The sequence below is a fragment of the Saccopteryx leptura genome, chromosome 4, assembly GCF_036850995.1.
Source record: "Saccopteryx leptura isolate mSacLep1 chromosome 4, mSacLep1_pri_phased_curated, whole genome shotgun sequence".
Lineage (NCBI taxonomy): Eukaryota > Metazoa > Chordata > Mammalia > Chiroptera > Emballonuridae > Saccopteryx > Saccopteryx leptura.
In genome coordinates, this window is record NC_089506.1 from 106,672,529 (window position 1) to 106,744,617 (window position 72,089).

At 42.3% G+C, this 72,089-nt stretch overlaps 2 protein-coding genes across 2 annotated transcripts in view; both read right to left on the reverse strand.

Annotated features, from left to right (window-relative positions):
* The window catches only part of LOC136404213 (guanylate cyclase soluble subunit beta-2-like), a 59,713-nt gene extending 49,317 nt beyond the window's left edge, over positions 1 to 10,396 (reverse strand). Inside the window, exons 1-2 of the mRNA XM_066383615.1 lie at positions 10,322 to 10,396; positions 8,784 to 8,857 (exon numbers count right to left, since the gene is read on the reverse strand). Of these exons, the coding sequence (XP_066239712.1) occupies positions 8,784 to 8,857; positions 10,322 to 10,396 (149 nt within the window). The remainder of the gene's footprint in view (positions 1 to 8,783; positions 8,858 to 10,321) is intronic.
* A 16,310-nt stretch (positions 10,397 to 26,706) lies between these two features.
* Positions 26,707 to 54,865, reverse strand: C4H13orf42 (chromosome 4 C13orf42 homolog). The gene is made up of 4 exons (XM_066380734.1): positions 54,449 to 54,865; positions 30,855 to 31,002; positions 28,239 to 28,479; positions 26,707 to 26,881 (listed from the first exon to the last, which is right to left on the reverse strand). The coding sequence occupies exons 1-4, from the start codon at positions 54,863 to 54,865 to the stop codon at positions 26,707 to 26,709; spliced, it is 981 nt and encodes a 326-aa protein (XP_066236831.1).
* Positions 54,866 to 72,089: the final 17,224 nt, after the last annotated feature.

Below are 72,089 nucleotides of genomic sequence, written 5' to 3' on the forward strand. Positions count from 1 at the left end.
ATATTGTGAATTCTAATAGCTAAAAGCTCTTTGGGGTCTTCAATAATCTTTAAGAGCAAAAAAGTTTCCTAAGTCCAAAATGTTTCAATAACTTCTAATTTAAAGCCAGAGAGAATCCGATATGCTCTGGGAGCTCATGAATCTAAGTCTTCTGGGAAAGAAGCAGCCATGCCCCACCCCCTCTAGTTTGGAGCCATCCTCAGCCTGGGGGCTCTCCCTGTATGCCCTGATGGTGGTCCTGGGCACCTGTGGGAGGGACTGCAGGCCACACAGTCCTCAGAGCCACTTCCTCCTGGTAGACACAGCAAGCATCCAGTTCTTCATGCAAGCCCCCCAAAAGGCATCCACAAGAAAGGCTGCAATTCTCTGATGCCCAGAGAACTTGCCCTAACACAGCAGCAGGAAAGTGGGGGGTGAGGGGTGAGACGTGCAGAGGGGGAGTAAGAGCTGGTGTGCTGCTAGAGCTTGCCACCAGGAGAGCAGCACTCTCTACAAAACAAACAACAAAACTGCTGAGAAAGTTATAGATGTGCAGAAACTTGTCTAAGCTACCAATGAAAATAAAACACAATAAAATAATCTTCAGCCAGCTATGTTAGAGAAATATTTATTTTATTCTCTTTATGAAAAAATGATCTTATTAAATCATTGTCATAGGAATGAGTAAACCAAAAGCAGCCAAATATGCGGGGGAAATATCATAAAAGTGAGTAAGATAGCTACTTAATAATAATAATAAATAAATGTTACCTTTAGGGTTTTTAATGTTTATGCTATTTGTCAGGTTTTTAAACTTTTGTCATTCTAAATCAATACTCACTTTTGTAGCTAAATTTTTATTTGTAATTTTATACTTTTTTAAAAAAATAAACAGACTCTCCAAATTACATAAGTCCAAGCCTTATAATATCTGTTCCTGCTCCTGCTAAATTTATCTTCCATTTTTACCACTAAATAAAAATATTTGTCAAGTTTTATCTTCAATACCCTTTATTAGGAAAATAATGTATATTTCATATATATAATAATATCATAATATTAACTATATTTTTTAAATTTCCTAAGCCCTTAGATATTCTGGTATGATCTTTTGGGGAGTAAGTTACCCAGTTGAGCTATCCTAACCAGGTGGGTTTCTTCAGGACCTTCTAGTTCTAATGGCCTATGATTTTAGACAGCTAGAGAAATCAACAAACATTAAGGGCCAGGAACAGACTAGGAGTGGAGAGACAGGCAGCATTACTAGATAAAAGTTAGAGAGTAGAAACTCTCTGTTTTTAGCCCTATTTTACCTAGACTTTATTTATAGACAAAGTAGAGAGGAGTCGGTGTTTTCAGCCTATAAGAAAGGGTTGAGGCCCTGGCCGGTTGGCTCAGCGGTAGAGCATCGGCCTGGCGTGCGGGGGACCCGGGTTCGATTCCCGGCCAGGGCACATAGGAGAAGCACCCATTTGCTTCTCCACCCCCCCCTCCTTCCTCTCTGTCTCTCTCTTCCCCTCCCGCAGCCAAGGCTCTATTGGAGCAAAGATGGCCCGGGAGCTGGGGATGGCTCCTTGGCCTCTGCCTCAGGCGCTAGAGTGGCTCTGGTCGCAGCAGAGCGACGCCCTGGAGGGGCAAAGCATCGCCCCCTGGTGGGCGTGCCGGGTGGATCCCGGTCAGGCTCATGCAGGAGTCTGACTGTCTCTCCCCGTTTCCAGCTTCAGAAAAAAAAAATATACAAAAAAAAAAAAAAAAGAAAGAAAGGGGTGAGCTGGTGGAACTGAGGAGGCAGAGCCCAAGGAGAATGAATGGGAACTGTCCTTTCCTGGCTCAAGCTGTTTTTCCGTGTATTTGAAGGGATGCTTCACAAGATGTTGGACTTGCACAGAGAGCCAGTCTAATAAGAACAAAAATCCCAAAATGTGTAAGGAGGGATCCTTGAACTTTTTAGGTCACAAAGCTCTAGGGAATTCTGATGACTATGATGGACCCGCTCCCTAGAAAACACATGTAGATATATATACAGGTATTGATCAATTTACGACCTATGCAACTTACAACCATTCGACTTTACGGCCACAATCGCTAGCCAGGACTGCTCCACGTCTGGCAGCACAAACGTTGCCCAACTGGGCGTATGACAGTGCGGACCAGCTTCCGGCAGCATTACCATCTCCGTGTGCACCATTTCAACTGTTATCCCAGATTCAATATAGCAATTTGTGTTTTGTGTCTTGGATATTTTTCATTAAACCCTTCCCAAGATATCTACCAAGAGGAAATTGTTTTGTCTTTGACTTAAAGATTTTTATAACATCATTCCACAGTACTGTACATATAGCCTACTCAACTTACGACCAAATCGTGTTACGACTAGTCTGTTGGAACCAATCGTGGTTGTAAGTCGAGCACTAGCTGTACACAGTTTCATAGGTGATTTAGAGGCTCCCAGACACTCTCAAGCCCATCCGTGAATTTCTGTTTAAGAACTCCTGACACAGAGAAAAGCCATGTCATCCCAACCACCTCTGTCCCAAATGGATTGGTTTGAGCTTGGAGGTCATCCATCGATCAACCATTTATTGATTCATCTTCTATTTATATACATATAGATGCATTCTGTTTTCATGCATTTGTTTATATATGAAGAAGACATGTCAGTCATGGCGGCTCTACTCATAACCTCTTTTCAGGAACTCTCCAAAGTCCACCTGTTCAGACTCCAAGTACCTAACCAGAGTCTGGCCATCCAATCTTCTGCCTCAGGCATCTGGAATTGAGACCCTGAGAAACTGAGCCAAATGGGTGATGGTGATCCCTACAAATCAAGAGACTTGCACAGAGAGCCAGAAGAAGAGTAAATATGAAGATAGGCACAGAAATAGACAGTGGCCTGATCTTCCATTTCCTCTAGGTCTCTCTGTCCTTCCCACAATTGAGCTGAGTCCCCTGGGTCCTCCTAACTCCTGTGAACTTTGGTTTGCATAATGAACTGCTGATCCTTGCAAACAAAATTCTGGAATGAGTTCCATAACCAAAGTGCCAGATGCTTTACCTACATTAGTCACCCCAGTCCTCCCAAGTAGATGAGGCGAGCACCATTATTATTCCCATTAACATGTGAGGACACCAAGGCTCTGAGACTTCAGCAACCACTGCAGTAAGAATATAATTTCAACTCCTTTCTACCTTCCACATACCTATATGTTTTGATCCTGAACAACACCTCCACTTTCATCTCCTACCAGACCCTGGCTTGTGGTATGCCAGTCACAATGACGTTTCTTCTCAAATTCACCAAAGTCCCCCTTCAGGACCTTGGCACTTGCTGTGTTCTGCCTGAAACACCTACCTCTCTGACTCTAAGCTGGTGGGCTCCTCCTGACTTTCAGCTCCAATACCACCTTTGCCAAGAAGTCTTTTCCAACCACTGCAGGGAAACTGACATCTTCTCTCCCTGGTCATTACCAAGTACCCTATAGCTTTATAGCACTTAGCACATCTGAGAGATTGTTGCTTATTTTTAAAATTTACTTGTTTACAGTCTGCCTTCCCACCTTGGAATACACATTCCTACAGAAGAGTGTACTTATCAGTTTCCTTCGTCTCTATTCCCAGTGCTAGGAATTCTGTTTGGCACATACTAGGAGCTTAATAAATACTTGCTGAATAAATAAACTTGCTCAAGTCAAACAGCTGGTAAATGAGCCAGGAAAACTAGAAAGCTTCATCTAACTCCGTTTAGAAGCCTCACTCATCCCAGTGCTCCTCACTGTTAAGTCTTGATAAAGGTTTTAGCCAGGTTATATGAGAGTAGTTCACATCATTAGAAATCTATAAATTTAGGTTATATGAGAGGGAAATAAACAATGCACGCAAAGGAGGGGACAAATCTGTTATTAATTATTTTATGTAAAACTTATGTCATAAAATTTGGAGACATACCTCATTTTACCTAATTATTTCTTCTTAAAATTTGTGTAGGAATTGATGCATTTCTCTTGTTTTAGATAAAATTTTATGTTAAAAGCACCAGGGAATTTGTTATTAAATGTAGCCTGAAGCAAATCCTTTTGCACAGCAAATAATCTCATCTTAATTTGCATTTTATAAGTTGAGTTCTCTGCACTATAGTTGTTTTTTTAAAACAAGTTTTAGTATGATGCAATTTTCATGGCTGGTTGAGCTTATTAGGCTTTGCCTTTGGTTTAAAGATGCATTTTTAATGCAATCTCTTAGGTGTCTAGTGTTCTATATACAACCATATCCTTTGAGAATCAACAAAGCAGAGAATTGGTACTTCAAAATTTTGTGTGTGTGTGTGTGTGTGTGTGTGTGTGTGTGACAGAGACAGAGAGAGGGACAGATAGGGACAAACAGACAGGAACGGAGAGAGATGAGAAGCATCAATCAACAGTTTTTCGTTGTGACACCTTAGTTGTTCATTGATTGCTTTCTCATACGTGCCTTGACCACTGGCCTTCAGCAGACCAAGTGACCCCTTGCTCGAGCCAGCGACCTTGGGTTCAAGCTGGTGAGCTTTTCTCAAACCAGATGAGCCCACGCTCAAGCTGGCGACCTCGGGGGTCTCAAACCTGGGTCCACGTCCCAGTCCAATGCTCTACCCACTGCGCCACCACCTAGTCAGGTGGTACTTCAAGATTTAAGATGTAAAACCTAGTGACACAAACTCAGGACATAGTCTCACTGGATGTTCTGTCCCAAGACATGTCTCTCTGATGCCCTCGCATACTGTTGCATCGCTCACCCAAATGCCCTTATGGCCTTGAAGTTCCAGTGGACTCCAGGGCTTCCTGTCTGTTTGGGAATGCTGTGAGAACTATTTCTCTAAGAGCAGGAAGAGAAAATGTATCATTCTTTCCAGTGAGGTTACATCAAAGATCCAAAATGGGAAATGCCTCTTCCATCCACTTCTCATGACAGGCTGTGTTCTTCCCGACTTTGCAAAGATGCATTTTCTATATCAACCAATCAGGGTCCTGGTCATGCTACCTGTGCTTTGTAATGTAGGAGAGGTCAAGAAGCCTTCTTTAAATAGCATTTTTTGGCCCTGGCCGGTGGCTCAGTAGATAGAGTGTTAGCTAGGCATATGAACATTCCAGGTTCAATCTCTGGTTAGGGCACACAGAAGAAGCAACCATCTGCTTCTCCCCACCTCCCTCTACTCCTTCACGCCCTCTTCCCATCCTGCAGCCAGTGGCTCAGTTGGTCTGATCATGGGCCCAGGCACTGAGGATAACTCAATTGGTCCAAGTGCATCAGTCTCAGGTGCTAAAAATAGCTCAGTACTCGAGCATCAGCCCCAGATGGGGATTGCAAGGTAGATCCCTGTTGGGGCACATGCAGGAGTCTGTCTCACTATCCCCCTCTCATTTAAAAAAAAATAGCACATCTCAGCCTCCAGAACACCTTGTTGTTTTACCTCCACTCGTGTCTCAGTGCTCCAGTTACGTCTAGTTATTTCCAGGTGACTTCAGAGCCCTGACCTCTCCCTTAGTCAGGACACACTTTTCTGGGCCAAAGGTCCCACCCAAGAGTTCAGACAGCACAGGATTATGAGTCAAATATCAATCAATAGAAGTTTATCCCTTTCTCTAATGGGCTGGTTACTAGTATTTATGGGGGTCCTCAAGGCAGGGCTAGATAATGGCCCACACTGGGTGTTGGGAAGACCCATCTAAACAGAGGAGCAGAGGTACCAATGACTAGGGAGCCAGATTTCCTCTAGGCAAAGAGGATGCCTTGGAAACCTCTGCTTCATCAAGACGGAAGGCACAGTAATCTGACCGGCAGCAAATAGGTGCCTGTTAATGTCAAGTGTAGTCTGATGTTACTGGTGCACCTTATGATGAAAAACAACACCTACTGAATACCTCCCTTGTGCTCAACCCTCTCCTCATCCCTACGAGATAGGTGCAGTTTTCCCCTTTTATCAGTGAAGACGCAGAGCGTCAGAGAGGTGGAGCTACCTGCTCAAGAACGCACAGTGCCCAGCAGCAGAGCCAGGACTTGAATTGAGCCACTGGCTGTGAGAGGGGAAGAGGGAGAGAAGAGGGAGAGGGAGGGGTGGAGAAGCAGACGGTCACTTCTCCTGTGCGCACTGACCAGAATCGAACCTGGGATGTCCATGCGCTGGGCTGATGCTCTATCCACTGAGCAACTGGCCATGGCTAAGAAGTTTTATTATCATTATTTTATAATGAAGCACCTGGGTCACAGAGTGCCTAACTAACTTCCCAAGTCAATGTACTGTGAGCAACGACTCTGGCTTCAGCCCCAAGCTTCAGAGTCCTTGCTGAAACCAGCTACGACTTCCAAGGCCCTGGTAGCCATTTCCAATGATTTCTGATAGTACAAATATCCTGTTTCCCAAGTTGGTCCCCAGCCCGTCCTGTAATGTCCACCCAATGACCAGTCTGCACTTACCACCTGTCCTTTCTTCTTTCTCTCAGGACTGACTGTACACGAGTAGGGGCAGCCAACCCCCTGGCAGACTGACCTACCTGCTCCTGTCCAGTTGGTGACAGAGCAAAGGATTTCAGTGTCCCATGGGACATGGGCCTCCACCATCTAGTTCCTGTGTCTCAGGCATACATGCGATGTCTCTACCTGACTCTAGTCCCCGTGTTTGTGTTTCTTATGTGCCAGGCACATTATAAAAGAGTGTCTCTTTTCCCCCAGACACTCCGTGTGAACGAGAATTCATTCTTGCTGCTTCGTCACTCTTCCTTCCCCCAGGCAGTGTGGCCCATTGGAAAGAGGAGCCTCTGTAGTCACAGGCCTGGGTTGCAGTCCCAGGCCTGTGACTTCACTAACTGTGTGGCCTCAGCAAGGTCCTCTCTGGGACTCAGTTTCCTCCTGGGTGAAAGGAGACAGTAGCCTGCCTTGCAGGTCCTCGCTGACTCTTCCTGGTAGATCATTAGCCTTAACAATATAATAACCAGTTAAAAAAGTATTCTCAGAGTCTTCAAATGTTCCCCTCTTCAGTGCAGCTCAGGGGCTGAAAAGGAGCCTTTGGAGATGATGACATTGTGTCCTGAGCTGTGCGATCCTGGGAAAGTCACTTAATGTCTCTCGGCCCCGTTTTTCTCACCTGTAAAGTGAGGAGATCTTGGCTACCTGATCTCCCGAGCTTTCTCTGATTGTAATTACTCAGTATTCACCCTTGAAATATTAGGAGATGAGAATTATGTGACCTCTATGCGATCAGAGCTTCTTTTTCTCACCCAAACTGTAGCTAAGTGAATTACCCTGGAGATGCCATGGAAATGGCCTGGGGTTACCCTGCCCTAGAACAAGAAGCCAGGCCACACATGCGCATGCGCGTGCACGTGCCCCCCCCCCCCCCCCCCCAAGGTGGGAGCGCAGAGCAGCAGAGGCCATGGGCGCCAGGCTCCTGCCCAGATCAGCCCCCAGGGGGCGCACATAAGTCCCCGCATGCTCGGCTCTGGGTATCGTTTGCAAAACGAGAGGAGGGATAGGGTGGGGAAAAGTTTACATTAAGATTTTTAAGTTGTTTTTACATTGCCAAAGCAATGGAAACATATAAAATTATGGAAACATACCAGAAAAAAATAAGTCATCCAGAGTTTCATCTCTCTAGTTAAATCATTATCATTATTTTGGTCCTTTTTTTATTTGCATGATTTACCTAGTGGTTACATAAGTTTGTGTCTTGTTTTGGGAGGTTTTGTTTTGTGTGTTCCTTTATTTTTCTTAAGATTGTCATAAAATTATACAGGCTGCTCCATGATCTTTTTAATCATTGCATCTAATGATGATCGCATATTGCATTTGCCATTCCAATTGTCGGTTGGTTTGTTTTGAACGTTAAAGGCGATTTTTCTTTAATTATTTATAAATATAAGGCTACATTACACTGCATACATGCGCACACACACACATACAAGTATGTTGTAGATAGGTATGTGAGTTTCTATGGAATAAACGCTTGTGAATGAAACTACTACTTCAAAGGACTTCCTCATCCTCAAAGCTTTTGGTGCCTGTTGAATTGCTTTCCCAAAGGGCTGCACTGATTTACAATGCCATCAACAGTTACCACTTTGCTTCATCTTAACCAGAATGGATTATTATCACTTCATGTTTTTTGGAGATGTAATAGGCAAAGCAGCATCTAATGGATTTCATTTGCATGCCATTGATTGATGAGGAGCCTAATCATTTTTCCACGTGTTGTTCTTCCCTCTTCATAGGACCACATGATTTCTGAAACCCTTTCAGCTGCACCCTCTAACATTGTAAGGCTGGCGGCTTCCCAAAAAGCATGGGAAACGCAAGACTACAGGAATCAGACAGGATGGTCGTGTAAATAACCGTGTGACGGGTTCACCCGAGGGAGGCAGAGAGGAAAAACTCTACAGTTAACGAAAGAATACCTAAGGAGGAATTCTGGCTAAACCTGAAAGGGATACGTCCTCTTCTGTGAGATTCCAGCAGCCCTATTTATGTGCAATGGAAGTAATGTAGTTGCTTCTTCTGTGACTAAAAAGCACAAATAAGAATTCATTCATGGACTACAAGGTAGAATAATGTTGGTATTATTCACATTGGAACCCTGTTTAAAACTGATATCTTTAACAAGTAGACTGTATCAGGTTTTTCTGTATCTCTCATAGGTATGTTTAAGGTGCTGGAATTGATCTCCTTAGTAACAACTCGCTGATTTAATCAAAACGTTAATAAAAACTCGGAATCCTAAAAAAAAATGGCACCTTACCAGTTGTACCGGGAGTTCTTCATCTTTCCTTTAATATACTTACTTCAGTCTATCCCATGTCTCTTCACCAAATTTCTCTATTACAAGAGATTGTAGGCAGGTGTTGATAAACCCATACTAGAACACAAAACAAGAGGGGAAACGTTGCTAATAAAGCATGACATCTCCCGTCATTGACATTGACTACTATACCTTGTCCCTATTCCTCATCAGTTTTCTTGTTTAATAGCTATGTCCACTCCTAGCTTGGGCAAAGGTCATTTTCAAAGATAAAATATAGCAACTAAGTTTGAAATCAGATTAGAATTAGAAGTTGTTCGTTGTAATCACCCCTGAAGTAGGGAATTGTTTGGCTAAACAAAAAGTTCAAAAACACAACAGTGGCAAAAGAGATGCTCTGGGTGAAGACAAGGTCACTCAACTCATATCACGTCAAAAAGGCAGTGAAAGGACAATTTTCTTCACAGAAATGGATCTACAGATGGGTGTGTGTATGGAGCAAGACATAAAAACTGGAGGAAAAGAAAGGAGAGGCAACAATAATACAGAATACAAGGAATAACAGCATTTTCTACTAGGATTGCTCATTAATCTCTGATCCTCCTCCTCTCCCTCCTTCAGATTAAAAAAAAGTTTTAATAGAAAAAGAGGGCCCTGAAATGTCACTGCTTAGTGAAGGGCGTACAGCCCATGCCTCCCCGCACTGTCCGCAGCACAGGGGCTTGTGAGAGCGTCTTTACTGGCTTATATTTGAAAGCACCCAAGGAGCCCAGTTTTAAAAAGGTATCTTCATAAAAATAATATGATACGTAAATAATATACATTATATATAATATATTATTTTTGTTATTTTTACATATAGATTGTTTCCCTCTCCTTTGCTAAATTACAAGCTTCCTGGGATCAGGAAGTAGGTGTAATTTATCTATAGTTTGATTCATGTGCCAAGACAGTGCCTGGCACATAGTAGGTATTTAATAAATATTTATTAAATAAATATTAAATTGAAACCTCAAATCTGAATTCATAAAAATCTTTAAATACCTTCAGGCATTTAAACACAATCCAAGGTGGACAAAGATACCAACTGTTTATCCCAGTGATCTCCGCCAAAGAGTCAGAGGGAAGCACTGCCTCGTCCCGAGCACCAGTGACACCTGCCTCGTGTCCACAGAGGAAACGGGCGCAGGGAGCAGTGGTCGGCTCTGGGTTACAGTCACATGGCACGGTGTCTCAGTTTGATGAATTGGGGTCCGTCAGACATGGGACAGCACTTGGTCTCTGGTGTTTAGAGGTTCCTGAAGCTGGGAGTAATAGTGCTTATGCTTTTGGAAGACCGCTGTGGGGTTACTGAATAGATTCTGGAGTCACACGACACAGATTGATTGCTGAGCCCATGTCTCACCAAGTGACCTTGGCCCTTCACCAAATTTTACTCATTTTCAGTTATTTTGTATGGAAAATGGGGGTGAGGAAACCCCTTCCTCACAGGGTTGCCGTAAGGATTCAGTGAGGTAATAGGTATGTGGAACGTGGCATATTGCAAATGCTCAGGAAATGACAGCTCTTCTTAGAGCACACCACTCTGAGCCCTAGCGGCTGCGCAGATGGACTCGGCGGGCAGTCAGGGGCGAGGGTGCTGCAGCTGCTCACCATGGTGCCGCAGCAGCGGTCCGCGGGCCGGCGGTCCTGGAGGGCACTGAGCTTACGAGCGTCCTGTCAGCCCCTGTCCTTCCGAGGATCCCCAGTAGAGCCTGTCTTGTAGAGGTTCCGTGGTCCACAGGGATATCAGGGGCTTGTCGGGGCCTCCAGGCAAGGCGCTGACTATTGGGCCCTTCACCGCCCAGGGAATGAAGAGGAAGGCTGCCCTGAAGGTCATCTTGTGGGACCTGCTGCCAGGCTCCCCAGGTGTGCACACCGTTAATGCTAATCCCTGGGCAGGAGGGGGGAGTCGGTCTAAAACCTGATCTTGTCCCCTAGGTGCCAACACAACAACAGCACCATGCTGCCAGCTCAGAGCCCCTGGGCCTGAAGGTGGCAGAAACCTGCAGAGCTGGGCAGGCGGCGGGGGAAGGGGCAGCGGCTCTCTCCAGTTTGCTGCCCTCTTGTGGGAGAAGGCTGGGAGGACAAGCGCTTCTGCATCATGCGGGACTCTAGCGCTTATCGTCACTCCTCTCTTCATCTTGCTGCTCCTTCGCTCTCTTTGTTCCCTGTCCCCTGCAGTCCTCTCCAGAGAGACTGGCAGCTGACTTTTAACGAGGCATTCTTTCCCAGAGTGGCTCAAGTAGGCGGCCAGGATTCCCGAAACATGGCAGTCTTTTGCAAAGTAACTTATCTTTTCCTTTCACATTTCAGTGTTGGCCATCCGCTGTGATGGTGCCATGATGAGCATGGGGGAGTGTAGGGGCGGAGGGTATCAGCTGTGCTCCAGGTGAACGGTGTGGGGCACTTGGCCTAGAGCCCCCTGATCCCTGCACTTGTCTTTGAGGAGCCCCCTGGGATCCTGCTGGAAGCCTGCCTTGTAGATGACATTGCTTATTTGTTTGTTTAAGTTCTTTAATTAAACTTCCTTGGATATGATCCAAGAATGGCCTGCTTGGCCAACACTTGACTACCATGTGAAATTCGTGTTGCCTTAAAGCTTCACCTTCGTCCCCATCCCCACTCCGTTCCAGGCTCAGGCGGGCTACTTGCTGGCCAGAGGTCTGTGTCCTGAGCAGCGTGATCAGAAGGGAGAGACTGTCACTAGTCCACGGCAATTCCAATAGGCATGCCGGCTTCATTGCAAAAACAAGAGTAAAGATAAATAAATCCAATAAAATCAAAGGCTTAGGTGAGCACTTTGGGGCTCAGTGCTCTGCTGAGACATAGGACAGCCCCACGAATGTGACTCATGGTCAAGGCAGCGTCACATGAACCCGATAATGCCAGACACTGAAGCAGCCCCCTGAAGGGAACCCCCTCCTTAAGGTACAAAGCATCTTTACCTTTAGATCCCCAACACCCAACACAGACAGTAAAATTCCAAACAATGTGGAAAGACTTCTCCCTTCCCAATAGACACTCCTGCACTGCCCCCCATGAGATCCCTCTCCACTGTTGGCTCCACCTCTTTCACCTCCCCCCTTAGAAAGCCCTCTTTGTTTCCCCATCCATTAAGCTTTTCTGGCATTCTTGTCTGTTCCCTCCTGAATGACTTGCCCCCGCCCCCGCCCCCGCCCCCATGGCAGGACCTAATACTTGGAGAGACTGGTTAAACCCGCAGTCTTCCTTTCTGAATTCTCAAAAGCTGGCCTCTCTATGCTGCTCCTGTGTGGAAAAAACATGTGGCCGGGGGAGAAGAAAGGCTCTGGGGTAGGTGATTTCCATAATTATGCTGCCCAACACTCTGCCACCATTCAGCTGACAGCCTCCTTTCTCCCCTGCCAAGTGGGCTCGCTCTGGCTCTCTCTTCTGAGCCCCCTCCACTCAGCCCCAACCCTGCTTTTGCAAACACATCAGCACTCTCACATTTCACAATAAGTAATGGTTTAAAAAAAAAAAATCTCCATTTTCTTTCTCATGCAGCAGATGGCAGGTCTCAGGAACTTGGTGGAAATTAGGCTTTCTGATTTTCTAATAAATTTCAGCATCTCACACAAAAAAAGCACAAGCTCATTTGGATTCTGACGTTCAGTCCCAGGTGGCCTATCATTCGTGGGCCATGGCAGCTTCAACCTCAGGGTGACAAGGAAGGGGGGTCGTCCGTGGGACTGCAAGATTGAGCTGCTATGGACCAGCCGGATTCCTCGGTGAATATCACTTGATAATAATATTGTATATGGCAGTGGAGTAATTATCCCTCTTTTATGGTATGTGTAAATTTTCACTGCCAGTTTTCCTAATTACAACTGTCCCCAAAGGACTACTTTTTGTACATATTCTGTAAACATTTGAAAAGACATAGGCAGTGCGTGCACGAAGAAAAATGTCCCTGGATTTGAAAGCTGCTTGGGAAATTGGCTGACGTTTTCTGTTTGTCGACGGCTCAGACCGCCTAGTGAGGAACTTGGGGTGTGTGGAAAGTTTCTTCTCTCTCCCACAACGCGAGGCCTTCCTTCCTCGCTGCCAGTGCTGTTCTGAAGGGCACTTTGATGTTCAGTGCACAGTTCCGTGCACTTTGACAAATGTCTACCCCTGTTACTCACACCCTAATAAAGAGGTAAAATATGTCCATCACCCCAGAAATTCCCTGGCTCCCCTTCTCAGTCACTGTTCTTGTGACTATCTCTGTAGACTATTTTGCTTGAACTTCTGATAAACTCAACCATTCAGTCCGTTTTCGTCTGGGTCCAGCTTCTTAACTTTTTTAACCCAAGTTTGGTGCACTGTTCAAACCTCATTCCCCAAATTGCACACATCTCTAAACACACAGCCTCATTTGCTCCGTATCCTGTGACCCCTAATGAGATGCTACAGACACCTCTCCGCTCCTGTGATGTAGGTCTGATGTGCAGTAAGAAGTGGAAGCCTTTTACTTCCGAGGGGGGGGGGGATACCACAGAGAGGTTCATAGAGTAAATCTGTGCAGTGTTTGGAAAGAAATGAGAGGGAGCGTGCGGGGAAAGAGTCCCCAGGGGAACTTTTCTCTGATAAACTATTACCACCACGTGAGTTTTGTTTGTTTAATTTGGCATGTCTGTGACTATAGCTGCCTTACTTTGGGTGGGGACACCTACCCTCAGTCTGTTGCTCCTGGTCCGCCTTTGACTTCCGGCTTCAGAGCTGCCATGGACTTCCTTGCAGGGCCTAATGCAGAGGGACCCCAGGGTGCCATGTAGCCAAGCTGCTGGGCTCCCAGAGGCCCCTCTGATCAAAACTATCCCCCATCTGGGCCTGCCGGGTGTGTGAAATTCTCTCTGATTTTGGATACAGCTTTGAAAACCTCTAACAAAATAAAAATAGCATATACTGTATTCCTTTGGCTAATGAAATTAGCTAGTATTCACCTGGCTTGCTAAGAGGCAGTGGTGGGATTCAGCCAGTTCACACCGGTTCAGCAGAACTGATACCTAATTTTTTGTTGAGTTCAGTGAACCGGTTGTTAAAATGGCACTTGTAATCAGGGCTCTCTCTGAGGTGGGCTCCTGGACAGCCGCCCAATGTGGGAATCACAAATTTACATTCCTTACTATTTTTTAAACTTTCATCTTCATAGCAGAATATGCTAATTACCGTAATAATGTTCATTTTGTCCAACACGTGAAAAATTTGACCAAACTATGCTTGTAATATTTATTTACTCATTTCAGAACACTCACTATACCTCTGATAAACTACTACAGTCAAAAGATGGTTAAGGATAAATCACAGAGCAGATAATGCTCAGATAAAAGTGAAGAAAAATTGCAGTGAGGATGCCAATCAAGAAACAATATGAAAATATCTTAAATAACAGTTTTATTGTTTTTTTGTCAGGTATTAGTAAATATTTTTCATTAATATTTTAAAACTCTTATAACAATCTAGTTTTGTATACCTCTTTTATTGTTTTTATTTAAGTATTAAATGCGTGAAATAACAAATGACCTTTAGGTATACTGTTTTTATACTTAAAATGGTCATTAGGGTAGAGTATTAGTTGTTAAATTATTTTAATCCCATCACTGCTAAGATGGACCAGGGCACAGAAAAGATAAACTTTGATGTGCACGCATCAGAGAGACTGTTGGTCAAATAAGTTTGTAAATATGATATATATGTTTGCTCACTTATAGTTTGCATTGGGTGTGGGGGACAGGCTGTAAGCAGGCAGGGTTGTTATTCCAAGCCTTTCCCATCCTAAGTGACTTTGTATCAGAGACTTCCTTGTTTGTATATTGGATTAAAGGTTTTGATTTCTACACTATAAAATGGGGCAGATCATGAGCTTGCTCTCTCTCGGTTCCTGAGATTAGCACTAGAGAGGAGAGCAAAGAAAGGCCATGTGGAGGAGAGGAGAACCAGCCAACATGGCTGAGTGCTGAAGGAGAAGCCAGTTTGTGCAGAGTTTGTGCAGAGAGAAGGAGGTGTGAAACAGAGGTGAAAAGGCTGGTGAGCTAGAAACCTTTGATTCTAGGAAACTTAGATAAGGCAGTAGCTTTGTGAGCACTGAATGAGTGGGTTTTGGAGCCTACTGTGTGTTTTTACTTGCCCGCCAGGTACAAGCTAGGATGGTGGCCGTGAATACTAGCTTTACAGAGACTAAAAGAGAGCAATTTCAATATCAGTCCAAAGTGTAGAGTGTTCTTGGAAGGCAAGTTCTGCAAGAGATGGCAATGGGAGGTCCCAGATAGTGACAGAAAGGAGACGAAAGTGAGTGCATTACTGAGGTCACAGGTGGTACTGGCTGGCCTTGATTCTCCCTGGATGGCCCCGACTGTCTTGTTGAGATGGCTTGATGTCAGGATGACTTGGCTGAAGGTAGAGCTGTGGTATAGAGCCAGATTTCTTTCAGGCATAGTTTGAACCTCAGCACACAGACTCAGTTACCTATCAGTAAGAACTTTCAGGAACAAAAGTTTTTTTTCTAGAACACAGGGCAGTTTGTTTTCTACATATTCATAGACAGTGCTTGTTATGTGCTGGGCGTGGTAACAGCTCACTCCTACCAAGCCTCCCTGACATGCCAGGAACCAAGAACTGTAGGATGAAACACATGAAGCTTCCTCTCCTCTACATCAAAGACCATTGAATATTGACGAATTCATTTGATTCAATTTAACATTAATTCATCCTTACCACAATCCTATAAAGTAGGTTTTATTATCATCAATCCTCCCTAAAGATGAGAAAATCAAGCTCAGAGAGGTTAAGTTATGTAGGGAATCACCTATCTAACCTTGAACCCTCTATGACTTGGATTGAGGAACTTTAGTTAAAAGCCCTGAGTGAATATCTCTTGGATGCAAACACCAAGAAGCTGTGTGAGTGGGTGGCCTTTGTGCAGACACAAAGCAATGCATGTGAACAGGCTTTAGAAAATTGGCCTAGAGGTTCTAGATTGCCCACCCTTTGTGCTTGTCAATTAGCAAAAGAAAAAGAATGTACTGACCCAAATTAGCACTTTCTCCATGTCTGCAAAAAGTCCATTAGTCATTCTTTCCCCTTATCACCTGACCTCCCTCCCTGTAATCCTGTTACCTCTGTTCTGCTTCTGATCAATAAAAGCTGAGGGAGAAGGAAATTCAGGTCTCTCTTTGCCTCCTTGGCAGGCCTCCCCCTCTTCCTCTTGACATCAGTTTGTGTCTTGAGTAGGTTTTTCACATGACACTGGTTGTTCCCAGTGGGCTGGACTACTACAAAATTAATCTTCCTTAAGAGCTGGTATCCATACTCAACCCCATGTCCTAAATAGCCTCTAATAAAAGAATGAAAATAGTGGGTAATGACCCCTCTCTTTTTTTCTGGAAGAAGCTGAGGCCTCTCTTGGAGTCAGGTGAAATCTTCAGAAGAATCTCTTTTTTCAAGAAACTCAAAACTCCAGCTCACATGGGCCACATTTCGTTCACCTACCACACCAGTAGGTGATGTTTAACTTCTTATGTAGAGTTGGTGCAATGTTGGGGCAAGATCCTGAAAAATAGGCTCTGCCCTTAAGACTGATGAAACCAACAAAAGCCCAGGCTTTTCCCCAGTTATTGAACCCAGCTCCCTTCCACCATCCCTAAAAACCCCATGACCTCTGGCACAGCTATCTGTATCATTCCAACCAAGGTCACGCCCCTTTCCTTTCTATTTGAATTTTAAACCGTCAGCGATAAAGAACGAAGACCAGGGGAATAGCTAGACACGAAGCGCCACCGTGTGGCCAAATGACCACATAGCAACAGCATGTTTTCTCCACCAGAAGGGAGGCCAGATATGTGGCTTTGATCAGCCCACAAATCCTGACCAGGTGGTTGCTGGTCAGAGCACCGGACAGAGGTCTGAGTCTGCCCTCTGGGACAGGTACCCGAGGTCAAGATTAGTAATGAAAAGTCACTTGTCTCCTCTGAGTGGCAATTCCTCTTGGTGTAAAATGGGGCTGTGAGCTTTTGGAAGGGTGAGACAGCAGTGTGGGAACCATGAAATGATTATATATTTGCCTCTGCACCATTACCTACAGAAATGAAGAGTCAAACAGTGGCTGTGGCACTACTGGTAGGGCCCGATTAAAACCAAATTCAGCAATCTTCAAATCTAACCTAACTGTACTTCTATTTAATTTTTAGAAAGGCTGCAAATGAAGCATGTGATCTAGGGACCATCATCACTTATATATTGATGCTTTTCCCAGAGCCCAGAATAATGCAGATTGCAATATTTACTGCATGTTTGCTGCATGCCAGACACTGTGCTAAGCACAAGCATCATTGTTTCGGGTGTTTTTAATACTCCATGAAATAGACACTAGTGCTGTGTTATCTTACAGTCAGGAAACAGGCTGAGAAGGGTTTAGTATCATGTCCAAGACCATCCGACAGTGGGTGGAGAAGCCGAGATTCAAGCCAGACCTCTGACAGCAGAGCCCACTCAACCTTAAGCTGATTCAGTGCTAACTTCTTCCATTTTTTTTCAGAGGTGATACACTTTTTCAATTATGTCCAAAACATTTTAGAATTTCTCTTTTACAGCTATTTTTCTTTATTTTATCATTTCTTTTATTTTTCAGTTGACATACAATATTATATTAGTTTGAGGTATACACCCAGTGGTAAGACATTGTATAACTTACTGAGTGATCATCCTAATAAATCTCACACCCATCTGACACCATGCATAGTTATTAGAAAGTTACTGACAGTATTCCCTGGGCTGCACTTTACACCCCATGACTGTTCTGTAACAAAGTTGTACTTCTTCATCCCTGCACCCTTTTCATCGTCCCCCAACCGCCCTCCCATCTAGTGACCATCAAAATGTTCTCCGTACCCTGAGTCTGTTCCTGTTCTGCTGTTTATTTTGATTTTTAGATTCAATTGCTGAAAATATGTATTTATTGTCATTTTATTGTTCATATTTTTTATCCTTTCTTCCTTCCTGTTAAAGAAGATCCTTTAACATTTCATGTAATACTGGTTTGGTGGTAATGAACTCCTTTAGCTTTTTCTTGTCTGGGAAACTCTTTACATATCCTTCAATTCTAAATGATAGCTTCACTGGGTCGAGTAGTCCTGGTTGTAGGTCCTTGCTTTTCATGACTTTGAATATTTCCTGCCATTGTCTCCTGGCCTGCAAAATTTCTGTTGAGAAATCAGCTGACAGTCTTATGGGAGCTCCCTTGTAGATACCTAACTGCTTTTCTCCTGCTGCTTTTAAGATTCTCTCTCTGTCTTTAACCTTTTACGTTTCAATTATGATGTGTTTTGGTGGGGGCCTCTTTAGGTTCATCTTGCTTAGAACTCTCTGCACTTCCTGGACTTGTATGTCTATTTCCTTCACCAGATTAGGGATGTTTTCTGTCATTATTTTTTCAAATAGGTTTTCAATTTCTTACTCTCTCTCTTCTTTTTCCTGCACCCTCATGATGCAAATGTTGGTACACTTGAAGTTCTCTCAGAACTTCGTTACATTATCTTCACTTTTTTGAATTCTTTTTGCTGTTTTGATTGGGTGTTTTTTCTTTCCTTATATTCCAAACTATTGATTTGATTCTTGGTTTTATCTACTCTATTGTTGATTCCCTATAAATTATTCTTTATTTCAGTTACTGTATCCTTAATTTCTGACTGGTTCTTTTTTATGGTTTCTATATCCCTTTTCATGCTATTGAAATTCTAAGTTCCTTGAGCATCCTTATAAATATTATTTTGAACTCTTTGTCTGGCAGTTTGTTTGGCTCCATTTTATTTAGTTCTTTTTTTGGAGATTTCTCCTATTCCTTCATTTGGGGCCTGTTTCTTTGTCTCTGCTGTTGGTTGCTTCCCTATGTTTGTTTCTAATGGGAATTCTGTATAATTGAAAAGTCTTTCTGAAATAGAAATCTGTCAGACTAGATAAAATTTCACTTTAATAAAATTACAGGGTTGCAACTAGAAGCAAAGGCATTTGGAAATGACAGCTAAGTCAGTGTATTAGTCTGTTACAATTAGGATTGAAAAGGCATTTTGGCTGGGTTTATAAAAAGGACTAGAACATCTTCTGATACTATGTGTGGTAGGTTGACACTCTAATCTCCAGAATCTGAGAATGTTCCCTTACATGGCAAAAGTACTTTGCTGGATTGATTAAATTAAAGATATTGAGATGAGGTGATTATCCTGGATTACCCAGGTGGGGATGATGTAATCACAAAGGTCTTTGCAAGAGAGAGGCAGAAAATCAGAGTGAGTAGTTGAAGATGTGACAACAGAAGCCAAAGGTTGGAGTGGTATAAGGAAGGAGCCACCAGCAGGGAGTGCAGGCAGCCTCTGGAAGTGGGGGAAGCCAAGGAAATGGATTCTCTCTTCAAAGCCCCCAGAAGCAGCCGACTCTGCCCACACCTTGACTTATCCTAGTGAAACTGATTTTGGTTCTTTTGACCTCTACACTGTAAAGGAATAAATTTATGATACTTTGTTACAACAGTAACAGGAAACTAATCCACCATATAAAGGCCATAAATAATAACAGGAGTGCCATCTCCTCCTAGAACCACTCTGGGATCTGTGTCTAAGAGGAGGCACCATGTTCTCGGTTGCCCAGTGACCAAGAAAAGGGCTGAGCATATACAGTTCAATCTAAGGCCTCCATGTATCGTTTTCCACAAAGGAGAAGACATTTTGAGGTGGGAGCTAGAGACCAAGGACTAAAGAATGAGCCAGATGCGGGGGACCCACATCTTTTTAGATATTGTTGGGCAGATAAAATGTATTATGCTCACTTTGTTAAAAATGGTGCTGCCCACGTGAGGCCGTCGCCCAGGTGATATTAATGTGTGTTGAGAATCCTTGTAGCCTGGGGCTTGGTTTTGGGATTAAGCCTTTCCCACCCTTTTTGATGTGAGGTGGTACAATCCAATCATGCCTCAGAGAAGTGACTTTGTATTAGAGACTTCCCTATTTTGTATATTGGATTAGAGATTGTGAAGCTACAATATAAAATGGGGGCAGAACGAGAGTTTGCTCTCTTGGTTCCTGGGATGATTAGCATGAGAGAGCAGAGGGAGCAGAGCAGAGAGCAGAAAGAGGCCATGTGGCCAGGAGAAGCAGCCAAGATGGCGGAGTGCTGAGTGAAAGGCCAGTTTGTGCAGTTTGACGCTGGTGAAGGAAGGAGATGGGGAACTGAGGAGAATAAGGCTGGTGAGCTAGAAACCTTTGATTCTAGGAAACTCGGATAAGTCAGTGGCTTTGTGAGCACTGAATGTGAGTGGGTTTTGGAGCCCAGTGTGTATTTTTTACTTGCCCTCCAGGTACAAGCTAGAATTAAAGATGACAGCCCATCAGTTTTTGGCTCCGTTGTTTCTTTACCGACTGTCCGAATCCAATGCGAACCTGCATGGGCTGGGCTGCTGTGATGGTGGCCGTGGCTCCTGGCTTTACAATCTGTCTAGATTTTCACAGATTAAAACTGAGACAGTGCTGGGAAATTTCAAGACACTAACGTAGTGCCCCAGGGACCAGATGATCAAATACCTGGCCTTTTCAAAGGGGAAAACAAATCAATCAAATCAGCTATTCTACTGAATTGACTAATTTATGCCAAAACCCCAGAAGATACCATCTCAGGGCTCCCCAGGCAGAGCCCAGATCCTGGGGTTTACCACCAATTTCAAAATCATCCCTATTACAAGCCAGGGATGTTCCTGAATCATGGGATTTTTCATGCAGTTTCTGTGTAGTTTCATTAAAGACAGAAATATATAAAACATGAAGGAAAAGAGAAAAACATAAGTTCATGTCCCATAGCATTAAATGCTTTAAAAAAAAAATCAAGACTCCAAACATCCTCTCTGCCATATTTATTTTTTTCTTATCTGCAAAAGCAAAATGTACACAGTGTCTTTACCACATAATGTGAGGGTCTGTCTAAGATAAATGATAGTTTGATAAGAGGCAAAGTAAAGAGACCTTTCTTCTGAGTTTACCCGCAGCAGTGAACTTTCATTTGTGGAGGTTTCAAAACAAAGCCACATTTGGGGAAAAAGAAAGATACATGGAGATGTCAACTTGGTGTACATTAATGTTGTTTATAAAACAAATCTCCCAAACATTTATTTTTCAATTAAGCTTCTATTATACTGGGCTTAGTATAAGCAACAAAATGAAAGAAACTTCCCAGACATTGACATTGGCACTCAAAAAATTATAAAGGCAAGTATTAAAGCATTTCCAGTATATTTTCATTCTGAAAATGTGTTGATATAAAATTTATAAGAATGCCACATACTCATTAGGACTTTTTTTTCTATAGAAGTTATAAATACTTAGATTCACGTAATCAGATTCACATAAATAAAAGGCTCTTTCTTAAAACATTGAACAATAAGAATATCATCACATGGGCCTGGCACAAAGGAAGCTTTCTGTACTTCCCAGAGTAACCTTAGCCTAGGCAGGCATGGCCAACACACGACCCACAGGCCAGATCTGACTCACGGAATGAGTTTATGTGGCCTGCGATTAAATTTTTAATATTCTATGCACGACGCACTGTGAAAATGAAATAAATGGTACTTTTAAATCATTATACATAAACTATGATATCTAACCATTGTACAACAATGAAAGTTAAAATCTCAACAACTCAGAAGTGGAAGCATCTTTGATTTGGAAATCAAGATATTTAAGAAGATAGTGATACGTGGAAAAGAATACCGTGTGTGACTAATCTAGGGTTAACTTCCAATAATTGGTCGAATGGAGTCACGATACTTCTTTATTTTTAAAAAAAATTCCATTATAAAGATTTGCAAGTTTTGTCCTCGTCCGTGCAATTTTTATAAGCAATTGAATAATGAAAAATATGGAAATTTAAAAAAAACTTGCCAAAGAATATTTAGTAATCTTCAGTTCAACTTATATTTGTGAACAAGTTTTTTCTTTAATAAATCTAAATAAAAGTACAACAAAATCAAGATTGAATGATTTACATTTGGAGGCTGTGTTCAGAATAGCTACTACAAGTATAGAGCCAGATATTAAAAAAATAATAGGCGATGCAAAGTGCCTCAACGTGTCGCATTAGTTTTTTTGTTAACTTGTTGTACTAAATTATTTACATTTATTTATAAACAAATTACATAATAAAATTTTGTTTACTTAAACAAATCATTTTTGTATTTAACATTTTTTAATTTTAATATTTTGTCTGGCTCGTGAAAAAAATTTTTTTTCTAATCTGGCCTGGGGGCACAAACTGTTGGCCACGCCTGGAAGCATCCTTGGCCTAATTTGTATGATTGGTTTTTCCTAGTCTGTCCCTTATGCCCACTAACACTCTTGCATTTGTGGTCATTCACGCCCCCCCCCAACCAGGTGACTTTTTTAAATTGAATTTATAGGGGTTACATTGGTTAAAAAATTATATAGGTCTCAAGTATACAATTTTACAATTCATCATTAGTATTGTGAGTTTACCACTCAAAATCTAGTCTCCTTTAGTCACCTTTTATGTCCCCTTTACCCACTTTTCCTGTCCCCACCCCCTTTCTCTATAGTAATCAACATACTGATTTCTGGGTCTATGAGTTTGTTTCTTTATTTTTTTATTTTTATTTTTTTGCTTAATCCCTTCACCTACTTTACCCATAACCACCCCTTCCCACAACTGTCAATTGAAGCAGTAATCAAAACACTTTCAACAATCAAAAGTCCTGAACTGGATGGCTTCACAGATATATTTTACCAAACATTCAAAGAAGAATTAATGCCTATCCTTCTCAAACTATTCCAAAATATTCAAGAGTAGAAAAGATTCCTAAGCTCATTTTAGGAGGCCAGCATTATCCTAACTCCAAAGCCAGATAGACACTACAAAGAAAAGAAGTTATAAGCCAATAGTCCTGATGAACATAGATGCTAAAATCCTCAACAAAATATTAGCAAACTGGACCCAGCAACACATTAAAAAGATAATACACCATTATTAAGTGGGCTTTATTCCAGGGAGGTACGGTTGATAATAATATTTGCAAATCAATTCAAGTGATTCATCACATAAACAAAATGAAAGATTAAAAAATTACATGATCATATTAATAGGTGCAGAAAAAGCATTTAATAAAATCTAGCACTCATTTATAATAAAAACTCTCAGCAAACTGGGCATAGAGGGACCATATCTCAATGTAATAAAGGCCATATTTGACAAACCCACAGCCAACATTATACTCAATAGGTAAAAACTAAAAACATTTTTCTTAAAATTAAGAACAAGACAGGGATGTCAGCTTTCACCCCTCTTATGAAACATAGTAGAAGTCCTAACCACAGCAATCGGACAAGAAGAAGAAATGAAGAACATCCAAATTGGAAAGAAAGAAGTAAATCTGTAATTATTTGCAAATGATATGATACTATATATAGAAAACCCTAAAAATCCCACCAAAACCTATTAGAATTAATAAACAAATTCAGTAAAGTAGCAGAATACAAAATAAGTATCCAGAAATCAGTTGCATTTTTATACAGCAATAATGAACTATCAGAAAAGAAAACTAAGAAAACATTCCCATTTACAATCGTATCAAATAAACAAACTAATAAATAAAATACCTTGGAATAAATTTAACCAGGGATGTAAAAGACCTGCACTCAAAAAATTGTAAGACACTGAAGAACAAATTGAAGAAGATACAAATAAGTGGAAGCGTATACCATGTTCATGGATGGAAAGAATTAATGACACTAAAATGGCCATACTACCCAAAGCAATCTACAGATTCAGTGAAATTCTTACTAAGGTACCAACAGCATATTTCACAGAGCTAGAACAAATATTCTAAAAATTTATACGAAACTGCAAAAAGACCCTGAATAGCTACAACAATCTTGAGAATAAAGATCAAATAAAGAGAAATTATTCTACCTGATATCAAATTACACAAGTCCATAGTAATCAAAACACTATGATACTGGCATACATACAGACACATAGATCAATGCAACAAAATAAAGAGTCCAGAAATAAACCCACACCTTTATGCTCCGTTAATATTTGACAAAGAAGGCAAGAACACACAATGAGGTAAAGATAGTCTATATAAATGGTGTTGGGAAAATTAGACAGATACATGCAAATAAAATGAAACTATATCACCTTCTAATACTATATACAGGAATAAATTCAAAATGGATTAAAGACTTCAATGTAAGGCTTAAAATCATAAACATCTTAGAAAAAAACATAGATAGTAAAATCTTGGACATTTCTCATAGCAATATTTTTTCTGAAATGTCTCCTTCAGCAAGGGAAACAAACAAAAATAAACAAACGAGAATATATCAGACTAAAAGTTTTTTGTTTGTTTTCTTAGGGAAAGAGGAGAAAGAAGGAGGGACAAACAGGCTGTAAGGGAGGGAAATGAGAAGCATCAATTCTTCATTATGGCATCTTAGTTGTTCATTGATTCCTTTTTCAGATGTGCCTTGACTGAGGGCTCCAGCAGAGTGAGCAACCCCTTGCCCAGTGACCTTGGACTCAGGACAGCAACCTTGTGCTTTAAGCCAGTGACCTTTGGGCTCAAGCCAGCAACCATGGGGTCATGTCTACAATCCCACGCTCAAGCCGGTGACCCTGCGCTCAAGCTGGTAAGCCCACACTCAAGCCAGATGAGCCCATGCTCAAGCCAGCAACCTCAGGGTTTCGAACCTGGGTCCTCCACATCCCAGTCCAACTCTGTATCCACTGTGCCACTGCCTGGTCAAGCCAAACTAGAAGTTTTTGCACAGTAAAAGAAACCATCAACAAAATGAAAAGACAACCCACTGAATGGAAGAACATATTCACCAATGATACTACTGATAATGGGTTAATATCCAAATTTTATAAAGAAATTATGAAATTCAACACCAAAAACCAAACAATTCAATTTTAAAATGGGCAAAATACATAAATAGACACTTCTCTAAAGAGGATAAACAGATAGCCAATAGACATATGAAAAAATGCTCAATGTCACTAATCTTCAGAGAAATCCAAATTAAAACCACAATAAGATATTACTTCACACCTGTCAGAACAACAAATGTTGGTGAGGATATGAGTATAAGGGAATAGTCATACACTGTTGGTGGACATTTAGATATTGCAGCTACTGTAAAAAACAGCATGGAATTTCCTCAAAAAATTAAAAATGCAACTGCCTTATGACGCAGTGATTTCACTTCTTGGACTACATCCAAAGAAATGCAAATTGTTGATCTGAAAGAATATATGCTCCCTCTGTTCACAGCAGCTCTATTTACAACAGCCAAGACCTGGAGGCTACCCATGTGACCATCACTAGATGAGTGGGTAAAAAAGCTGTGGTACATTTACACAGTGGAATATCACTCAGCCATAAAAAGAAGGAAATCTTACCTTTTATGAAAACATGAACGGACCTGGAGAGTATTATGCTAAGTAAATAAGCCAGTCAGAGAAAGACAAATACCAAATGATTTCACTTATATGTGGAATCTAATGAACAAAATAAACTAACAAACAAAATAGAAACAGACTCATAAATACAGAGAACAGACTGACAACTGTCAGAGGTGAGGGGACTTTGGGGCTGGGTGAGAAGGTGAAGGGATTAAGCAACAAACAAACAAACAAACAAATGCATAGACACAGAGAACAGTATGGCAATTTCCAGAGGGAAAGGGGGTGGGGAGGAAGGAGAGAGTAAATGGGAGATAAATGGTGATGAAAGAAGGCTTGCCTTGGGGTGGTGAACACACAATACAATACACAGAGGATGTATTATAGAATTGTACACCTGAAACCTATAAAGTTTTATTAACCAATGTCACCCCAATAAATTCAATAAAATTTTTTTAATCTGTTAAAAAAAATAGGTAAGGATGGACAAAGTGCTGTGTAGTCTCCAAACCAGTGGCTCTCAAACCTGGGCAGGCATAAGTATAAACAAAAATGTAAAAAGAATATGAGAAATGCAAAGAATACATTAAAAATGTAACTCTGATTCAAATAGTTACTGAAACACAGAAATATTTTCTAGTCCAACAGAACTTAATGATTCTGAGTGCCCTTTTAATTAAGGAAAGAGAGAGACATAATCTATCATAACCTAGGTAGCTGTAAGAATTTTCTGTGTGAGAATTAGAAAGATAAAGCACCACTTCATCTCTCTCCTTTCCCAGCAAACTGTGTATGAGAACTTGAGCTGAGTTTTGGGCCTGGGGGAAACAGCATAGTCCTAAGACAGTGTCCAACACATTCCTTCTCCCATTCCACTGCCAGAGAACTGGACTCATCTTTAGCCTAATCCAGCAGAAGTTTCTAGAACACTGTGAAGTGTTAGGGTGAGAGGAGCTGCTTCTTGAACTGCATTCTGCACCCCCCCCCAAAAAAAATGCAACCTCAGTACATATCCAGAGTGTTTCTGAGCCCCATAGAGAGAGGAACTTCCTCTTTGAAAACTTTGGCCCAGAAATCCTTGGGCGAGTTTGTTTCCTGTACAAAGCATGATGCTAGCAGCCCATTGGCCAGATGCATGGAGAGCTAGGAACAGGCCAGGAGAAGCCAGGCAGTGAGCCTGCGCACTCACACTCAAGGCCTCCCCTTCCTTCCGCTATTCAAGACCAGCCAGGCTGTTACCGCCTGCTAACGTGCCTGTGCAGAGGAAGCCCAGCTCCCAAAGTCTCCAAAGGCGAGTCCTGGGAGATGTGGGTATGATTGGCACGATCTGGGCACCAGCTGTGTGCTCGTGGACTTGACTTTGTTGTGGTTCCCATTTTTAACTACCAATAACCTCGTTCTGTGCTGAAAGCAGACACCTTTACGGGGACCGAAGCCTGAGCCAGGCTGAAGGGCTGAGGGACTCAGGGCACTGTTCGTTCCCACAGTCGCTCTCGAAGCAGCCACTGCCCTTTGGGATTTTCTGCCTCGAAGTAGTCCTCCCCGGGAGACGCTGGTGGCTCCAGCGCAAAGAGCTCCGCATCCCACTCCATGTCTTCTCTGGAGAAGTTGAAGAGGATCCGTCTGGAGCTCCCCAGGCTGGAAGGGAGGAAGGCGGTGGAGGGGTTAAGCTTGGATGGCCAGCTGCACAGGGAAAGGCTGCTCTGATTTAGCCCTCTGCTGGAGACCACTAGACACTCCCCCAGTGCTGGGCCTTGTGGAGCACAAAGCGGTGTTGTCATGGGCATTATGGATGGACCTCAGCTGGACCTCGAGCTGGGCTTGAAGGAGAAGGGTGGGTGATGGGTCTGGGGCACCGTTTTAACATGTCCAGCACATGGTTCATTACTATGGGAGGAAAATGCTATTTAGAAAACCCTGAATCCCTCAGAGTTGTATTTATCTCTTGGAGAAACAAAGAGAAACAGGAGGATAAGCCTACCTGGGCCTTTCTGTTGTAGACGGGGAGAATCCCCCTGGGTGGCCTGGGTTGACCAAGGCAAGAGAGCACGTACTTCTCTGAATGAGGAGGTCACAGGAATTTGGGGCTAGAGATGGTCACCTGTCTTGGGAAAGAAGGATCTGGAGAGAGAGAGGGGCCAGGAAATGGTGGCAAGATGGCAAGAAGGGTCCAGCCAGCAAGAAGTTCTCTATCTGAGCCTTCCTAAGGCAAGGGCATTCTACTAGGTTTGATGTTGGTTCTTAATTGGTGCTATGTCCTCCTCAACCCCAAACTGTTCCTTAGAGGGTTTTTTTTGTTGTTGTTTTTTTTGTATTTTTCTGAAGCTGGAAACGGGGAGAGACAGTCAGACAGACTCCCGCATGTGCCCGACCGGGATCCACCCGGCATGCCCACCAGGGGGCGATGCTCTGCCCCTCCAGGGCGTCGCTCTGTTGCAACCAGAGCCACTCTAGCGCCTGGGGCAGAGGCCAAGGAGCCATCCCCAGCACCCGGGCCATCTTTGCTCCAATGGAGCCTTGGCTGCGGGAGGGGAAAAGAGAGACAGAGAGGAAGGAGGGGGGTAGGGGTGGAGAAGCAGATGGGCGCTTCTCCTATGTGCCCTGGCCGGGAATCGAACCCGGGACTTCTGCACGCCAGGCCGACGCTCTACCACTGAGCCAACCAGCCAGGGCCTTCCTTAAAGTTTTTAGCACACAGCATGCCTGCAGCACTTAGGGGAAACAAAGAGAGAAAGTGGCACAAGGCATGAGAGACAAAGTGGGCCAGAGAGAAGGGAAGGGGGTTCGAAGCCGAAGCGACAAGAGTGATGACAGCAGTGAATGAGACTAGTGTATATAATATAAAAATAATTATTTTGACTAAGACTCTGTCCCCAGAATACACAGCAATAATTTTGCGCTTGTGAGATAGGGACTCAAGGCATCTTAAAAAGCCATCTCAAGAATCTGGGGGACATGAGACATCTTGGTGATACTGTGTGACCCAAGCACTTACTCTTTTTTGCAGGCTTTGGGCTTAAATTTCAAGGTGCTGAATGCCCCTTCCACAGCCTTGGGCAAGTAAATGGGGTGCCTCTCAAGTCTTCTCTGAGTGCCAATGGTTCTGCGCTCCATGCTCCTTCGAAATTGGCCGTCTGTCGTGTGTACAGTGTGCACCGCTCTGTCCTCAAAGTGCCGGCGTGGCACCCGCAGGATCCAGTTGGAGTGCAGGCTGTGCTCCCGGGAGCTCGTGGCCACTGGAAAAGAGAAGCAGGGGCCCCAGAAAGGAGAACTCACCATCAGGAGGAGCAGAAAACAATGGAGAGAGTGGACATGGCTGAGAACTTACAACAAATGCATATACACAGCACCAAATTCCTAGACAGGACTGGAGAGCCAAGCAAAGGGACTGTTTGACTGCAATCATGGTCCAGGAATACAGCAGGAAGTTGTGTCAATTAAAAGTAAGAACACAGGCCTATATTTACTTACTTGGAAAGATGCACATGATGTACTGTAAATTTTTAAGCGAGAAGATGACAAAATAGCAAAGAGATCCTTTTTTTGTTTTTAAAATTTTAAGTGAATCTGTGTATCTGTTTTTAAACCTTTTTGAAAAAACATACATCAAAATGTTGAGAGTGGCCCTGGCCGGTTGGCTCAGTGGTAGAGCATTGGACCAGCATGTGGATGTCCCGGGTTCGATTCCTGGGCAGGGCACACAGGAGAAGCGCCCATCTGCTTCTCCACCCTTCCCTCTCTCCTATCTCCCTATCTCTCTCCTCCCTTCCCACAGCCAAGGCTTCATTGGAGCAAAGTTGGCCCGGGCGCTGAAGATGGCTCCATGGCCTCCGCCTCAGGCACTAGAATGGCTCTGGCTGCAATGAAGCAACACCCCAGATGGGTAGAGCATTGCCCCCTGGTGGGCATGCCAAGTGGATACCAGTCAGGCTTATGTGGGAGTCTATCTCTCTGCCTCCCTGCTTCTCACTTCAGAAATATACAAAATAAATAAATTAATTAAAAATGTTGACAGTGACTATTATTATTCCCTGGATGGATCATGTTCTTTACTTTTTCCTTCAGGTTTTGGTGTCGTTTGATTCCTTTGATTTACAATGGCGATATGATACTGTTGCAATCAGAGGAAAACCATAATGTCACTTGCAAACAGTTATAACTGTGAAGATGACAGAAGATGACACTTGCATCCTCAGTGGGTCTTGTTGTCCTCTCACCAGTGCCCTGCATCACTGGGCTCGGGTCCTAGGGAGGGGGCTGCTCTGTCGGGGACTGAGGGTTTGGGTGGAGAGGAGCACAGGCAGCTGCCCTGCAGGCTCGGAGAGCAGGAGTAACCCGTGACATTCCGCAATTCTGCAGAACCCAGTGAGAAGAGAAGTCTCAGAGTAAGGGCAATCAGGGCCAGAAAACAACAAACAACAAGAATATAATCTTCTGATCATTAGATAAAATACTCAAGAACTATTTAATATTGGTACCAAAAGCTGTTACCTCAGTCATCTCTGAATAAAATCACCATTAATTACATCAAGAGGGGCAAGTCAAAGATGAAGAAAACTGACAGTTGAGTAATGGAATTTAAAATTGGCCTCTACTCACCTCTACTCACAAACATGGCTGAATTCTTTTCCCTCCATCAGGAGAGTCGCGACACCCAGACAAGGAGAAAACCACTGCCCCCAGCCCTCACCTCACGCCCTCTGGCTATCCATGCTGGGCCTGGGCAACCGCCCTGGTCCTCTCTTGCCCTGCACATCCTCCCAGAGTGGTGACTCATGAAGGCCACAGAGGGAATGCTGGGGGAAGCAGTGCAGAGGGATGACAAAATGGGTGACGACTTGCAACAGGGGCAAGCTGCTCAGGTATGGTAAGAAGCTATATTTTAAAATACAGTTCGTGGCCCTGGCTGATCAGCTCAGTGGATAGAGCATTGGCCCAGCATCCTGTGTTCGATCTCCAGTCAGGGCACACATGAGAAGTGACCAGGGCTTGGTTGATTCGAGCAGCGGCTCCAGAAGGGTGTTGAGGGGTGGATCCCGGTCGAGGGCACATGCAGGAATCTGTCTCCCTTCCTCTCACTTAAAAAAGTAATAATAAATTAAGAAAAAAAATATATAGTTTGTCCTTTTTTCTTCTTTTTTTCAAAGTCGTAGTAAAATACAAATCACATAAAATTTACCACCTTAACCATGTTTAAATGGACAGTTTAGTAGTGCTGAGTATATTTGCAGTGTTAAGTGACAGATCTCCGCAACTCTTTCATCCTGTAAAACTGAAACTCTATGCCCATTTAACACCTCCCCATCTAATGTCTTCTTTCAATCATTTCTCTATGGTTTTGCCTCTTGGAGTCTCACAAGAGTTTCACCCTGTCTCAGCGGTGGCAATGGACGTCAGGAAAGAAGTTTTATCCAAATATGGGTTGACGGGGCAGGCTGAGGCAGTGGCAGCAGAGACAACTAAAGCAGGGAACCCCCAAGAGAAGAGCAGGCTCTGGCGTACAGATGTGAGTTTCCCTGTAATCGGGAGGTGGGATTCCCGAGACCCCATTTCTAAGTGCGCTCCAGAGACCGCAACCCCCCCACCTTCTGCCCCCAGGAATGGCACTCACCATCGAAGTCCACGTCTTCATTCGGGGGTTCCATCTCAGCGGCCCGCGGCCGTTTCTCTGTATCCAGCTCTGCAATGATGGAGTCAAAGAAGGCCATGGCTTCGGCCACATCCGCGCTGAACTGCGAGTATTTCTTGGGGGTTGCTTTCTGTTACGGGTAAAGGGGAGCAGAGAGAGAGGCCTGAACCAACCTGATAGCGCCCTCACACCAGTCAGCCGTGACTGCCAAAAAGAATGAAATGTTGCTGAAACTAAATGTATGCCAAGTTCTAGATCTGCAGAGTTTAAAAGGTAAATTTGGGTAAGTGCTCCGTGTAAGGAAAATAGATACTCCACGTCTACATTGCTATGGGTCAGTGGATTACCAATTATCTCAAGAGAAAGGATAAAAAGATCTGCCTCTCTCTTAGTCAAGGATGGTTGTTGACCACTAGGCAAAATACTTAGTATTTCTTGCCCTTTTTTGTTCCCTGCTGATAAACACCCAAATAGGCGATTAAACTGTTCCTCACAGGAGGAAAGAAACACAAGGTATGTTAGAAGACTCCCTAAAAGTTGTCAGTGCCTAAACCGGGAAAACTTACACTCAAGTCATGGAATAAATTGAAGAGAAAGTAGTATGATTGTTTGAAAAATGTAATAAGTAATAAACTATTGTATATAGTTAATAGAAATCTACTGAGTGCCCAACTAGGTTCTGGGCTCTGTCCTGATTCGTTCTCCTTATCATCTACACAGGAGCCCACCAAGAGCCACAAGGGACTGACATCCTGGTAGACCTCAGTGGAGAACTCACCGTGAGAGGCACAGAATCAATGCATGAACTAATAAAAAGTTCTCTGAGGAACTCAAGAAATAAGAGAATTCAGAAGGGACAATATGTGTTAAGCTGGGCTATTCTGAGCATATGCAAAGGAGTAGAATTCTTTTATTTTAGGTGGGCGTTTTGAAAGTAGGATAGTATTAAAAATAAATATGATTTTATTACAGACTGGCACATTAGGAAATGAATGTACAAGATTTTGGTGAAATGTATGCATTTTGTACTATTAGAAAAATTTTTGGATCAAGAGTTTGTTGTGTTTGTTTGTTTGTTTTACAGAAAATATTAAAGAACCACAACATACATCTGAATCTTTTTTGTTAAAAGTTGGAAACTATTCAAATGTGGTTATCCCTCCCCCTTCAAAAAGCCTACTAAAATGAAAGCAAAGAGTGCAGAAAGTAGAAACCCCAAGGTCAAAAAGAGCAAGAGAGGCTATCAGTGAAAGATGGATTTCCAAAAAGCTCTGTCAGTTGGACAGCAGCAGAAGGGTAATTGGTGTAACAGAGCAGAGGGATTGTCCTCTCAGAGCATCGTGGGTGGGAAGAGCTGCTGAGGAAAGAAACATTTTATATCTTAGAAACTAAAAATACTCCAGACTTGACAACACCAGACACACTAAGGGTTGGGAGTAGGATGCAGGACTAATAAAGGACTGGTTGAAAGTCTATATGAGCACAGCAATCCAGGCCACCATGCATTCTCCTTGGAGTCAGGTAACAGGGGAGCTCATAAATATAGGCAAGTCAATATTCTTTTATCTTCCCTGTGTCTTTTCTTTCTGACCCCACTGCCTTGGATGTCTCATCTGGCTGACTCCTATTCATCTATCAGGACTTGGCTGATAGAAATCAGCAATCCCACTTCTGGGTATTTATCCAAAGAAACCCACTAATTCGAAAGAACATGCACACCCCTAGGTTCATTAGAGCATTATTTACAATAGCCAAGATATGGAAACAGTCCAAGTGCCCATCAGTAGGTGAGTGAATAAAAAAGCTTGGTACGTATATACAATGGAATACTATTTGGCCATAAAAAGAATAAAAACCTTACCATTTATGAGAACATAGATGGACCCAGACGGTATTTATGCAAATTGAAATAAATCAATCAGAGAAAGACAAGTACCATATGATTTCACTCATATGTAAAATCTAAAGAAAAATATAAATAAACAAAACAGAAACAGACACATAAATACAGAGAACAGACTGATGGCTGCCAGAGATGAGAAGGGTTGGGGACTAGGGGAGAAAGATGAAGGGACTGAGAGGTCCAGACTGGCAGTTACAAAGTAGTTACAGGGGTGTAAAGTACAGCATAGAGAATACAGTCAATAATATGGTAATAACTACCTATGGTGCCAGTTGGTAACAGAACTCTTGGGAGGAACATTCTGTAAAGCATATGACTGTCTTACCACTATGCTGTACACCTGAAATTAATTAAAATAAAACTGAATGTAAAAAAAAAGAAAGGAAGGAAGGAGAAAGAAAGAAAGAAAGAAAGAAAGAAAGAAAGAAAGAAAGAAAGAAAGAAAGAAAGAAAGAAAGAAAGAAACTTGACTGAGATACCTTCTTCTCCAGGAAGATCGCCTTCTCCTAATTCAATTCTCACACATACCATTTTAGAGATTTCTTTTTGTGAAGTGGAAGAGAGAGAAACAAACAATGAAAAAAGCTACCAATCTGGACTGAGCCCCAAAGAAAGTATGAATACTATTTAAGAGGAATGCCAGGTCCATAGGTTTTTGCATCTCAGAATTCATCTCCTCATGGAGAGTATGTGTCTTAATTCTCCAGTAGCAATGGCCAGCAGTGTTCGGCTTACTGCAAGAGTCTATGTCTTGCATGTGGGCATCACATTCTTTTTCATCTGGGCCACCCTACATCTGATGCAAGCCACTCATTCCTTAACAGCTCCAGGAAGTAGACTTTAGCAATCAGTTAAGAGCAGCCCAAAGCAGTTGTTTTCAGTTAGAAGGGTTTAGAAGAGCCCTTTGATCAAAGAGTTGGAAAATAGTGAGCACACTACCATTAGTTACGTTAACATGAGTCCTTTGCCATAGCCTCTTATGAATCTCCCGAACCTCCTCAAGTATTATCCTCCAAGAATAATATTTACAAATTAAAGAAACAAACTGTTGGGCAGATAAGATATATTATGCTCACTTTGTTAAAAATGGTGCTGCCCATGTGGATGGTCATCGCCTAGATCCCTGGTCAGCAGACTGCGGCTCATGAGTCATATGCGGCTCTCTGGCCCCTTAAGTGTGGCTCTTCCACAAAATACCATGTGCGGGCACTACCTCGATAAGAAAAGTACCTACCTATATAGTTTAAGTTTAAAAAATTTGGCTCTCAAAAGAAATTTCAATCATTGTACTGTTGATATTTGACTCTGTTGACTAATGAGTTTGCTGACCACTGGTAGGTAATAATATTAATTGCCTTCATGCTTGGGAAGAGGTGTGGTTATGCTAATATGTGTTGGAGAGGGCTTTCGCACCAAAAGGTTTTAAAACAAGACACTAGGAGGCCATTTTGGGAAGAGTGATCACGTTTTTGTGGAAAGGAACAGCCCAGGCTGGAGCAGGGCAGGGAGGCCACGTGGAGGAGGGGCCAAAATGGCGGAATGAGGGAAGGGGAAGCCAGTTCATGAAGGAGAAAGAGATGGGGAACAGAGGTGAATAAGACTGGTAAAGTGGAAGCCTTTGATTCTAGGAAAACTCGGATAGTCAGTGACTTTGGGAGCTCTGAATGGAAAAGGAAGTGTTTTCCACTGTGTATATATTCTTACCCGCCAGGTGCGAGCTAGGATTAAAAAAAAAAGAAAAGAATCACCAGTTTTCAGCTCTGTTAATTCTTTACCATCTGTCCGAATCAAACCTGAACCTGTGTTGGCCAGGCAGCTTTAATGGCGGCCGCGGTTACTGGCTTTACACAAACCACTAGCATAAACACCACCACTTTAACCACTGAACTCTGTCCATCAAAACTGGTGGACAGAGTCTCTTTCAGCTGCACACTCATTAGTTACTGCAAATATTCAAACATGCTGATTGTTTTCAAGCTTTAGGACTCAAGAATCACATCCCAAGAACTTGTAAAACTCAACACCAGGAAGACAAACAATCCAATCAAAAAATGGGCAAAAGAAATGAATAGACACTTCTCCAAAGAGGACACACAGATGGCCAATAGGCATATGAAACAATGCTCAACATCACTAATCATCAGAGAAATGCAAATTAAAACCACAATGAGATATCACCTCACACCAGTCAGAATGGCGCTCATCAATAAAACAACACAGAATAAGTAAGTGCTGGCGAGAATGTGGTGAAAAGGGAACCCTCCTGCACTGCTGGTGGGAATGCAGACTGGTGCAGCCACTGTAAAAAACAGTATGAAGATTCCTCAAAAAATTAAAAATCGAATTGCCTTTTGACCCAGCTATCCCCCTTTTAGGAATATACCCTAAGACACTGTTCCAAAAGGAGAAATACACCCCCATGTTTATGGCAGCATTGTTCACAATAGCGAAGATCTGGAAACAGCCCAAGTGTCCATCAGTGGACAAGTGGATTAAAAGCTTTGGTACATATATACTATGGAATACTACTCAGCCATAAGAAATGATGATATTGGATAATTTACAACAACATGGATGGACTTTGATAACATTATACTGAGTAAAATAAGTAAATCAGAAAAAACTAAGAACTGTATGATTCCATACATAGATGGGACATAAAAATGAGACTCAGAGACATGGACAAAAGTGTAGTGGTTATAGGGGTGGGGGGTACAAAGAAAACCAGATAGAAGGTGATGGAAGACAATTTGACTTTGGGTGATGGGTATGCAACATAATCAAATGTCAAAATAACCTGGAGATGTTTTCTCTGAACATATGTACACTGATTTATCAATGTCACCCCATTAAAATTAATAATAAAAAAATAAAAATTAAAAAATAAAAAGGCAGCCCACAGATGGGAGAAAATATTTTCAAATCATATATCTGAAATGAGAAATGTACCTATAATAAAAAATTCTTAGGACTCCATAGTGAAAAGACAACCCAATTTAAACATGGGAGAAGAATTTGAATAGACATTTCTTCACAAAAGAACTTGCATAATGACCAATAAGTACATGAAAAGATGCTCAAAATCATTAATTATTAGAGAAATAGAAATCAAAACTACAATAAAATACTATTTCACATCTACCGAAAAGTTATAATAAAAAAAGACAGATGATTTATGTTTGTGTGAAACTGAAGAAATTAGAACCCTCATACATTGCTGGTGGAAATGTAAAATGGTGCAGACACTTTGAAAAACAATTTGGCAATTCTTCAAAAGGCAAATGTAGAGTTAGTTGCCACATAACCCAGTAATTCCACTCCTAAGTGTATATATACCCAGGAGAAACGAAAACAGACATCCACACAAAGATTGATATATTAATGCTTATAGCAGCATTATTTGTAATAGCTAAAGAACTAGAACAACCCAAATGTTTGTCAACTGCTGAATGGATAGACAAAATATGATACATCCATACGATGGAATGTTACATGGCAATAGAAAGGAATGAAGTACTGACACATGCTACAACATGACAAACCTTGAAAACATGTTAAGTGAAAGAAGCCAGACACAAAAGACCACATATTGTATGTTTTCATTCATGTGAAATTTTCAGAATGGGCAAATACATATACAGAAGGTAGATTAGTAACTGCTTAGGGCCAGCATTGGAGGGTTAGAAGGAAACAGAAACTGACTATTAATAGGCATGAGATTTTTTTATTAAGGGGAAAAAAAACTGTCTGAAATTAGATTGTGGTAATGGGTGTTCACCTCATGAATATACTAAAAAACATTGAATTGTATACTTAAATGGGTGAAATATGTGATATGTAACTTATAACTCAATAAAGCTCTTTTTGAGAAAAAAAAAATGAATCACATCCCTCACTGTACCTTGCCCTTTTTGCTGTGCTCAGCAGAGACTGCCTTCCTGAGACACTGGCAAGTCCCTTAGACAACACGAAGAGTCCCATTCTCTAGGTCCCATTTCCAGGGTTTCTACTGAGTCATTCCATACATTGCATTATAAGACTTGTTTCTGTTAAGAGCTTTTAGATCCTGATGTGGCTGGAGAACAAGACATTGGTACACTCTGGTGACATTATTTGTGGATGAACCACAAGTCTCATCATAAAGGAGGGCTTTCCCTCACCCCTTACCCCAATTACCCTCATCAGATCTCCCCAAACCCCTCATGCAATGAGGTAGGGACATAAATAAATGTTAATGAGTAAGCAATTTGCTCTCCTCCTTACTTAGCCGTGCCTTTCTTCCCTATAAATGAAAGTCCAGCCTCTGGCCAAGTCTAAGAGCCAGGCCTGAGAGGCAGTGAGGGGATGCCTCCCGCTCTACCCTGTCAGGGCAATTCTGTGACAGTCCAGCCCCATTCCAGGCAGGCATCAGAATCTCCTGGCGGGCTATTAAGAATATCTACACCTGGCCCTTTCCCTGACCAACTACTTCAGATAATCAAGTGATTCTAATGCACAGCAGGTAACAACCACCACCCTGTAGAGAAGGGGCATGGGGGAGGGACCCAGGGCTGAGTCTAGCTTTTTCAGCCTTCCCACAGCTTCCATGGGCCTCTCTCACCTCTACAAGGACATTCTCTTGATCGATGCTCACAGAGACCACTAGCACATGGGCTACATCAGCTGAGGCTCAAGGGTCAGGGCTCAGGCTCATACCACTGGAAAATCTACTTTACAAACAGGTGGTAGTATACAATGGGACATCAGTCATCAACAGCCCTGGGTGAGATAAAAATAATCCTTTCCCCTGAACTCAGAACTCCAGATAAAAGGGGATTGCTTCCCTCTCAAACTTGACTTTTTTCTAGCCCCGCGCGTTGTAATGCACGTAGCGCAGTCTGCACCCTCCCGCACCCGGTCAGGCCTGAGTTTCAGGGGCTCATGTTCCAGGCCGTCAGCTCTACAGCGGACCTGGGGAGGAGGCGCTTCCTGTGAGCATCTGCATTGCGTGGCGACTCCGCCCCAGTCTGCCTTTCACATTTCACCTCCACCCGCATTAGGGTTATCATTTTCCAAGCCTCCCCATCCTACCCCTTCACCCCAGGCCTGGATCTCAGATTACTTTGCCCTGATGGAAACCTTTGCATTTTTCCAATCCAAACCCCATTGTACTTCTAATTTTAATTTCTGAGTCCGCCCAGGGCAGTTTATGATCTTTTTCTGCGTTTCCAATCAGCTGCCATCCTGCTGGTTCACCTGCCCTCTGGGCACCTGGCCTTCTCCACCTGCTCGCTTTCTTCTGGCATCTGTCAGTATTTGCTTGCATGAGATTTAAATTCTACAAAATAAACTTCCAGTTGTAAAGAGCAATATTGTTTTAGAGGTTAGGGTAGTAGGGAGGGGACAGTCTAAGCCCACTCAAAGCCAAGAGGACCACCACTAAACACCTAGCCTCCTTCTCACCACTCCTTAGCAACCCTCCTCACCTTTTCAGAGGGCCGACTCACTCATTGCAGCGAACAGTGGTGGGCCCCTCTCCTCATGCTCACATCCTGCCTGTGTGAGCAGTCACCACAGCGCATGGTACTATACCCTCGTAACTCCCAGCAGACCAGTGTCCTTAAACTCTTGTTTGAGATAGCTCTGGCAAATACAACTCACAGAAAAAACTGTCTATTGATAAATGCTCACCACCAGCCCCTGCATGCATGAGACAGGTTGTACAACATACACGATTCTAACATTCTTGGTTGTAATTCTACCTCTTTCTCCTCTAAGGAAACTCAACACACCAGTCTGGTCCAGGCAGTGGTGTTGCAACTGCAGCTTTAGACTGTGGTATGGGCTGCTTTGGGGGCAATGGATTATCTTTTCATCTGTGAATGTCAAGCACCTATATTTGGGTGGCTGGTATGGAATAATAACTATTTGTTGAGAGAATGAATGTATACTGTACACATGCTATTACCTAATGTTTATATTCTCCAACCGGTTTGCATGTTGCTAATGTTTACTCTTGGATTTAGTTTGGAAAATTTTGAGAATTCTGTACTCCTTATCTTTATGGAATACTGATAATAATCTCTTGAACGAATAATACCTGGAAATCTAAATGCCAATATAATTGAGATAAAATGTCCAGGATCAAGTGTAGAGTCAGTCTAGAATGGAGAGATCACTTTCCTTTGTATCATTCAGCTGGGTGACATTAAAGGCAAAATAGCGCAAATATATCTACAAGGAATTTAGTATCATTAAAAGAAGCTTTTAATAAAAGAATAAATCTTAAGAGCTCTGACTAATTCATCCACTTTGCCTTCTGCCATCCTCACCATAGATATTCAACAAATATTTACCTAATCCTTTTCATATTAGAGCACCTAAGGAAATGCGCTCCCATAACTGAATAAGAGTTTGTGAAAAAAGAATGAGAGTTTATGAAACAAGAAGTATAGATATGAGAAATAACTTGGAAAAAGATATAATTATGGGAAAAAATATATAACTATGTAAATTTTAAAACATATATACAAATAGCCACATACAAATTTTCAATAGATAAGCTAAATGGTAGACTGGCCAGAACTGAGGGAAAAAAATCAGTGAAGCAAATAATAGAGCTTAAAAAAATCACGTCAAAAAGATAAAAAGAAGAAAGTTTGTCACAACTTAGCCTTGGTATTACCTATCATATCTAAACATTATAATAATTTTGGAAGCACATCTTCTATCTTTGGCATTAGAGGTTCTAGACTTAACAGGATAATAAATTTGGTCCTTTTTCTCCCAGCTTTATAACCTTAAGGTCATTATTTATTTATTTATTTTGCTAGCACCTGGTAACTCCTCATCTTAAATATCATTTAAATGGCCATTTCACTTTAACAAAACACCGAGTGAAAATATTTTTATCATATTTATCAAACTGTTAAAAGCCAAACTGATAGAATTGAATTAACATCTTTGAAATCTTCACATCCAATAAGTTTAACATCCAATGAGAGAAAGGATGGATTTGTTCATAAATAATATTGGAAAACTTTGCTATTTGGGAAAAATTCAATTTGAATTCTCACTTCTCACTACATGTCAAAATAAATTGTTGATTAATGGAAGAATTGGAGTTTTCTCATGAAACTATTAAAAATGGAGAAAAATGGAACATATGCATCTGACCTTGAGGCACAGAAGAACTTCCTAAGCATAAGCGTAATAGTAAACTATCAAAGGTGAAAAGTGAAATATTTGACTACATAAAAATCAGTAGTATTTCTAAAACAGATAATGTCAAATAAAGTTAAAAGATACATGACAACTTAGAGAAAATATTTTTAACAGGCATGGCAGACAATGTATTGATATCATTAATATAAGAACATTTCATATAAGTAAATAATAAATCTTTAATAGAGCCAAAAAATTTATAAAGACATAAATGAACAACCCATTAAATAAGAAATACCACATTGTAGTGATAAAATAAAAGGATCATTCTTTGCTTGAGTAATAATAAAAATATACATAAAATAATGCAGTTCATCTGTTACAACAATCAACTTTTAAATTAATGATAATACATGGTGTGACAAAGAGCAACAAGAAGAGCTTCTCATTTGTGACAAATGGATGGACCCTGAGAACATCATGCTAAAGACGTAAGTCCAATGGAAAAGTCAAGAACCATATGATATCACTGATATGTGGGATGTAAAACTGCAAGCTGCAAATGAATGAACAGTACAAATAAACAAAAACTCAGACAACAGTATGGTGATTTCCAGAGGGAATGGGGGTGTGGAGGTCAAAAAGTGTAAAGGGTGTCAAATATATGGTAAGAAGAAAATCTGACTTTGGGTGGTGAACATACAATGCAATATGCAGATGATGTATTATAGAATTGTACATTTGAAACCTATATAATTTTAACAACCAATGTCACCCCAATAACTATAATTTTTTAAAAATGTAGAAAAGAAGGGTTTTCTAACTCACTGTTGATAAAAGAGTAAATTATAAAATGTTTCTGAAAGCAGTATGAATAAAACTCTTTTAAAATAAGTGACCTATAATTCTTGACCCATTAATCACTCTTTAAGATTCACTGCTAAAAGTGACTTATAGAGTAAGATGAATGTGTTTATAATTTTTAACAACTGTTTAAAGACTCTAAGTTATTACATATTTTCCATTAAAACTTGAGTTTTCAAAAACTAGTTAATGAGATGGGAAAGAACCAACAATATATAATATTAACTAAAAAAAGAGATTGTAACAAGTACCGTATTTCCCCATGTATAAGAAGAACCTTAATTATGAGGCCCAAAATTTGAAAAAAATGTATTACATAAAGTTATTGAACTCAAGTTTTATTAATCGTAAAATTCATACAAGTCCTCATCAATGTCAAAATTCCCATCCATTAGCTTGTCCTCATCTGTGTCTGATGACAAATCACTATCTTCATATATTGCCTCATCCTCAGTTCCATCTATGGCATTTGAAATGCCACACTTCTTAAATGACTTGACAACATTCTCAATCTTGATATTATCCCATGTGCAAACTTTTTCACCCAGGTACAAACTTCTCCTATAGTTGGTTTCTTCATTCTTTCTGCTGGTGTCAAATTGTCCCCAGAAGACTTCATCCATTGGTTCTATTCATCTCTCATGGCAGCTTTGAAGGGTTTGTTAATGCTGACATCAAGCGATTGGAGCTGGGATGTCAAGCCTCCAGGTATGATGGCAAGTTTTGTTTTTGCTCTGCAGCAATCTTCTTTGTGTTTTTTGTTATGTGTGCCCTGAACTGATCAAGCACCATAGGGCAAGTTTTCACAAGAGCCCATCTGGGTTCCTTCTCCACATGTTCTCAAATCAGATCTTCATCCCATCCTGATCCACCCAACCCTTGTCATGAACATGGACAATCACTCCTCAAGAAATGTCTTCTTTTAGCATTGTTTTGCATTTGAAAATTAGCATAAGAGGCAGCTTAGTTCCATCAGCACAACAAGCTAGCACAGTTATATAATGGCTCTTTTCATGTCTGCTTGTCTTCACAGTTACAGTTTCAACCCCCTTCTTATCAACAGTTCTGTTACTTGGGACATCAAATTGAAGGGGACTTCATCCATATTTGCAATCTGTTCCAACTCAAACTTATGTGTCTTCCAACATTGAATGACAAAATGATGAACTTCAAGGACCTTTTCTTATAGCTTTTAGGCATCTTTTGGGCAAGTCTGATACATGTACGCATGCTTAGTCCATTCTGTTTCATGAACCGGAAGCACCAATTTGTGTCCTCCTTTGAAATCAGTAACTTCTTTTTCATCAGCAATTCTTCTTGCCTCATGCTGAACCATCTTTGTGGACACAGGAATTCCAATTACCCTTCGCTCTTCAATCTTTATCTTTAATTCCCTCTCTAAATCAGGCCATTTTGCTGACTTGCCTCTCCTGGCCTTCTTCTGCCGTGGTGTTTTCAGTACGGTTTCTTCTTCCCGTAGCCAGTCTTGGATTGATTTCTCAGTTGGAGGAGGACCACACTTTCATTCAGCAGCACTATTTCCATTCACTTTGCGAACTGAATCACTTTTAACTTGAATTCAGCACTGTACGAAAATATTTTCAGAGCCATTTCTGGGCAGAACGGGGCAAAACGTAACTTACAGTAATATATAGGTAACAAGTGCAAAACAATGAATGCAAAGACAACAAGTCCGAAAAAGCAGGAAATGCAAGTAAAAAAACTACAACAATGAATGCAAAAACAAGCACAAAAAAGCGGGAAATGCAAGTAAAAAAAACTACAAGCACTGTATAAGACGCACCCAGTTTTTAGACCCCAGATTTTTTGAAAAGGGGTGCGTCTTATATATGGGGAAACCTAGTATATGGCATGAACCAAACGTAGTCAATTTATACATATACATACATTAGGGTTGCCAAATTTAGCAAATAAAAATATCAAATGACAATTAAATTTCAATTTCACATAAACGATGAATACATTTTTAGTATAAATATATACTGAAATATTGCATGGACATTTTTACAGTAAAAAAAAAATCTGTCTGAAATTCAATTTTAAATGATCATCTTTATTTTATCTGGCAACCCTAATATACATATATGCAAAAATACAGGAAATAGTGATTGAAAGAGAATATACATTTTTGAGTTAAGTGTCTGTTCAAAAGATACATGGATAACAAATAAGCACCTGACAAGCTGCTCGGCATCATTAGTTATTAAGGAAATGCCACTAACATACCCACTGGAATGGCTAAAGTTAAAGCAGCTGATCATACCAGACCAATATCAGATGTGAAGCGATTGGAATTCTCATACACTGCCTTAGCTGTGTAAAATGGTACAACCAATTTGAAAAACAGTCTGGCAGTTCCTTAAAAAGTTAAACACACACATGCCATATGACCCAGCCATTTCTCTTTTAAAAGAATGAAAATACAAAAATTTTACACACATTTTCTTGGCAGCTTATTTGGAATAGCCCCAAACTGGAAACCTGAACGTCCATCAACTAGTGAGTGGAGAAGCAAAAGGAATGAACTACTGATACATGCGACAGGATGGATGAATCTCAGAATAGCAGTGCTGAGTGAAAAGGCCAGAAACAAGAAAGAGCACATAACTTAGGATTCCTCTTACATGAAAGTCTAGAAAATGCAAAGTCATCTCTAGTGACACAGGTAGGTTCAGTTGCCTGGGGACGGGGTGGAGGTTGAGGGAGGGAAAGCAGGATTATAAGGGGAAGGAAGGAAGCTTTAGGGGTTAGGAAGTGTTCATTATCCTGATAGCGGTGCTGGTTTCAGGGCTGTGTCATATGCCAAAGCTTATCAAATTATTCACTTAAATATATTTTATACATTTATAGTGGTTATCTCTACAGAGTTCTAAATTATTTTTACTTTCTCTGTATACTTTTCTATATTCTGCAAATTTCACCTAATGAGGAAATACAACTTTATCATCAGAAAAATTATGTTTACCTAAAAAAGTGTCCTTTTGATGGTGAGCTCTGATCCAATTTACACTGGATGTTTTAATTATTAGGATCTGACTCCACATGAATATACTCAAACTGTATTCTACTCCATTAAAGACAAAAAGTAATTTTTCACTCACTAAAAACCATAGACCTATTATTTTTCTATCAGGAGTCCCCAAACTACGGCCCACGGGCCACATGTGGCCCCCTGAGGCCATTTGTCCGGCCCCCCCGCCGCACTCCCAGAAGGGGCACCTCTTTCATTGGTGGTCAGTGAGAGGAGCACTGTATGTGGCGGCCCTCCAACGGTCTGAGGGACAGTGAACTGGCCCCCTGTGTAAAAAGTTTGGAAACCTCTGTACATCACACTTTTTAAGTTTCTTTCTTCAATTACAGTTGGAGTTTCTCAGATTATTGGTTTATTGAACATCTACTATGTGCCTGGAGCCTTGCTAGAGGTTGGTGATGAAAAAATAAATAAGACTCGATATCAGTAGCAGAAATGACAAATGAACAGACAGTGACAGCTCTCTGTGCGGAGTAGGAGTTTCTGGGTGCTGAGTGCTGAGACAGCGGTCGGACGCTGGAGGAGGGAAACCCACTGGATTAGATTGTGAATGTGAGAAATGGCTTCCTGGGGAAGGCTTTCTCTTCCTCCTGAGAAAGGTAAGAAGTTAACCAGGTGACCAGAACATGATGGAGAGAAAAAAGTGAGGAGGAAGCATTGCAAACAGCGTGTGCCGGAAAGATAGATTGGAAAATATAATTACCCATTTAGCAGCCTGAGAGGGGCTACAGGAATTATATGCTCTGTTATCAATCATTATTATACTGTCTGTCATCTTGTAGAGAGCTCTGCCAAGCATAATGGAATATTCTTTGCAGCTCATATTGAATTTTTACTGCCTTTCAGCTCTGCAAACCAGATACAGGCCACGTGATAGAGACCCCCGCCGCCACCCTATGACTGATGCTCCCAGAACGCCTGCATTTTAATATCAAATGTGTTTGCAGAAAGTCTCCCAATGAATCTGGAAAAATATTTCTCAGCTGTGTAAAACAGATCCAGAACCTACTTCCTTGCCCATGTGCAATTTATAGAGAGATAATTTGGACTCATTTCAGATGAATTGAATTCAGACTCTCCTGTCATAGAGGAGAATGATCTTCTATTGGCTGTTGACATGGTCTTATTTCCTGAAACAGGATTAAGTGGCCTCTATAGAAAATTGATTCTGAAAGCTGACTATTGTCAAGATAAAACTACTTTCAATACAAATCAATCATTTTTGGCAGGTATTCTCCAGAATCCCATTGGTTCTTCTAAAATCATTCTTGTGGTAGGTGAATTTTTTTTTAGTTGAGTCAGGGGGTCGGATGGGAGGGTAGTGCAAGGAAAGGGATAACATTTTGAAATTAGTTCATCCAGGCAGACAAATCAGGAATCTAAGCTGCCCAGAACCAGAGGACTCACAAGAGAATTAATGAAGTTTCTTCTGGTGTGGTACATGATGGGTAACCCCGGCCTCAAAAAGTGTCCAGGCCAAACCATCCGGGCAATTGTCCAGGGAGCACTGCAGCCAACCCAACTGCCTCCTTGGGCCCGTCCTGGCTCCCTGAGGCTCTTGCCTTGTGTAGCCTGTTCTCATAGTAGAATGTTGACTGTTTTCCAGTCACCTGGGCTTAAATAAAGTATGAGGACCTCAGTAAGGACCCCAGATGCCAATGAGCATTTGGTCCAAGTCAGAGCATAATCTAAAACACTTCCTTTTCATGTCCCTCTAATACCCAAACCTATCAGCCATGCCAAGAAAGGGCATTCTGACACACGCTATAACATGGTTGAACCTTGAGAATAACTCAAAGTCTTCCAAAAGATTGAAGAAGAAGCAATACTTCCGAACACATTTTATGAGGCCAACATAACCCTCATACCAAAACCTGGCAAGGATGGCACAAAGAAAGAAAACTACAGACCAATATCTCTAATGAATACAGATGCTAAAATTCTAAACAAAATACTGGCAAACCGAATACAACAACATATTAAAAAAATAATACATCATGATCAAGTGGGATTCATCCCAGAATCTCAAGGATGGTTCAACATACGCAAAACGGTTAACGTAATACACCATATCAACAAAACAAAGAACAAAAACCACATGATCTTATCAATAGATGCAGAAAAGGCTTTTGATAAAATACAACACAATTTTATGTTTAAGACTCTCAACAAAATGGGTATAGAAGGAAAATATCTCAACATGATAAAGGCCATATATGATAAACCATCAGCTAACATCATATTAAATGGCACTAAACTGAAGGCTTTCCCCCTTAAATCAGGAACAAGACAGGGTTGTCCACTCTCTCCACTCTTATTTAACGTAGTGCTAGAAGTTCTGGCCAGAGCAATCAGACAAGACAAAGAAATAAAAAGCATCCATATTGGAAAAGAAGAAGTAAAGGTATCACTTTTTGCTGATGATATGATCCTATACATCGAAAACCCGAAGGACTCCACAAAAAGATTATTAGAAACAATAAACCAATACAGTAAGGTCGCAGGATACAAAATTAACATACAGAAGTCCATAGCCTTTCTCTATGCCAACAATGAAATATTAGAAAACGAACTCAAAAAAATAATCCCCTTCACGATTGCAACAAAAAAAATAAAATACCTAGGAATAAACATAACAAAGAATGTAAAGGACCTATATAATGAAAATTACAAAGCATTGTTAAGGGAAATCGAAAAAGATACAATGAGATGGAAAAATATTCCTTGTTCTTGGATAGGAAGAATAAATATAATCAAAATGGCCATATTACCCAAAGCAATATACAAATTTAATGCAATTCCCATCAAAATTCCTATGAGATTTTTTAAAGAAATGGAACAAAAAATCATCAGATTTATATGGAACTATAAAAAACCCCGAATAGCCAAAACAATCCTAAGGAAAAAGAATGAAGCTGGGGGCATTACAATACCTGACTTTAAACTATATTATAGGGCCACAATAATCAAAACAGCATGGTATTGGCAGAAAAATAGACACTCAGACCAATGGAACAGAATAGAAAGCCCAGAAATAAAACCACATATATATGGTCAAATAATCTTTGATAAAGGGGCCAACAACACACAATGGAGAAAAGAAAGCCTCTTCAACAAATGGTGTTGGGAAAACTGGAAAGCCACATGCAAAAGAATGAAACTCGACTACAGCCTGTCCCCGTGTACTAAAATTAATTCAAAATGGATCAAAGACCTAAATATAAGACCTGAAACAATAAAGTACATAGAAGAAGACATAGGTACTAAACTCATGGACCTGGGTTTTAAAGAACATTTTATGAACTTGACTCCAATGGCAAGAGAAGTGAAGGCAAAGATAAATGAATGGGACTACATCAGAATAAAAAGTTTTTGCTCAGCAAGAGAAACTGATATAAAAATAAACAGACAGCCAACTAAATGGGAAATGATATTTTCAAACAACAGCTCAGATAAGGGCCTAATAACCAAAATTTACAAAGAACTCATAAAACTCAACAACAAACAAACAAACAATCCAATAAAAAAATGGGAAGAAGACATGAATAGACACTTCTCCCAGGAAGAGATACAAATGGCCAACAGATATATGAAAAAATGCTCAGCTTCATTAGTTATTAGGGAAATGCAAATCAAAACTACAATGAGATACCACCTCACCCCTGTTAGATTAGCTATGATCAACAAGACGGGTAATAGCAAATGTTGGAGAGGCTGTGGAGAAAAAGGAACCCTCATTCACTGTTGGTGGGACTGTAAAGTAGTACAACCATTATGGAGGAAAGTATGGTGGTTCCTCAAAAAACTGCAAATAGAACTACCTTATGACCCAGCAATCCCTCTACTGGGTATATACCCCAAAACCTCAGAAACATTGATACGTGAAGACACATGTAGCCCCATGTTCATTGCAGCACTGTTCATAGTGGCCAAGACATGGAAACAACCAAAAAGCCCTTCAATAGAAGACTGGATAAAGAAGATGTGGCACATATACACTATGGAATACTACTCAGCCATAAGAAACGATGACATCAGATCATTTACAGCAAAATGGTGGGATCTTGATAACATTATAAGGAGTGAAATAAGTAAATCAGAAAAAAACAAGAACTACATGATTCCATACATTGGTGGAACATAAAAATGAGACTAAGAGACATGGACAAGAGTGTGGTGGTTACCAGGGGTGGGGGGAGGGAGGACAGGGGGAGAGTTAGGGGGAGGGGGAGGGGCACAGAGAACTAGATAGAGGGTGGCGAAGGACAATCTGACTTTGGGCGAGGGGTATGCAACATAATTTAATGACAAAATAACCTAGACATGTTTTCTTTGAATATATGTACCCTGATTTATTAATGTCATCCCATTACCATTAATAAAAATTTATTTAAAAAAAAAAAAAAAAAGAACCTTGAGAATATTATGCTAAGTGAAAAAAGGCCAATCACAGAAGGACAAATACAGTATGACTCCATTTATATGAGGCTCCTAGAATAGGCAAGTTCATAGATACAGAAAACAGAATAGAGGTCACCAGGGGTCGGGGGGGGGGGAGGTATAGAGATACTGTTTAATGGATACAGACTTTCTGTTTGGGGTGATAAAAAAAAGTTCTGGAAATAGATAGTGGTTAGCTATACTATTGTGTATGTACTTAATGCTACTGTACACTTTGAAATTATTTGAATGGTGAATACAAAAATAAAGTTTAAGTATTTTACTTAAAAGACTACTTTATATTTTAAAAAAGCTAAAAATTGTCAAATCTTTTATGAAAGCATTCTCCTAATTTCTAAATGAAGTAGTTTTAGAGCTTCCATGACCTCTTAAGGAACCTATTTTCTAGTGTACTATAAATATATTACATAAAATTCTAACTATATATACATACATAAAGTCTCAAAAATATATTAAGGTTTAATAGTCTTTAGGATGAATTATTATGGGCTTATATAAATGATAATCTGGAAAAGTTCATGAAAGTCTAGTGTGGTGACCTCTGGTTATTGTCTGACAACAATCTGAAAAGGTATACATTGTTCTTGAAAAGAAATTTATATAAAATCATTCAAAGAAAAGCACTTAATTTCTTAAGAATTCATTAACTGTGATGAACTTTGTTGCCCATAATCTAGAGACACTGAAAAGTGCTCATTTAAGGAGCTATGAAGTGCTATTTTTAAAATGGTCAATTTTATATTATGTTTATTATTTTAACATACACACACACAAACTATGCTAAAATGAGTGATGAAAACATCTGGAATCAGATAGTGGCGATGGTTGCAGAGCTCTGAAAATACTAGAAACCACTCGTCATATATTTTAAAGGGTAAGTTCCGTGGCATGTAAATTAAAGCTGCTATGTAAAAAAGAAAAGACAGACTAGCTGAGAGGAGCGATGCCCACAGGGAGGAGTGAGAAGTGGAAAGTGAGGCAGCCCACAGTCCCTCCCAGCAGCCAGAAGAAATTACCATGAGAACAAGAGGGTGAGGGGCCAAGGCCAGTCTGGTTCCAGTCGTGTCTTTCTGAAATGCTGGGATGAGGGAGGGAAATTGCAGGAAACAATAGGACAACTTTTTACTTTTTACAGGCCTTTTTCTTTCATAGGATAAGCTACATAGTCAGAGGATTTTGACAAAGATCTGGGAAGGCTATGTGGTCCATCCGTGCCACAAGCATGTGAATTCTCCGCTGGACCCAGAGGCAGCAGCAGAAGTACACATCCTTCCCTAGGTCCTCACTAAGACCCGGTGCAATGCTGTGCCCTTGGTTGTCACAGCCGGGGCTCTCAGACAATGCCATCAGAAATCTGTGTGTTGGTGCATTACCTAGCGCTCCCACAAGAGTGATCACCCATGAGGACAGGGACTTCGACTTGCTTACCAGCATCTAGAATAATCCCTAACACATATGCTCAATAAATGTGTTGGTAGATGAAGAATGAGCTAATGATATATGTATTGATTAAATGTTACTGAAATGTCACTGAGAGAATTACCAGTCACATTACATTTGGTTCCCTGTATTCTTTCATATGAGAAATTTTGAAATTTAAAGCTGAGGAAAATAACGCTTTCCTTAAGCAATGGTTATATCTTCCTCTCAGATAGGTAGAATTTTGAAACGAGTCCAGCTCCCTTTTTATTGTAGCTTCCAGGAAGTACAGAGCCAAATATGAAGCTCACATATAGCAGCTAAATTGGCTGCATGATCTGCATAGTCTTTTGGTTTTCTGTTGATTTTTTTTTCTCCTGATTTTCCAACCTCCGTTGCTACTTTATTCTGCTGATGTGTGACTCACTCTGATACTGTGTAGAATGAATTGGGAAGTATGAAAGTATTTCTGTGGGGATCATTTGGAGACACACTATCTATCCATTACCAAGCTCCCAGTGCAGCCGTGCTCACGCTGCTTCCCCAGCTGTTTCCATGAGTGCAAAGATAGGTTGTACAAACTCAACATTTCAATGCTAAGGAGACCAAGAGTAAACGGGGAATAAGAGTTAGCCATGTGAAGAGAAGGTGTCAAGATAGAGGGAATTTTAACTGATGAACTGTGGAGAGGAGAGAGCCTGAAGCATACTTCTCGCCACACTTCTGGTCCAGGTTTCTCCTGGACAGAGACAGCCCAGGCCACGCAACCCGTGTGGGAGCTGCACCTGAGCACAGAGTCCGTGTGGGGCGGGATGCCTCTCCCAGGCCCACATTTGCAGGACGAGGCAATCGCCTCACCTCATCCTGATGTGTATGCTCCTGCATCTGATATACTACACAAGCTCAAACTATGTTTTGCAATTGAAAGGCACCATCAATATATTAACAGAAGTGTGAGTTCTGGCACAATAGAGCCTGGTCCTCTCTCCATCAGCTGCACAGCCTTACCTAAATCACTTCTTGTCTCTGAGCCCCAGTTTTTCCGTCTGAAATGTGGGGCTGATACCCAACCCATTGGGCTTGGAGGATGATTAGAAGTCAGGAATAAATGCTGATTGTTCCTAGTTGTGCCTGGGCTTCACACAGAAACAGGGGAGGTTGGTGTAAAGGAGTCTCCTCTGTCCCTTTGTGATGGCAGAAACGAGCCAGGTGCCCAGGGAAGGAGGGTCGGATGGCCTTGCCCTGTATGTTCTGAAACTCTATGTTCCAGGACAGGACCATTTCAAATACACCATGCTTCCGCCACGTGAATTTTGCACTGTGCTGAAAATTCTAACATTTGTCATCCAAGCCAACTGAGTCTCATCCAAACCAACTGAATCATTTGGTCAATCTAAATGGGTCCCAAATCACAGCTTATGCCCAACAGTGATACGCAATTCCACATATAGGAAATTTTTGTTTGTTTTGATTTTAAAATGTTGCAAAAAATGTTTTTCATTCATTTTTTGTAATTACCTATAATGCTGATAGAAGAACAGATTGTCACAGGCCTGGCCAGGACTCTCCATGGGGGGACCCTGAGGTGCTCCAACACCTAGCCCAGGCTCACCTCAATTCCTCCTTCCATCGGTCCATGGAGGTGCCCTTCCAGGCTCTCAGCATCTCTGGAGGGCTAAGATAACAGACCATTTGGTACCCTGGTGCATCATGTCTTAGATGCACACTATCATTTCAGTGGAACCTATTAAAATGCCTTCCTGGGAGCTGTGAGAAACTATGGGTCTGACCCAGTGGTGGCTTGTAAAATTAATTTAGTGTGTCATGACCAACATTTAAAAATAAACATCAGAATACCAAACAGAGAATAGGAATAAATCTATTTTGTGAAACATTTGTTTGGGTAAACATCTAAAATCTATTTCTTACTGATAGTTTTAAACAAAACAGTTTAAAAGCCACTATCATTCCCCCAAAATAAGAGAGAGAGAGGAGAACTTAGGTTCCGTGGCTAATATTTGTGAGGAGGGAGGGAGAGCTTGCATGAAAACAACAGACTTTTAAGTCTGTGAAGCATCCATAAGTGCCAAATAAGTATCACCACTAGGCTCTGTAGGATCGAGGGGGCTAGGAAAATGACAAAGACAGTTTCAGCTCCATCAAGCGCACCAAGCTCACTGCAATCCACCAAGGGAGAGGGACATGTTCACAACCACAATGGAGTTAGAGATGTGTTTAGACTAACATTTGAGAAGAAAAAAAGGCTGATTCTATAGAGAAGTGTATTCATTGCCTAGGGCTGCTATTACAGAGTACCACAAACTGGGCAGCTTAGACCAACAGAAATTTCTTCTCTCATAGTTCTGGAGGCCAGGAGTCTGAGATCAGGGTGTCAGCAGGGGCAGGCTCTTGTTGGTAGTGCTAAGGAAGGCTGTCCCAGCCCCCTCTCCCAGCTTCTGATAGTTCCGTGGCTTGTGCATGCATGGGTCCCAACTTTCCCTTCTTATGACACCAGTGATGTTGGTATAGGGGCCCATCCTAGTCATTTGCAATCACCCTAACTAATAACATCTGTAATCACCCTTTCTCCAAATAAAGTCACCTTCTGAGGTAGCAGGTGTTACATAACCATATGATTTGGGGGAGACACAATTGGGCACATAGCAGGGGGTCAAGAAAAAAAAATGTGTGCGCCCCAAACCTTGAACATCATTTTCTATCAATGCAGAAGGAAGGAGCTCTCCTGGTCCCCTGTCCCTGCGGTACTCAGAGAGCCAGGCAGGCACAAAGCACTGCGCCAGCCTGGCCTTGCAAGGACACGGAGCCTGCCCCAGTGTTTCTCAGGTATGCCCGTGTACAGCCCTCTCTTCAGCAGCGATGACGGAGAGCCGCTGTCTGAAGGCTGCAGGCTGCACGTCCCAGTTCAGTCAGTGAACACTGGACGACCTGGTGTGCTCCAGGTCCTATCACAGGCAGGGCTTTGCTTCCTTCTCATAAGGTAGATTTTTTATATTGAATTTATTGGGGTGACACTGGTTAACATGCTTACACAGGTTTCAAATGCCCAATTATATATTTCCACTCATATACTACAGAAATAAAAGCCCAGAGAGATTTGACAAAGGCACACAGCTTTTGTTTGTAAGTATTGAATTAAATTTCAGACCTCATTCTGACTGACTTCGAAGCCCTTTTCAACCTCTTTTCTGATGACACCATGGTAAGAGGCATCTCCAGAGGAGGTCCATACACTGCCCTGGGCCTGTGAGCCTCCTTCCCACCATTCCTACTCTGCCGGAGCTGGTCAGTCTGCCTCTAACCCTCTCTCTGTCTTCAGATAGCCGAACTAGGAAGGGAGGAAGGGAGCTTGGTGCTACAGAGAGGACTCCTTTTTGCTGGAAAAGGTAGTGCTTACAGGGGCTCTAACCATAGCCTAGAACCCCAGGATACTCAAGCTGGAAGGGAGTCCAGAAGCCACTGCAACCCCTCTGTCATTGGAAGTGGCCCCGAAAGAGCAGTGACTGGCCCACAAATCTACAACTAGCTGGCGCAGGCCCAGTACCAGGACCTAAAAATAAGGCCTTTGTATGGACCCTGACTTAATGTACTGTGGGAAAGAAATTGATTATTTAAACTGCCCCCACTTGAGATAAAATGCAGACAGTTGAAACCAGTTGGAGGAGGCCAAGCCCTGGAGATTTGATAGTGGGCCAATCAGTCATTCAACGTTAATGGGGCTTACATGGCCTGCGGGACACTCTAGGGACACGTTCAGGATGTGGGAGAGACAGGCCTTAGAGTCCCATCATCTGGAAAACGGTGAATGGAAATAGAAAACAAAACAGCCTCCAACTTCAGGCATTAAAAAGATATATGAGAAAATACAGACATGAGGAACTGAGTGAGCTGGAGGCCCTGTCGGAGTCAGGTCTCTGGGCCTCAGCTTGCTCTTCCGAGGCACAGAGGGTGCCACGACCCTCTTCTCTTCCAGTGTCATTGAAATGCTCAACTAAAGGAACCGTATACAAACACTGTGGTGGGTAAAAACGACCAGACAAATGCGAGTTATTTCTTTCACCCATTTCCTGGTCAGTCGGTTTGTCTGGGCTTGAAGGCTCCAGTGCACATGGAGACACAGACCCTCTCTGTGGCTCTGCACAGGTCCCCAGTGCACATGGAGACACAGACCCTCTCTGTGGCTCTGCACAGGTCCCCAAAACACCTGGGCCGGGGTCCCGAGGGAGGGAAACCTCCGGTTATTTGGTTCACATGGGGCTAAGCAGATAGATATTTGGAAACATCTTGTTCGTATGAATATTTCACTCTTCGCTGGGATTTTTAGATGTGATTGCAACCATGTAAATAACAGCAATGGTTTGCTGAGATAGGGTTTGCTGTCACCGAACACCATCCAAGCACGATCTCATCCGTGGAATGGGCGGTAAGTGACAGGTGCTCCACGCAGCGCAGTGCTGCCTGGCACCGCAGCCCACACCCTGCCCCGGGCGGCTCTGCCTGGGCCACCAGGAACTGCGCCTTCCCCTTGCCTCCACGTGCAAAACCAACAGGGACCCAGCCACCCCTCCCAGGCTGGGAGATGGCGATGGGCAATTTCCGCGGACAGCGGCGCCATTGCTCTGAGTGTGCACATTCGCTGAGCTGTGCATGGATGAGGCAGGTTTCACAGGCATTGGAAGACCTCTCATCTCAACTGCACTTCTCAGCGGCACTTACCTTTATTCCTTTGGATGCGGGCTGGCCAGGGGCCTTCTTTCCTCCCTTGGAGGATTTGGACGAGGTGGACGAGAAGGCCTGGGCGCGCTTGGGCTTCAGGTCGTTGAGGCTGCTCAGGTATTTCTTCCTCAGAGCCAGCAGCTCCTGCAGGTACTGCAGACAGTCCTGGGTGCGTGAGTACATCCACGCCCGGTCGCCCTCCTGCTGCAGGTAGTACAGGCTGGTGTCCATGCTGCTGGTGCTTTTGTATTTCTTTAGGGACTCGCTGAATTTCTCCCCGTGGTCCCCAACCACGTACATGGAGCTGCTGCGGATCAGCCGCACTGGGGGTCCTGCTGCGTCGTAGTAGGCGCTCTCGGCCACCTCCGCCTTCCTCTGCGGGCTGGCGTTGAAGAGGGAGTGGAGCTTTCTGAACATGGTGCTCGGTTTCTCTCCGTGGGTGCCTTCCAGCTGTCCGGCTGAGCCACTTGATCTAGCTGGGGGTGGAGAAGCCAGCGTGCGGGCCTCCCGCCATCTGCCTCCCGGGAGGCCCCCGATCTCCGGAATCCCAGGAGCGAGGGTGGGCTCAGTCAGGTAGACAACCTGGCCATCTCTCATGGGGGAGATAATCACCCCCAGGAACCAAGATGCCATAAATCAGCTGAGGCCTGGAGGTAGTGAGTATCCTGGGAACTTAGCAGCAGGCGCCCTGGCTGGCTCTCAGCACCTCGAGGCAAATACCCTCCGTGCTGCTCCAATTGAGTCCCCGGCTGGATAGGGAAAGCGTGACAATGCTTTTTCTGCTCAACGATTTTCTTTCCTTTTCATTTTCCATGACTGGATATGGTCTCCGTTTGCCTTGATCTCGGTGTGGTTTTTCTTTTTTCTTTCTTTTTTACTGTTTCCACCTGGGCTGAGCTAGCCCTGGTCCTGAACTCCAGTATCCAAAATGAAATCCTACTTTGCAAGGACGCCACTCAGCCAAAAGCAGTGTGCTGCCTGAGGTAAAATCCGCTGTCTGAGCTGGGCCAGGGCGCACCAGCCAGGGCCGCTGGCAGCTGCCTTGCAGATCCCCGATAAGCTGGGCTCCGAGCAGGCACCGGAGCGCCCTGCAGGCGCCTCACATGGTAAGGAGACCTCTCGGCAGTCACCAGATAGCAGCCCATTGTGGACATAGGAGGATTCAGGTATCCAGGACACAACTTTCTGCATAAAAGCCTCAGTGAGCTCAGGGCGGCCACATATACAGAGCAGACTTATTCTTTTTAGCTTGAGCACATTTTCATTTAAATAAATTAGTTATGATCAGACACAAGTTATTTTTTCAGAAGCATCATTTAAATACATTAGAATCTCAGGGATGTTCCGCCTAGGATTTTTTTTTTTCCCAGGCAAATGCTAAATATCATTATTGCACTCATTTTTGTACACAGTCTGTTTCTTCAACTCAGAGAGCTGAATCCTGTCAATTTCTAGCACAGGCATTTTCTTAAAGTGCAGTAAACATTAGAGGCAACTATAGTCCCTAGAAATGATATGCAAAATGTTATTGGATACATGGTTCATTTTTCCTCATTTTTTTGAGAGATGTAGTTTATCAGATAATCAAAAAGGTCTTTGAATTAAGAAATTAAAAAAGGTGTCTATCCTGTTCTAGAACAGTAACCTTGCTTTTTAAAATATAGCTATAAAAGGACATTAAAAACATCTGTATTGAGCGCCTCTTCCACATGTGGCACCTGCTTAGGCACTGTGGTGAGACGGCCCCAAATACATGGAAGCATTTGCACCTTACATTTGCAGAGTGCTTTAGGGCTGATGAAACACGTCCACATAAATAAATTTACTGAATCGTTATGGCTTTCTTGAGAGAGAAGTATCACTTCCATTGTCATCATTATTGATCCTGAATTCACAGGAGTAAAAGGTGGGCCAGGAGAGATTAGGAGACTTGACTAAGGTCTCAATTGGATGAGTGAGAAACTAGACCTCAGACCAATGGCTCCAGGTTCAGGCGAAGCTGGTCCCACTGCCCCTCGGTGCCTGGGAGGTGTGTGAGTGCCTGCGAGGTGTGTGTGAGTGCCTGGGAGGTGTGTGAGTGCCTGGGAGGTGTGTGTGAGTGCCTGGGAGGTGTGTGAGTGCCTGGGAGGTGTGTGTGAGTGCCTGGGAGGTGTGTGAGTGCCTGGGAGGTGTGTGAGTGCCTGCGAGGTGTGTGTGAGTGCCTGGGAGGTGTGTGTGAGTGCCTGGGAGGTGTGTGAGTGCCTGGGAGGTTCAGTGCCTGGGAGGTGTGTGTGAGTGCCTGGGAGGTGTGTGTGAGTGCCTGGGAGGTGTGTGTGAGTGCCTGGGAGGTGTGTGTGAGTGCCTGGGAGGTGTGTGAGTGCCTGGGAGGTGTGTGTGAGTGCCTGGGAGGTGTGTGTGAGTGCCTGGGAGGTGTGTGTGAGTGCCTGGGAGGTTCAGTGCCTGGGAGGTGTGTGTGAGTGCCTGGGAGGTTCAGTGCCTGGGAGGTGTGTGTGAGTGCCTGGGAGGTGTGTGAGTGCCTGGGAGGTGTGTGTGAGTGCCTGGGAGGTGTGTGAGTGCCTGGGAGGTGTGTGTGAGTGCCTGGGAGGTTCAGTGCCTGGGAGGTGTGTGTGAGTGCCTGGGAGGTGTGTGAGTGCCTGGGAGGTGTGTGTGAGTGCCTGGGAGGTGTGTGAGTGCCTGGGAGGTGTGTGTGAGTGCCTGGGAGGTGTGTGAGTGCCTGGGAGGTGTGTGAGTGCCTGGGAGGTGTGTGTGAGTGCCTGGGAGGTTCAGTGCCTGGGAGGTGTGTGAGTGCCTGGGAGGTGTGTGTGAGTGCCTGGGAGGTGTGTGTGAGTGCCTGGGAGGTGTGTGAGTGCCTGGGAGGTGTGTGAGTGCCTGGGAGGTGTGTGTGAGTGCCTGGGAGGTTCAGTGCCTGGGAGGTGTGTGTGAGTGCCTGGGAGGTGTGTGTGAGTGCCTGGGAGGTGTGTGTGAGTGCCTGGGAGGTGTGTGAGTGCCTGCGAGGTGTGTGTGAGTGCCTGGGAGGTGTGTGAGTGCCTGGGAGGTGTGTGTGAGTGCCTGGGAGGTGTGTGTGAGTGCCTGGGAGGTGTGTGAGTGCCTGGGAGGTGTGTGTGAGTGCCTGGGAGGTTCAGTGCCTGGGAGGTGTGTGTGAGTGCCTGGGAGGTGTGTGTGAGTGCCTGGGAGGTGTGTGAGTGCCTGCGAGGTGTGTGTGAGTGCCTGGGAGGTGTGTGTGAGTGCCTGGGAGGTGTGTGAGTCCCTGGGAGGTGTGTGTGAGTGCCTGGGAGGTGTGTGAGTGCCTGCGAAGTGTGTGTGAGTGCCTGGGAGGTGTGTGAGTGCCTGGGAGGTGTGTGTGAGTGCCTGGGAGGTTCAGTGCCTGGGAGGTGTGTGTGAGTGCCTGGGAGGTGTGTGTGAGTGCCTGGGAGGTGTGTGAGTGCCTGGGAGGTGTGTGTGAGTGCCTGGGAGGTGTGTGAGTGCCTGGGAGGTGTGTGTGAGTGCCTGGGAGATGTGTGAGTGCCTGGGAGGTGTGTGTGAGTGCCTGGGAGGTGTGTGAGTGCCTGGGAGGTGTGTGAGTGCCTGGGAGGTGTGTGTGAGTGCCTGGGAGGTTCAGTGCCTGGGAGGTGTGTGAGTGCCTGGGAGGTGTGTGTGAGTGCCTGGGAGGTGTGTGAGTGCCTGCGAGGTGTGTGTGAGTGCCTGGGAGGTGTGTGAGTGCCTGGGAGGTGTGTGAGTTCCTGCGAAGTGTGTGTGAGTGCCTGGGAGGTGTGTGAGTGCCTGGGAGGTGTGTGTGAGTGCCTGGGAGGTGTGTGAGTGCCTGCGAGGTGTGTGTGAGTGCCTGGGAGGTGTGTGAGTGTCTGGGAGGTGTGTGTGAGTGCCTGGGAGGTGTGTGAGTGCCTGGGAGGTGTGTGAGTGCCTGGGAGGTGTGTGAGTGCCTGCGAGGTGTGTGTGAGTGCCTGGGAGGTGTGTGAGTCCCTGGGAGGTGTGTGTGAGTGCCTGGGAGGTGTGTGAGTGCCTGCGAGGTGTGTGTGAGTGCCTGGGAGGTGTGTGAGTGCCTGCGAGGTGTGTGAGTGCCTGCGAGGTGTGTGTGAGTGCCTGGGAGGTGTGTGTGAGTGCCTGGGAGGTGTGTGAGTGCCTGGGAGGTGTGTGAGTGCCTGGGAGGTGTGTGAGTGCCTGGGAGGTTCAGTGCCTGGGAGGTGTGTGAGTGCCTGGGAGGTGTGTGTGAGTGCCTGGGAGGTGTGTGAGTGCCTGCGAGGTGTGTGTGAGTGCCTGGGAGGTGTGTGTGAGTGCCTGGGAGGTGTGTGTGAGTGCCTGGGAGGTGTGTGAGTGCCTGGGAGGTGTGTGAGTCATGTGCTTCGAGGTCTCCTGAGGGGGTCTCTCTCCAGCCCATTTGTCTAACTTTACATGGGCACAATATCTAAGCACCCAGATGGACAAGTGCTGACCAAATTTCTTCTTAGAGGAATCCATTAACTGTGACCATACGGCCTTTCTCAGTACCTTTGCCAACGGGCTTATAATAATAATTACTCTATATGGATCTAGAAAAAGTTTAAATAGTAAAAAATGAAGTCTAATCTATATCAGATGTAGCATGTCACAAGAAACTAACCTCTTGGTCGTGAAGAGAATAAAACTATCTTCTTCTGTATTTTCCTCCCTGTCCCTACTTCTCTGCTGGAATTTCCCTGATGGTCAGACGTGTGAAGAAAATTGTGGTGACGTCACTTGCAGAGCACTTCGTGAACAGTAAGGCAGCTCGGTGACCCTCTCGCCAACTGCCCCAACCCGACCCTCAAAGCTGCCCCTTTCTCTGGGGCTCCTTCTGAAGGAGTGGAAGGGAGAGAATGCTCTCTCCCTACAGAAATACTTGTCACCTCTGCTCAAGAAAATTCGTTCCTCAGTGGGAACTACCTTTATACCTTATTTAGATTTTCACATGGCTTCACTAGAAGAGAAGAGTGTGAAGTCAACTGATGGTCTTGAAAAATGTATTTCGAGGACACTACAAACGCCCACTTCATCCCAAATAAGGCACCCATTTGACTCTTCCTTGCTTCATGGAGAATGCTGGGCACACACCTAAGCTGGAACGGGAGAAGGGCCTGCACCCCTGCCCCAGTTCAGCCCCACAGTCAGCCCTGCTGGGACAGGGGAGGGGGGTTGGGGGCTTGGTTGCCTAGCTGAGTCCCTCCCTCACTCCCTCACACAGACCAGACCTGCTGGGGTTGTTTTGTTTTGTTTTTTATTGAGAAGAGGGGAGGCAGAGACAGACTCTTGCATGCGCCCCAACTGGGAGCCACCCAGAAAGCCCACCTGGAGCCATTTTTTAGCGCCTGAGGAGGAGGCCATGGAGTCATCTTCAGTGCCTGGGACCAACTAGCTCTAAATGAGCCATGGCTGCAGAAGGGGAGGAGAGAGAGAGAGATGAGAGGGGGAGGGGTGGAGAAGCAGATGGGCACTTCTCCTGTGTGCCCTGACCAGGAATTGATCCTGAGACTTCTATACATCAGGCCGACACTATCACTGAGCCACTGAGCCAACCAGCCAGGGCCAGACCTGTTGTTTATGTAGCACCAGAAGCCTTGAAACTTGACCTTGACCAGGACCCAAGAGAATCAGCATAAGGTGTCTCAGTGTAACAAACATTTCTTTATTCCAGAATTCTCCAACTCAAAGAGCAGACTCCAAGGCAGAGGTAGAGCAGCCCCAGGAATTTGCTTTGTCATGGTGCCGGGATGGCAGTTGTGGGCAGAAGGTGTGAGCAGGGCTATCACGCTTGTCTGCCTCTCGGTGAGCCTGTCTGAGCTGCTGGAGCTGGTGATGCTCAGAGTCTGGTGTGCAGGGTCCCAGGTCTGCCACCTGTCAGCTCAGGAGAGTTATCTAAACTCTGAACTTCGGTGTTCTCATCCTCAAAAGTAGATGTTATCTGTTTCACAAAGTTGTTGTAACGATTAAATGAGGTAGTAGAGAGATAGAATTTAACATGTCAGATTTGCTCAATCTAAAATACCAATTATTATTTTTATAGTAATATAAAAATATTATTATTACTATTTCTGTTTTGTAGCTATTTCTATGGTGGGCTTATGGCTACCAAATTATGGTCCCAGGCAAATGTTTTGCACCCAGGCTTCTCATCCTTCAGTATTTGTAAAGAGCACAGGCAGAGCTGTGCCAGCTTAATAATGATCAGCTTAGAGATAGCTAGTTTAGCCCACCACCCGGAATAATGTTGAGTTTCCCTGAGATACTGGTTGTCCTGGACAGCCCACCTGCTGTCCAGCTGTCCAGGTGGAAGCCCAACCCCTTCCAACATTAAGTTAGGTGAGCACCTAATTACCTCCCTCCTACATGGTGGCATGTTGACTATCACTGTGGTACAATCTGGAATATTCTCAGTGGGACACCCATCTCCAAGTGGTTCCTCTGTCAGTCCCACTAGGCTGCACCTGCGCTTCCCATAAAGAACCTGAGTCAAAGAAAACAATCTGAACATTCATCCAGGTCTAGAAGTCTCCTTGGCTGTGTCCCTAACAAGTGAGCAACTCTGAGTCGGCACTTCCCAGCAGGCAGGTAAGACAGAGAGGAGGCACAAAGGAGGAGGGAAGGCCGAGGAAGAAGGGGGAAGCTGAGAAAAGGAAGAGATCAAATCACCCATGTTGAATATTTAATGAAGGGTAAGATTACAAAGTTCGACAACGTGTATCCCATATCACGTTGGTCCATTTGCACAGCGTATTGGAACATTTTGCTTTTTGGTTGTGCTACGAATTGTGAGGAAAAGCATTTCCCCTGGAGACTAGCTTCCCTGGCTCAGACTCAGTGTCCTATGCCTCTGGACTTTTGTCCAATATAGCTCAGCCTCCCTGGGGCAGAGTAGCTTATGTCCCCTGGGCTTTGCCCTCCACATCTGGAGACTGAAAATGAAATAATGGATGATTTTTGCCACCCCTTCTTAATTTAACATGTTTGGAACTTCCCTTTCCCCTCCGGCAAACACACCTGTAAGCAAGCATCAGATCCTCTGAGGTTTACAAGTGTGAAAATGTCCCGTGCCTGAGTGCACAGAGGCTTGGTGGCTGCACTTGTATGCTCTCTTAGAAGGCACAGCTCCTGTATGGGAGCTGCTGGGCCTTGGAAGGGAAAATAGGAATGTCTGAGGGTAGAGGTCAGGTAGCCTCACTGGACCAAGACTGGAGACAAGCAATGAGACTGGGTTGGAGAAAGTTTAAGGGAGAGCAAAGCTGGCATCAAGCAGTTAGATAAAGGAAGCTTGGAGGCCAGGTCAACAATTTTGGATTTGATTCAACTGCATACTTTTTGTCAGAGCTCTGGGAGCCAATAAGGCATATTCATGCAATTTACAAAAAGTGTTCCCTCAGGTGAAGGGCAGGTAAAGTGTTCCCATCAGCTCCCTTGGCAAGTACCTTGGTACAGTGCACAACCCAAACAACTATCTATGACGACCCTGACTGCTCCAGGAATTAGAGCTGAGAATGCTGGGGCAAATGGGATATAAGAAATTCCACTTAGAAACCTTAAATAAGAGTTCTGTAAGATATTTTAAAAGCTAATGCTTCATTTATCTATTACTATGTACAGAGCATCTCCAGACTTAGTGGCTTAAAACAATAGTTATTTTGTTTGCTCACAATTCTACAATTTAGCTGGGCTTTTGATGGGCATGTAAGTGGCACTCTTGTGCCTGCATTCAATAGATGAGTAGGCTGGGGCGAGGCTCAGCTGGAAAGGTGGTACTGCAGGCTCCACCCCTCTCCATATGGTCCTTCCAGCCAGGTAGCCATCACTCTTACATGGCTGCCCAGGGCTTCCAACAGTGCAAAGGCAGAAACTGCCAACATTGAGGCTTAAACTGGGAGTGAGCACCGTGCATTCTATTGATTAAGTCAAATCACAGGACCAGATTAAGGGGAAGGGACTACACAATAGTATGAGTGTTAAGAGGCATGGCTCACTAAGGCCACCAGGGTAATGGGATTGCAGTCAGTTAAGGAGCTATGATGGCCAGCCAGTGGAGCTGTGAGGACCTCACTGTCCAGCAAGCAGTGAATAAATTTTTCTTTTTAAGGATGATCTCCAAATTATTTACATTTGACTTGAGATATCTTATATATCTTGTCAGTTTGCCTTTCCAAATACACTCAGCTAAGATTAATGGCAAAAAGAGTATATTACCCCAATACAAATGTCATAAGTCACTATAAGAATAAGTCTCATCTTTTTCAAAATATAAAAGGAATGTGGATAATTAGGAGTGAATTATATAATGTTTGGAAAGATAAATATAAAGATAAATTCAGATAAATCTTATTCTAAATTATTTTCATAATGGCACACCGCAGTTTTTAGCAGAACTCTCAGAAAAAATAGTCTTTTCATGAACACTTATGTTCCTTATTTTCATTCTGAAGAGTAAATCTCTTTAAAATGAAAGCATAGTTGATATACAATATTATACCAGTTTCAGATGTACTACAACATAGTGATTTGCCATTTATATACCTTACAGAGTGATCACCATGAGAAGTCTAGTATGTATCTGTCACTGTACTAAGTTATTGCAATGTTATTGGCTATATTCCCTATGCTGTACATTATAACCCTGTGACTTATTTATGTTAAAACTATAAGTTTGTACCTCTTAATCTCCTTCACCTGTTTTTCCCACACCCCTACTTCTCAACCTCTGGCAACTCTCAGTTTGTTCTGTGTATCTATGAGTATATTTTATTTGTTTAGTTTGATATCACATGGAAGTAAAATGTTATAGCATGTTTTTCTCTGACTTATTTCACTTAGTATATTACCCTCTAGGTCTATCCATGTTGTCACAAATAGCTAGATTTCATTCTTTTTCATGGCTGAGTAATATTTCATTATGTTATATATAATATATATATACATCACATTCATTATTCCATTCAGCTATAGATGGACTCCTAGGTTGCTGCCATTTCATGGCTTTTGTAAATAATGCTACAATGAACATAGGGGTACATATATCTTTTCAAATTAGTGTTTTCATTTTTTTTCCAGATAAATGCCCAGAACTAGAATTGCTGAATTGTATGATAGTTCTATTTTTAATTTTTGTAGAAGCTCCATACTATTTCCATAGTGTCTGTGCCAATTGACAATCCCACCAACAGTACATAGGGTTCCCTTTTTCTTCCTTGCCAACACTTGCTGTTTCTTCTCCTCTTAATGATAACCATTCTTTTTTTTTTTTAATAAATTTTTATTAATGATAATGGGATGACATTAATAAATCAGGGTACATATATTCAAAGAAAACATGTCTAGGTTATTTTGTCATTAAATTATGTTGCATACCCCTCGCCCAAAGTCAGATTGTCCTCCGCCTCCCTCTATCTAGTTCTCTGTGCCCCTCCCCCTCCCCCTAACTCTCTCCCTCCCTCCCTCCCATGTCCTCCATCCCCCCACCCCTGGTAACCACCACACTCTTGTCCATGTCTCTTAGTCTCGTTTTTATATTCCACCAATGTATGGAATCATGTAGTTCTTGTTTTTTTTCTGATTTACTTATTTCACTCCGTATAATGTTATCAAGATCCCACCATTTTGCTGTAAATGATCTGATGTCATCATTTCTTATGGCTGAGTAGTATTCCATAGTGTATATGTGCCACATCTTCTTTATCCAGTCTTCTATTGAAGGGCTTTTTGGTTGTTTCCATGTCTTGGCCACTGTGAACAGTGCTGCAATGAACATGGGGCTACATGTGTCTTTACGTATCAATGTTTCTGAGTTTTTGGGGTATATACCCAGTAGAGGGATTGCTGGGTCATAAGGTAGTTCTATTTGCAGTTTTTTGAGGAACCACCATACTTTCCTCCATAATAGTTGTACTACTTTACAGTCCCACCAACAGTGGATGAGAGTTCCCTTTTCTCCGCAGCCTCTCCAACATTTGCTATTACCCGTCTTGTTGATAATAGCTAATCTAACAGGGGTGAGGTGGTATCTCATTGTAGTTTTGATTTGCATTTCTCTAATAACTAATGAAGCTGAGCATCTTTTCATATATCTGTTGGCCATTTGTATCTCTTCCTGAGAGAAGTGTCTGTTCATGTCCTCTTCCCATTTTTTTATTGGATTGTTTGTTTGTTTGTTGTTGAGTTTTATGAGTTCTTTGTAAATTTTGGATATTAGGCCCTTATCTGAGCTGTTGTTTGAAAATATCATTTCCCATTTAGTTGGCTGTCTGTTTATTTTTATATCAGTTTCTCTTGCTGAGCAAAAACTTTTTATTCTGATGTAGTCCCATTCATTTATCTTTGCCTTCACTTCTCTTGCCATTGGAGTCAAGTTCATAAAATGTTCTTTAAAACCCAGGTCCATGAGTTTAGTACCTATGTCTTCTTCTATGTACTTTATTGTTTCAGGTCTTATATTTAGGTCTTTGATCCATTTTGAATTAATTTTAGTACACGGGGACAGGCTGTAGTCGAGTTTCATTCTTTTGCATGTGGCTTTCCAGTTTTCCCAACACCATTTGTTGAAGAGGCTTTCTTTTCTCCATTGTGTGTTGTTGGCCCCTTTATCAAAGATTATTTGACCATATGTGTGGTTTTATTTCTGGGCTTTCTATTCTGTTCCATTGGTCTGAGTGTCTATTTTTGTGCCAATACCATGCTGTTTTGATTATCGTGGCCCTATAATATAGTTTAAAGTCAGGTATTGTAATGCCCCCAGCTTCATTCTTTTTCCTTAGGATTGTTTTGGCTATTCGGGGTTTTTTATAGTTCCATATAAATCTGATGATTTTTTGTTCCATTTCTTTAAAAAAACTCATAGGAATTTTGATGGGAATTGCATTAAATTTATATATTGCTTTGGGTAATATGGCCATTTTAATTATATTTATTCTTCCTATCCAAGAACAAGGAATATTTTTCCATCTCATTGTCTCTTTTTCTATTTCTCTTAATAATGCCTTGTAGTTTTCGTTATATAAGTCCTTTACATTCTTTGTTATGTTTATTCCTAGGTATTTTATTTTTTTTGTTGCAATCATGAAGGGGATTATTTTTTTGAGTTCGTTTTCTAATATTTCATTGTTGGCATATAGAAAGGCTATGGACTTTTGTATGTTAATTTTGTATCCTGCGACCTTACTGTATTGGTATATTGTTTCTAATAATCTTTTTGTGGAGTCCTTCGGGTTTTCGATGTATAGGATCATATCATCAGCCAAAAGTGATACCTTTACTTCTTCTTTTCCGATATGGATGCCTTTTATTTCTTTGTCTTGTCTGATTGCTCTGGCCAGAACTTCTAGCACTACGTTAAATAAGAGTGGAGAGAGTGGACAACCCTGTCTTGTTCCTGATTTAAGGTAGAAAGTCCTCAGTTTTATGCCGTTTAAAATGATGTTGGCTGATGGTTTATCATATATGGCCTTTATCATGTTGAGATATTTTCCTTCTATACCCATTTTGTTGAGAGTCTTAAACATAAAATTGTGTTGTATTTTATCAAAAGCCTTTTCTGCATCTATTGATAAGATCATGTGGTTTTTGTTCTTTGTTTTGTTGATATGGTGTATTACGTTAACCGTTTTGCGTATGTTGAACCATCCTTGAGATTCTGGGATGAATCCCACTTGATCATGATGTATTATTTTTTTAATATGTTGTTGTATTCGGTTTGCCAGTATTTTGTTTAGAATTTTAGCATCTGTATTCATTAGAGATATTGGTCTGTAGTTTTCTTTCTTTGTGCCATCCTTGCCAGGTTTTGGTATGAGGGTTATGTAGGCCTCATAAAATGTGTTTGGAAGTATTGCTTCTTCTTCAATTTTTTGGAAGACTTTGAGTAGAATAGGAACCAAGTCTTCTTTGAATGTTTGATAGAATTCACTAGTATAACCGTCTGGGCCTGGACTTTTATTTTGGGGGAGGTTTTTAATAGTTTTTTCTATTTCCTCCCTGCTGATTGGTCTGTTTAGGCTTTCCGCTTCTTCATGACTCAGTCTAGGAAGGTTGTATTGTTCTAGGAATTTATCCATTTCTTCTAGATTGTTGTATTTGGTGGCATATAATTTTTCATAGTATTCTACAATAATTCTTTGTATATCTATGATGTCTGTGGTGATCTCTCCTCTTTCATTTTGGATTTTATTTATTTGAGTCCTGTGCCTTTTTTCCTTGGTGAGTCTTGCCAAGGGTTTGTCAATTTTGTTGATCTTTTCAAAGAACCAGCTCCTTGTTTTATTGATTTTTTCTATAGTTTTTCTGTTCTCTATTTCATTTATTTCTGCTCTGATTTTTATTATCTCCTTTCTTCGGCTGGTTTTGGGTTGTTTTTGTTCTTCTTTTTCTAGTTCCTTAAGGTGTGAAATTAAGTGGTTTACTTCGGCTCTCTCTTGTTTGTTCATATAGGCCTGAAGTGATATGAACTTTCCTCTTATTACTGCTTTTGCTGCATCCCAGAGATTCTGATATGTCGTATTTTCATTTTCATTTGTCTGTATATATCTTTTGATCTCTGCGCTTATTTCTTCTTTGACCTATTCATTTTTTAGAAGTATGTTGTTTAGTTTCCACATTTTTGTGGGTTTTTCCCCCTCTTTTTTGCAGTTGAATTCTAGTTTCAAGGCTTTATGATCAGAAAATATGCTTGCTACAATTTCAATTTTTCTAAATTTGCTGATATTGTCTTTGTGGCCCAACATATGGTCAATTCTTGAGAATGTTCCATGTACACTAGAGAAAAATGTATACTCTGTCACTTTGGGATGAAGTGTCCTGTAGATGTCTATCATATCCAGGTGTTCTAGTATTTCGTTTAAGGCCACTATATCTTTATTGATTCTCTGTTTGGATGACTGATCTAGAGCCGTCAGCGGTGTATTGAGGTCTCCAAGTATGATTGTATTTTTGTTAGTTTTTGTTTTAAGGTCAATAAGTAGCTGTCTTATATATTTTAGTGCTCCTTGGTTTGGTGCATATATATTAAGGATTGTTATGTCTTCTTGATTCAACTTCCCCTTAATCATTATGAAATGACCATTTTTGTCTCTGAGTACTTTTTCTGTCTTGTAGTCAGCATTATTAGATATGAGTATTACTACACCTGCTTTTTTTTGGGTGTTGTTTGCTTGGAGTATTGTTTTCCAGCCTTTCACTTTGAATTTGTTTTTATCCTTGTTGCTTAGATGTGTTTTTGTAGGCAGCATATAGTTGGATTTTCTTTTTTAATCCATTCTGCTACTCTGTGTCTTTTTATTGGTAAGTTTAATCCATTTACATTTAGTGTAATTATTGACACTTGTGGGTTCCCTACTGCCATTTTATAAATTGCTTTCTGTTAGTTTTGTATCTTGTTTGATTCTTCTCTTTTGTTTTTCTATCATTTGTTTTTGTTTGTTTGTGTTCCATACTTCTTTCCTCTGTTGCTACCTTTTTTAAGTCAAGTGTTTTTGTGGTGGTTTTTTCAAGGGTGGTTACCATTAAGTAATGAAAAGGGTACCTACCATATTCATTGTAGTACCCTATCTTATGAGTATTTCTGCACTTCATCGTCCTTTGCTACTGTTAATCTCCATCCTCTCCCCCCTTTTTTTCCTTTGTTGTCACAGTTTAAGTTTGGTTTTATTGTGTTCTTGGTGGAGCTGTTACTTGTGGTGTTGTTTTCTTTTGTTCTTTGAATCTGGTTGGAAAACCCCCTTTAGTATTTCCTGGAGTGGGGGCTTTCTGCTGATAAATTCTCTCATCTTTTCTGTATTTGTGAATGTTTTTATATCTCCTTCATACTTGAAGGATAGCTTTGATGGGTATAGTATTCTTGGCTGAAAGTTCCTCTCTTTCAGGGCTTTAAATATTGGGGTCCACTCTCTTCTAGCTTGTAGAGTTTCTGCTGAGAAATCTGATGATAATCTAATAGGCCTTCCTTTGTATGTTGTACTCTTCTTTTCCCTGGCTGCCTTGAGAATTTTTTCTTTGTCATTGGTTTGTGTCATCTTTATTATGATGTGCCTTGGAGTAGGTTTGTTGGGGTTAAGAAAACTTGGTGTTCTGTTTGCTTCTTGAATTTGAGGTTTTAGTTCTTTCCACGGGCTTGGGAAGTTCTCGTCTATTATTTGTTTGAGTATATTCTCCATTCCATTTTCTTTCTCTTCTCCCTCTGATATACCTATTATTCTTATGTTATTCTTTCTGATGGAGTCAGACAATTCCTGTAGGGCTTTCTCGTTTTTTGTTATTTTTGAGTCTCTTTCTTCTTCTCTCTGTTGTGCCTCAAGTTGTTTGTCTTCTATTTCACTAATCCTATCTTCTATCTGGGCTATTCTGTTAGCTAAGCTTGTTACCTCGTTTTTCAGCTCGTGAATTGAGTTTTTCATTTCTGTTTGATTTGTTTTTATAATTTCAATTTCCTTGGTAATATATTCTTTGTGTTCATTGAGTTGTTTTCTGATCTCCCTAAATTGCCTTTCTGTGTTTTCTTGTATATCTCTGAGTATTTTTAAGATTTCTATTTTAAATTCTCTGTCATTTAGCTCCAAGGCTTCCGATATGTTAAGTCTTTTCTCCATAGATTTTTCCACATCTATTTGTGTTACCTCTCTTTCTTTTGTATCCATAATATTCGATTTCCTCTTTCTTATTGGCATCTGAGGGTGGTCTTGTTGATAGCACTAATTAGAATTAATAAAGAGTAAAAAGAAAAAGAAAAAAAAAAAAAAGGTAAAACACCCCACAAAAAAAAACAGTAATAATTTATTATTTCCCCCTTTTTTCTTTCTTCTCTTTCCCTCCTCTCCCCTCCTCAGGGAAATATCGTGATGACCTGTGAATTATATTATGCTAAATGGAACAAAAACGGCCTATAACGGAGGGCCTGATTTGGGGTGAAGTGTTCAAGGGGCAAAAAAAAGGGAGTAGGGACCTACTAAATGCAAAAAAAAAAAAAAAAAAGGAAGAAAATCTTAGACAAGCATAAGATGATTTGCTTGTAAGTGATGGTCGACTAAGAGATATAATGAGAGGGATAAGAGGGAACCAGAAAAAAGGAGAAAAAAAAAAGAATAATAAAGAAAAAAATAAAAATAATAAGTAAAAATCTGTTGTATTAAGTGGAGCGAAGACTAAATACGATGGAGACCTTGGGTTGGGAGGAATGCTAGTTAGTTAAAAAGCAACGTAAAAAGTACCCAAAATGCCACAAAAATAAACAAACAAACAAAAAAACAAACAAAAACAAAAGCGAAAAAGAAAAATAAAACCAAAAAAAAACCTTGAGTCCCAAATTAACTAATTTGTTCGTGATTGAGGATTAAATGGGAGGAAAAGTAAAACGAGAAAAGAAAAAACGAATAGAAAGGAAAAAATAAAAAAAAGAGAAAAACGAAGGAAGAAAAAAAGAGGAAGAGAAAAAAACAAAATAAAGCAAAACGAAAAAAAAACAAAAGAGGAGAGAGTGAGAGTTAAATGTTTTGGAGTATAACCTTAAAGGAGGGTGAGGATGAAAATAAGAAATAAAATGTAACACTCATGGGTAGTGTATTTCAAGAAAAGGGAGGCATAAGATGGGCAGAGAATAGATGGACCGAGGTGGAGGAAATAGAAATAATAATAATAAAGGCAATAAGATAGAAGACACAAACAACAGCAAAAAAAAAAAAATTAGTGGAACAAGTTGTAAAGTCTGTGGATTTTTCTTGATTTTGAGAGGTTAACTTCTTCCTTTTTCTTTTCTCTCCCTCTTCCTGGTCGGTGACTCTGTACCCCAGGCTCTGCCCCTGTGTCACACTTAGGTAGGGATTTGCAGTTGATGGGGTTCTATGGCAATGTCATATAATTGGCTTTAGTCTTGCTGGTAGTCAAGGCTTGTTGGCGTTTGCAGGGTCCAACGATGAGAGAGTTTGCTTTCCTGGAGTCTCTCTCCTAGTCCCCCCTTCCTGAATTAGCAGCCTGGTGATCCAGCTATAAGGCTGCAACTGCTTCTGCCTGGGGAGTAAGAGGCCCAAAGAGCTAGGAAATCCCCACTCTATCCCCACTCAGCGCAAGGCTTTGGGAAAGGCTCTGGCAGTCAGAGCCTCCAGTGTAATCAGGCGGGGGTGGGAGTCAATTGTTGTCAAGGTGTCTGTTCAGCACCTAGCATTCAGTTGGACCACTCAACCCAGGCTTTCCACACTTTGTAGCCTGTTTTGGCTGGGAAGAAGAGGCACTAGTCTCTGCTTGCGACTAGTGTAGTAAAGATCTTATTATCTGCCAAGTCCCTCTTGTTAGCATTTATCCCTGAATATGGAGGCTCTATCAGTCAGAAGTTGCCCCCGCCCCTTTAGCGAGAGGCACTAAGAAATATCACGCCTCTTATCTTGGATCGCTGAACTGAGAGAGATCTTATCAATTAGAGCCCGTGGGTGCGCAGATTTCATGGGTTAAGCTAATTTCAGTGATTGGGTCCGCAGCTGTGCTCCCGAAGGTATTTCAGGCTGCCTGCGCGCCCCTCCCCCAATGCTTGATTGTTAGCTTGAATGGCTGGGTGAGGTGCCCCGCCCACGGAGAGAATCTCCCAAGTAGGGAAGACCGCCCTGGCCCCTCTCCCGCTCGCCCCGCCGCTGGCGGCTGGGGCGCACCGTGCGCAGGATAATGGGGCACCCTGGGTGTGCGGGCCAGTAGGGCACGCGCGCGAATGGGGTGCTCCAGGCACCAGTGGCTGGGGACTCTCACTCGCAGTGCGCGGGCCGCTGGGAACATTAGCGGTGCTCGCTCTGCAACCGGACCGGGCGTGCGCCGGCGGCTGCTCGCCGCTCCCGAGTGTGGGCCGACTCACCACAGGCGCACTCCCACCGTGGCTTGAATGAATGTCCCTGCGGTAGTTAGCTGCCTCCACACCCTCGTCTCTCAGAATCAAGTGATAACAGTCCTTTCGCTTTCAGTTTGTGTGGAACTCCGGAATGCTCCGAAGATAAATTTTTCTGTTTCTAGTTGATAAATTTGTTGTGATTTTGGGGAGATCTGTCGGACGCGCTGGGCGCCATTTCCGTGACGTCACTCTTAATGATAACCATTCTAACAGACATGAGGCTTTTTTTCTGACAGGTACTGTGGTTTTTACTTGCATGTCCCTCACAAGTTGCTGATGTTGAGCATCTTTTCATCTGTCTGCTTGCCATCTGGAGGCCTTCTCTAGCGAAAAGTCTGTTCAGGTCTTCTATCCATTTTTTAATTGAATTATTTGTTTTTGATATGGAGTTGATTTGGATTAGCCTCTGATCAGCTATATCATTTGCAAGTACTATATCTTCTCCCATTCGGTAGGTTACTTTTTCATTTTGTTTATGGTTTCCTTCACTGTGCAAAAGCTTTATGGTTTAATGTAGTCTCATTTGTTTACTTTTTATTTTGTTGTTCTTGACTGAAGGGAAACATTCATGAATTTATTTCTAAGACCTACTCAAAGAGTTTACTGCCTATGTTTTCTTCTAGAAGTTTTATGGTTTGGGGTCTTTAAATTATTTTGAGGTTTTGTTGTGTTTTATATATATACCATATATATATATGGTACAAGAAAGTGATCTCAGCAGTGGTCCAATCTTTCTTATGCTACTTATTGAAGACTTTTTTCCATTGTATATTCTTGCTTCCTTTGTTGTAAGTTTAATTT

Excerpts from the sequence above, each read along its gene's own strand:
- C4H13orf42 (XM_066380734.1), bottom strand. The coding sequence starts at position 54,865 with ATGTTCAGAAAGCTCCACTCCCTCTTCAACGCCAGCCCGCAGAGGAAG. Across the intron at positions 31,003-54,448 it reads CCGCATCCAAAGGAATAAAG|AAAGCAACCCCCAAGAAATA; the intron begins GTAAGTGCCGCT and ends TACCCGTAACAG. Across the intron at positions 28,480-30,854 it reads TGAAGACGTGGACTTCGATG|TGGCCACGAGCTCCCGGGAG; the intron begins GTGAGTGCCATT and ends TCTCTTTTCCAG.